Source organism: Henckelia pumila, chromosome 4 (genome assembly GCF_033568475.1).
Source record: "Henckelia pumila isolate YLH828 chromosome 4, ASM3356847v2, whole genome shotgun sequence".
NCBI classification, from domain to species: domain Eukaryota; kingdom Viridiplantae; phylum Streptophyta; class Magnoliopsida; order Lamiales; family Gesneriaceae; genus Henckelia; species Henckelia pumila.
Genome location: NC_133123.1, coordinates 14,736,045 through 14,806,588, shown reverse-complemented (window position 1 = coordinate 14,806,588; position 70,544 = coordinate 14,736,045). Strand labels below are relative to the sequence as shown.

Below are 70,544 nucleotides of genomic sequence, written 5' to 3'. Positions count from 1 at the left end.
AACAATCTGATAAAAATAACCCAAATCCCGAAATATTATGCTATTTTTAAATTTAATAAAAGTCATTAAAATGACTTATTTTGGCTAAAAATCAATCCTTAATTAAATATATAAATAAATACTAAAATTTTCTTGACAAAATACCTTAAAATATTATTTTAAGGCTCATAAAACTCATAAAATATTTTTGGCTAAATATTTTGGTATCTCGTCCGTCCACGGTCCCGTCTACGCGATCAAAACAATTAATTCCTTAAAAAATCTAAAAATACCATAATTACGGGTTAAATGCTAAAATAAATTTAAATCATGCATATCATTCACATAATAACACATAAATGTCATTTAACCCAAATATAAATTTTAAATAATTATTTTCCCTAATTATGCATGCAAATTTACGTATTAAAATTTTCGGGTGTTACAATTCTCCCCCTCTTAAATTGAATTTCGTCCTCGAAATTAAAGTGCTTACTCGAATAACTCCGGGTAGCGAGTCCTCATGTCTGCTTCGATCTCCCAAGTGGCTTCCTCCTCGGAATGATTCTGCCACTGGACTTTGATCATCGTTATGACCCGCGTCCTCAATCTCCGCTCCTCTCTGGCTAAGACCCGAACAGGCCTCTCCTCAAATGCTAGATCTGGTGCTAACTGCAAAGGCTCGTAATCCAACACATGCGTCGGATTAGAGATGTATCTCCGAAGCATGGATACATGGAATACGTTGTGCACTGCTGCAAGCCCTGACGGTAGTGCTAAACGGTATGCCAAAGTGCCAACTCTCTCCAAGATCTCAAATGGCCCAATATATCTCGGATTCAACTTGCCTCTGCGACCAAATCTCATCACCCCTTTCATAGGTGATACTTTCAAAAACACATGATCACCTACTACAAACCCAAGATCTCGTCGTCGAGTATCAGCATAACTCTTCTGACGACTCTGAGCTGTCCTCATACGATCCCATATCTGTGTCACAATATCGGCAGTCTGCTGTACAATCTCGGGACCGAGTAAAATCCTCTCGCCAACCTCATCCCAATGCACTGGCGATCTACATCTCCTCCCATAGAGAGCTGCATAAGGAGCCATACCTATAGACAAGTGAAAACTGTTGTTATAGGTAAACTCCACTAATGGCAGTCTAGTCTCCCAAGAGCCCTGAAAATCAATGACACAAGCTCTCAGTAGATCCTCAAGAATCTGGATCACCCTCTCCGACTGACCATCTGTCTGGGGATGGAACGTTATACTGAATAATAGCCGAGTCCCCAAAGCTGTGTGCAAACTCTTCCAGAATGCAGACGTAAATCTCGGATCTCTGTCCGATGCTATCGACACTGGTATGCCATGCAGTCTAACAATCTCCTTGATGTAAAGCTCTGCATACTGCGTCAATGAGTAAGTAGTCCTCACTGGCAAGAAATGAGCTGACTTGGTGAGTCTATCCATGATCACCCAAATAGCTATACATTCTCTAGTACTCCTCGGAAGGCCAACTACAAAGTCCATCGTGATGTTCTCCCACTTCCACTCCGGAATGGGTAGAGGCTTAAGTAACCCTGCAGGACGCTGATACTCTGCCTTGACCTGCTGACAAGTCAAGCACTCTGATACAAATCGGCCAATATCTCTCTTCATGCCGGGCCACCAATACAATGACTGCAAATCTCTATACATCTTCGTACTTCCGGGGTGAATGAAATACGGAGATGTATGAGCCTCTGTCAAGATCTCAATCCTCAACTGATCAACGTTCGGTACCCACATACGACCACGGTACTGAACGATACCATCAACAACTGTATAGAGAAGCCCGCCCTTGGCTTCATCTCGCTGCCTCAATCGCTGCAACTCCTCATCTGCAGGCTGTCCAACTCTGATACGATTCTGAAGATTCGGCTATACTACTAACACTGCCAAACTCGGTGCCTGGCCGCTCGAGTACAACTCCAGCTCGAATCTCTGAATCTCCTCCTGAAGTGGCAACTGAACTGTCACTAAACATACCACTGAAGTCTTCCTACTCAACGCATCAGCCACTACATTAGCCTTACCCGGATGGTAGCTAATGTCACAGTCATAATCCTTAACTAATTCCAACCATCGGTGTTGTCTCATGTTCAACTCTTTCTGTGTGAAGAAGTACTTGAAACTCTTGTGGTCTGTGAAAATCTTGCACTTCTCACCATACAGATAGTGCCTCCAGATTTTCAAAGCAAAAACCACTGCTGCTAACTCCAAGTCATGCGTCGGATAGTTCTGCTCGTGAATCTTCAACTGTCTCGACGCATAGGCAATGACTCGGTCACTCTGCATCAATACGGTGCCCAACCCTAGCTTAGACGCGTCCGTGTAAACCACTAACTCCTCATGTGGAACAGGCATCGCCAACACTGGCGCAGATGTGAGTGCTTTCTTAAGCCGATCGAAGCTCCTCTGACAGTCTGAACTCCATATAAACTTCGCATTTTTCTTGGTCAAGGAAGTCAAGGGTACTACAATAGAAGAAAAAACCTTAATTAACTTCCGGTAGTAGCCTGCTAAACCCAAGAAACTGCGAATCTCTGAAGCATTCTTCGGAATTCCCCAATCCTGCACTGCTTGCACTTTCGTCTGATCCACCGCTATCCCATATTTCGAAACTATATGGCCAAGAAACGCCACCTGCTCTAGCCAAAACTCTCACTTACTGAATTTCGCAAACAGTCGATGCTCCCTCAAAGTCTGCAATGTTGTCTGCAAGTGCTGTCTATGCTCCTCAATGCTCCTCGAGTAGATCAAGATATCATCAATAAAGACTATGATAAACTGATCTAAGTATGGCTGAAATACGCGGTTCATGAGATCCATGAAGACCGCTGGAGCATTGGTCAATCCAAATGGCATTACTAAGAACTCGTAATGCCCATAGCGTGTCCGGAATGCAGTCTTGGACACATCTGCATCTCTGACCCTCAACTAATGATAGCCAGAACGCAGATCGATCTTAGAGAAAACCGAAGCTCCCTGTAACTGATCGAACAAATCCTCAATCCTCGGCAGTGGATACTTGTTCTTCACAGTGACCCTGTTGAGCTCTCGGTAATCGATACAAAGTCTCATGCTACCATCCTTTTTCTTCACAAACAACACTGGAGCTCCCCAAGGAGAAAAGCTAGGACGAATAAAGCCCTTCTCCAACAACTCTTGAATCTGCTCCTTCAACTCTTTCATCTCGTTAGGAGCAAGTCAATACGGTGCCTTAGAGATAGGCACAGTACCTGGTATCAGATCAATACTGAACTCCACCTCTCTAGCTGGTGGGACTCCCGAAACGTCCTCCGGAAAGACATCTGAAAAGTCACAAACCACCTCTATATCTGACAATGATCTGCTAGATGGTTCTGATGAAGTGACTACACTGGCGAGAAACCCCTGGCAACCACGTCTCAATAACTTCCTCGCACGTGTATAAGAGATAACAGGCGAGATCTCACTGCTCGGAGATGCATAGAAAACAAACTGGTCGCCTACCACTGGTTTCACGGCCACTGTACTCTGTTGAAAATCAATCACTGCTCCGTTGACTGACAACCAATCCATACCCAAAATCAGATCGAATCCAGTCAACGGTAAAACCACAAAATCTGCTCTGATAGTATGTCCCTGTAACTCCATCTCCAAATCTCTGCAGACGCTAGTGGTAGTAAGAATCTGACCAGACGGCATAGTGACATCGTAACCTGTAACAGCAACCTCAGGCTTGATGCCTACCCGCCTGATAAACTCTAGGGAGATGAACGAATGTGTGGCTCCTGAATCTAGCAACGCAAACGTGGAATTTTCTCCCACTAGAATTCTCCCTGCACGCAGAAAATCCCAACAATCGCATACTAAACTTACTTTTCTCCCAATACAAGTTACAAAATTATTTCTCTTAATTAAACATGAATAAAATGAACATCCTACTCTAACCAAACAAACAGATAATTCATGCAATTTAAAATCATGAAGTAAATTCCCAAAAATTTCTTAAAAGAAGAAGTTTAGAAAATACCGATGATTAAGGAGGTATCTGGGTCTGCCTCCTCAGCCTGCATGACGAACACCCGCCCAGTGGTGTTCTTCCTCTTCGGGCAGTTATATGAAACATGCCCTGGCTCCTTGCAAACATAGCATACATTGGACCCCACTAGACACTTCCCGGTGTGCGGCTTCTGACACTGTGGGCAGATCAGAACTCCTCCAGTATTAGGGGCCCCGCCCCTCTGCTGCTGCTGTAGCTGACGCCCCTGAGGCCTCTGCTGTTGTCCCTGCTGATTCGGGCCCTTAGACGGCCCAGTATACGGCTTCTTCGCAGGAGGCTGCGAAGTCGCCCTCTGATACCCTGGCTGAAACTGCCTCTTACTCTGCTGCTCTCGCCTCCCTTCCTAAGAACGTAATGCTCTCCTAACTGCCGCCTCATAAGTAGTGACGTCCAACATGCGAACGTCATGTTTGATGTCAGCACGCAAACCATCCACAAATTGTCTCAACTTATCCGGCGCACTGTCAGCAATAAGAGGCACGAAACAACACCCTCTCTCGAATTGGGTGATGTAATCCACCACAGACTTGTCTCCCTGGCGGAGACTCATAAACTCCCGGATCATGCGACTGCGCACATCCTCAGTGAAATACTTGGCATAGAACATGCGTCTGAACTCTATCCAAGTCAATGTAGGTAGATTCACACCTCGAACCGCACCTTCCCACCAAGAGGCTGCATCACCTCTCATCATATACACTGCACACTTCACCCTGTCAGCATCAGTGATCCCCATGTAGTCAAATATGGACTCCAGTGATCGAATCCACCCCTCAGCAATGAGTGGATCCGTGGTGCCGACAAACTCCTTAGGTCCCTTCTTCTGGAACCGCTCGGCAACATCCTCATCATGTGTGAGTCTAGGACGTGCCGCCTGCTGCTCCAACAGAGCAGTAATCCCAGCCATCATATTCGCATTGGCCTGCTCCAATGCTGCAAGCGGATTCTGCGGAGGTGGAGGTGGAGGTCCCCCTCGCCTATTCATCTGTCTCGGAGGCATTCTGCACCACCACATATTTTTTTACGTAAATTGCAATGCATAACTTAAGGGTTCTAAAACTTTTCTAACATGAAAATCTTAAATCATTACATATGCTCCTTATAAATCATAAGAAAATAATTTAAAACTTACAGACCGGTCGTAGGATTTCTGAGCTTCACGTGACAGTAGACACCCTCCAAGAACCGCGCTCTGATACCAAATTGAAACGCCTACTACTAATAAATGCGAAATTTTTTTTTTTAAAATAATACTACTATACATACATGCCCATACATATATGTATGTAAAAATAAAATACTTAATATTAAATAACCTGAAAAATTATTGAATAAATAAATTCTTAAAAATATTTCATGCATCAATTTAAAATAATAAATAACGCTACTGAAAATTCTCATATGCGGAATAACAATAAAATAAAACATGTTTCAAAATTCAATCATAATAAACTAAATAACTGCGACGGTCACGGGATCCACTGCTCCGTGAGCTCATACGTCCTCACCACCGGTAGGAGCTACATAGATGTCATCATGCTCACCTGCACCATATAAGCGTAGTGAGCCTAGGGGCTCAACATGTCTAATCCTTTATAACGAGGTTAAAAATAATGCATCACGTAAATACTAATACATATACATGTACATGAGCATGCATGAAAAAAAATTTCATAACATAAATGCTGAATCATAAATCTTAAACATAACATAACTTTCTTCATCATACATAACATAATTGAGCAATGCATTTGAAACCTGAAGATGGTCCTATCCATAAGTGTGACGCTCATGTGTCGACTGATCAGTCTCTTGAACCAACGTACGATGGCGGTGATAAATCACCTCCTATGGTAGTAAACTACCGAATCATATGGTGGATAACCACCCCTATGGTAGTAAAACTACCGAATCATATGGTGGAAGACCACTCCTATGTCACACATACTTCAATTTCCATCAAAAATATATTTTATTGCTCATCATTTACATAATCATATACATAAGAAATTTCATGAATGCATACACTGAAAATTTGTTCGTAATATATATTTAATTTATTTTCATAATAAATATACTTATACTTAAAATATGAATTTCATGCATAAAATAATTAAATATATATTCCGGACTTAGTTATTTTTCATGGGTTGGTCCAGACTGCTGGGCACTCACTCTAAAGCCCATTAAACTTAAATAAAAGCCCAATAATCATATCTTAGCCCAAATAACTTAATTAAACTTAATTGGACCTAAATAAAAATATTTAAGCCCATTAACTTAATTAAACCCAATAAAATTCTAGACTGGCCCATAAATCCACTGACTGGCCCAAAAATTCTTATGGGCTCCCAAGCCCATAAAAATCATTGGGCTAACTTAAATAAATTATTTAAGGCCCAAATAAAATTATTTGGAGGCCCAAATAATTTTCTAACTAATTTTAAAAGCCCAAAAACCAATTAAATTCTTAATTAATTAAAAATTAAAATACCCAAGCCCGGCCCACCTAACCCGGACCCGGACCACCTGACCCGACCCTAGACCTACCAGACCCGATCCGGACCTCAAGACCCGGCCCAAACCCAGCCAAAACCCCAAAACCCATTTCCCACTCCCTCTTCCCTTCTTGGCCGCGAGCAGCTCCCATTCAGAGCCGACGATCGCCATTCTCCGGCCACCACCGGCCGGAGCACCACCACCTAAAATTAGACCACATCCAGACTCTTCCATCAAGCCAAGAACCAGACCAAACCATCGTCCATAGAGGGAGAACGAAGCTCTGCCATCTCGACCATGTGCAGCTCGCGCGCAGACGCGAGCAGTTGCAGTGTTTTCCCTCGTGTCGCCTACTCAGACCACCAATGACCATGAAACTAGTTCCTAGACCTATCCAACATCCATGAGTTTCTAACCCTTCAACCATTATACCAAGCCGTGACCAGAGGAGGGAGGACGAAGCTCTCTTCCCCGAAACCCTAATCTGCGATCCTGGGCAGAAAACTCCATCTTCGATTTTAGCCTACCCCAGCCTCAAATCCCAACTTAGCTCGACCCTAGGGACCCTTACTCACACTCTGACCCATGGACCAGCAGTTGGTTCGAACCCATACCATAAAAACGTGATGAACATGAATCAAACAAGGGCAAACTCATGAATCAAAGGAAAAACCATTAAATTCTTGCATGAACGCATAAAGATCAGTGCCAAACTCATATATTCTGATAAAAAAACGTGAGTAGTAGCTTATATGGTGGTAAAGAAAAGGAATTAAACATGCCTTTGATTTTTCTTTCGAAGCTTTCACGCGTGTACGGCTTCGGGACGATGAAACGACGAAAAACTCTATAATTTCTCGAAGAAATCGGCTATGGGAGAGGAGTTTTCTGAAGAAAGCGTGAAGAAGGTTTGGAGAAGATGAAGGAGGCGGCTGATAGGTTTTTTTTTTTATCGGCTAAAAAATTGATTTTTAGGTTTTAAATTTGAGTAGATATTGGTTAATAATTAAAATAATAAGTTTCTAGATAATTTACCTACAAATATAATTAGAACTCTCTTATAATAATAACAATCTGATAAAAATAACCCAAATCCCGAAATATTAAAATATGCTATTTTTAAAATTTAATAAAAATCATTAAAATGACTTATTTTGGCTAAAAATCAACCCTTAATTAAATATATAAATAAATACTAAAATTTTCTTGACAAAATACCTTAAAATATTATTTTAAGGCTCATAAAACTCATAAAATATTATTTTAAGGCTCATAAAACTCATAAAATATTTTTGGCTAAATATTTTGGTATCTCGTCCGTCCACGGTTCCGTCTACGCGATCAAAACAATTAATTCCTTAAAAAATCTAAAAATACCATAATTGCGGGTTAAATGCTAAAATAAATTTAAATCATGCATATCATTCACATAATAACACATAAATGTCATTTAACCCAAATATAAATTTTAAATAATTATTTTCCCTAATTATGCATGCAAATTTACGTATTAAAATTTTCGGGTGTTACACATCTTGTAATGATGTATCACAGTTTCATATAAACAATTGTGTCGTATAGATCTGTCTACATATTTTATAAAATTTGTAAATTTACAACATAACTTTATCACAAACTTATTTTCAAATCAATGTTTTCGAGTTGGATGAATGCGACACCAAGATGGCACAATAGTTATGTTAGATGAGCTACAGGTCATCGATGAAACTTCCGAAATTTTCACAAACACTTTGTGATAGACGGTTTTGAATTATCTATACAATCACGTTCTCAGTTTATGTACTGTTTTTTTTTTTCTGGCCTTCACAAATTCAATTACAACATCGGCTCAAATACAAAAGCTCACGCTTTATAAAAATTCTGAAAAAAGGAATGAAGGGAGAAACGTGATACAATAAGCAAGAAAGTTAAGAGATATCTTGGAGAAGAAAAGAAAAATGATAAACGGTTCTCAAAGAATAGCAGCGAGCGATGGTTTTTAATCCAATTTGCAGAGATTATTATTGAGAACAAATAAATACCATACCAACGTACCAAAAAAACAATAAGAGGCCCTCAACTTTAATAATATAGTAAAAGATAAAATAAAATAAAATAAAACAATAATGATCACAGAATTGAATCTTATTTTTCCCAATATATATATCTCGGAGATAGCTTGAAATCAAACCAAATCATAGATTTTTCGCAATGTTTCAATGCAATGGATATTATTCGATGAGACTATGCTCCATCAGGTATCTTAAACTTAGTGGAGCACGGTCTTTGGATCACTAGGTCCCACATAATCCAAAAGCTGTGCTACACTACCACTGATCTAAAGGCTGAGAACTGCTCGTGCAGCATATAGTCTCCCACCATTAATATCTAAAATATTGATTAGCAAATATCACTGGTAGGATTTACAGCAATTTCCATGAGATTTCAATCATATTCTATGAAAACATTTCCTCATCATCTCACTAAACCTACCCGGCTAACACACACTGCACGCACACACAAGAAAAAAGATAAAGAAAAGTGGCTCGACAAAGAAATTGGCATTTGGTAAATAACCCACCTTGCCCGAACACTGAAGAATATGAATAAAATCAACTTCGCCATTATTAAAAGAGCACAATTCAAACAAATTCAAGTCTCACTGCTATCCCAAAAAAAAAAAAACCACAAACAACAAACTCCACAAGCTATGCCTATACATCCCGTTTCCGTGAGATACAGTGTGCACAGTTCTTTTCTGTAAGCAAAGTGCTGTCAAAATTCCACATGTTTAATGTGTTTGGTACAATTCTTGAGACGACGGTAATACATGAAAGGCTCCTTTCCTCGAAGGATTAGACCTGCCTATAAAAAATTTAACAATTGATCTCGCCATTCACTTCATATTGAGGCAAAACATAACCCAAACATACTATCTGTCATTTGTTGTTTCCTACAGTCTGTACTCTTGCTCTAGGGATTAGCTGTTTTCCAAGAGTAGCCAATACCTCAAAGCTCAATCTTGTTTGTTCCATGCATCCAATTGAGTACAAAATCAGCGTTTTAAGTTCACTGATATCTGGGTAACCCTGGCAGAGGGAAACAAGCAATTAAATAAAAGGTTGATTGGCATATCAGTGGGAAGATTAGCAATATGTCAAAAAGCGTAAATTTTAGCACATCAGTGGGAAGATTAGCAATATGTCAAATACTTTAAAACATATAATAAGCAATTCACTCTAAAGAAATTCCATTGTCCCAAAAAGGTTGATCTAAGTCCATAACATCATGATCATTTGGGAATATATGGAAAAAAAGGAGAGGATTGAGGAATAAGAAAAGGAGAAACACCACGTCACATAATTCAACCAGCAAAACCCCTCTGTTTATCAGAGCCTACAAAGGCTTGTTTAATCCAGCCTCCCGCCTGAGTTTCTAATTATACCTAACCAGCTATCTATGTTTATACCTTATTAGACCGATGGGGTCCATGTCCAATATACAGAGTACAGTGACATAATGAAATAAATTGATAATGTCACTGTTGAAAGCATGATGTCAAAAATCACTTTGATCAAGAAGAGGCTAGAAGGTAGAGCTCCAGGAGGAGAAATAAGAAATTTTGCACAGGAAGACCCTTGGTAATTTCAGAATATTTAAACTTCTTCAAGTTCCAAGATTGAGGGGGTGCATCTCCGGTAAGGGTAAAGAGTTAATTGCTTCAGTGAATCGTTAGCTGGACTCAATCCTTTCCTAGCACAAGAAGCCTTGAAAGGTAAACAAATTTATTACTTCTCACTTAGAGCTTGATAATCCACCCAAAAAAAGGAGCTTAATATTTTTGGGAGTTAACATTTGTTGATGCATGATCAAGCTTGCTTGGAGACAAAGAGTATGGATGCAGGGGTGGAGGCTGTGGAGCCAGGACACAATCATGAGCGAGGGGAAATTAGTTAATATTTCTCAAAAATAAGAAAGGTTATGTATTAAAAAATTATTGGAGGTGAGCTATCTTGAAAAAACGACAAGTGTTTGATGATTTATAAGACATGAAATCACTTCTTCAATGCAATGTATCAAGATAACCCCACAATCATTCGAAGTGGTTGACTTCTCCAAATCTTTTCTACTTATTATAATTACAGTATCTAAAATAGAATCAAAGGTTTTAAGAGTGAATACACCTCGAGCACATTCTCAACCGCAACAAGGGAAATTTTAAAATTGTGTTTACTATTTAGCTATAAGGACAACATATTGTGATTCTACTTTGATTTGACTTGTAATATTTTTAATTTTCTATTGATAATTTTGTCGATGTTTAAAATGAAATTTTTGCGGTCTTATTTACATTGTGTTAAGATTATGGACTCAACACAAAAGGTAGCTCAAGGAGGGACGATTGTCCAAGTCCGCATATACAACTCTCAATGACTTTATCCAACCAATATGGTACATCTAACCATTGTAACTAACTTGTATGATAAATTACAGAAAACATATTATTGTCTCAATTATATTATTGTACCGTTTATGGTCTTTTCTTTTTGCGGTACTATCTAAATCAATTTAATGGCCCTTGGAAATTTTTTACGCTTGCAAAAGTAATACATAATAGCAATCTACACACAGAATCCCAAATTAGAGAGGGATGTATGTCCACTTTTATAAGTGGCTTTATCACAATGCATATGCAAGCATACACAGTATACACCCAGGCATCCAATGTTTTTACAGAGCACTTAGAAAGGCCAACTAAACTCAATACACTTGCAAGCCAAAAACCTTATCTGGAAAATTATCCACAAGCTTTTCTCAAAAAATTCAAGGGAGATAAATTCAGACAATTTGTTTAGCACTGATTGGTCATCAAACTGTCCCAATAGACATTTTTTATACAATTATGATATATTTGTCGTTGGACTAGTAGTTTCATCTTTTTATCCCATTTTGAAAAACAAAGCTTGAATAAATCTGTGCTTGACATAATTAAAATAGGAGGACTTACCAACAAGTTCTCAAAACAAGGTAACTAAAAGACTTCAGGAAGCTGATTTCCCCCGCACAACTAAATCATAAACAGAGTAATATTCAGATATGAGCTGGTGCATATACGAAGGGTTGTGCCCACCACTGTGAAAAAAACAAGAATAAATGAGAACCGTGTGTAACCAAAACTTTACAAAGGGATCATGAATTTATAATGTATCAATTTCACAAAACTATAATTACGAAATCCATTCTTAAAGTGATTTTAGGCAATTATTTAAAGGTGGTCTATTCGAGACTTGCCATACTCTATTTATTGCATCAAGAACAGGTATAATCAAATCCCTCCAAGTATTAGAAAGAAAGTAAGTTAACTGTGTGCCCAAGTTCTGCCATCGCCACACTCCATTAAAAAGAATCTGTCCGTCCTAATCTAAGGCACCAAAATCACCGTGTTTACATAGTTTTCGTTACCACTAATTAGTTTCTTATTAAAGTTGGCAAGTCTAAGATTATTTAATTAATATGCTAGTTTCTCTGAATACATAATATCAAATAAAGATGAACTTACATATCTGTTATAAATAAGCTAACAAGATTTGGCGGCACATAATCAAATGCAGGATTGACAACGTGAAGAAGAGGTGAACCAGTGCCACTCCCAAAATCCAAACAATCTGAAAATTCTCCAAAGTCCAGAAGCTCAGATGGAGACTTTAGCTCATTCAGTAGGACCTCTGGTTTGTGAGGGTATAGAGGGCACAGCTGTAGTCAATAAAAGAGTTATGATGAAGAATGTGCATTCTGAAATACTTAGCACCTTGTTTTGCACTTGAATAAGAGAATTCTAATAGATGGAACTAGAACAGCATGAGCCCTTCAAGGTACTCCCCCACTTTTCATATATATTTGAAGCCAATTGCTTAACGATAATATAATATTATACCGCACTGTATAGATGCAACGTGTTAGAGGTGACATCCAAAAAACTTATCCCAAAATTATTACAATTTTGCAATCCCATTGTTACAGATGCTTCTATAGCTTGTACTCTATTGAATTTCATCAAGCAATAATACAAAATATTTTCCATCCTTCTACGTGAGTCAAGGGCTCAAGGCACTGAGACTAAATCCATTGTCGAATTGGCTGGAAGTATTGTGGGTCAGGAAAATAAAGGGCATCTTCTGTGTGCACACATGTTTCTAATTGTGAACCCTTGTATTTAAAAGCAAAGAACAAACTTTAATAACTAATATTAGGTAAGATGTTTCTAGTCACAAACAATCGATCATGGACAAATCTTGTTATTGCAAAATAGAAGTTGATAACATGGATGGTAGAGACTGATTTATCAAACTCTCTACGATAAAGCCTCAGCTCCACCTGAGATTATCATGAAAAGGCATTACAAATTTATAAGAAATTACAACACAAAGGAGGTCATGCTTCTGTTTGGATTACACTTATCTGCTAGTAATTAGGAAGTTTGATGCCAGCTATGGATTGAAATCTAAACGAGGAAGCTTCTCATGTGACACGTAACATCAATAAATAAACTAAACTGAAATGAGTGCATACAGATAAGAGCATTCTGAAGTTGGACCCTGCAACACCATACCTTGTGAATCCCAGCAAGCACAACAAAAGGGATAGCGTGCCTTTGAGCAGCTAGGGCCACCATATTCAACCCCACAGGAGCTATAACCCCGCCATTGGCCATGACAGCATGCGCTCCAACTATAACCTGTAAATGAAGAAACTTTAAGCAACAGCAGAATAAAGAAAAAATAAACCCTCTAGCTGCAACTGTAACACACCATGTTGACTCGAGAAATCATAGCAAAAACAGCAGAATCAGTAATAACTGTAGTTGGTAGCCCTCTTGTAGCTAGTTCTTTTGCAAGAGTATGTCCCTGATATCTGAGATGAAAACAAATGCAAAGAAAAATCGGCATTAGCAAATTAAAAATCAATTAACTGACAGCCTAAAAGCCAACTACTTGTGACAAGAGTCACATGATGGAAGATATTCATATACAACCTCGGCGCACCCTCTGCGACAAAAACACGGAATGACCTCTTTTTCTCTTTTGCAGCACATAGGAACTCTGTTACTGTCCTTGAACTTCCTAGAGTCATGATCACCTCACTGAAACATGATAAAGAAAAAAACATAAATGTTTGTTCAAATGAACTAATAATATTTGATACGATAAAAAGGTTAAAAAAAAGAATCTTTAGGGGCCAAAGTAAATGGGAAGACAATTGCCCGTTTATGATTGAAAAGTTGACATGAATAGCAACAACCATAATCTCATCTAAAACAAGGACTGGAGATAGGTTTTACACTCCTAACATCACCATTCCATGTTTAATAGGAAATTGGAAAGGAAATCACGGAGAGGTACAAACATAAAGAGATTGAGAGGTAAACTAATTGTCACGAGCTAGCATTGGTAAGTATAGTAAGGGGTGGAATGTCACTGTTTTCTCATTTGAAAAACGTAGTATCAAAATTTCATGTTTTGTGATATCGAATTACAGTTGAGATTAAAAAATTTTATCCTTGAGAGAAGAAATAACAGATCCTGAGATTTTATATGGTTAAATCAAGTGTTTCGTAGTACACCATAAAATCAACCATCTTATCTAATGACCATATATACATTAGATCACTCAGAAAAATCGACTTCTTCTCCTCAATGCTTAATAAACAGTCTACACTACCAGTAAAGAAACCACTATTAATTAAGTAATACTCACGAATCACTTTATAAAGAGTGTATGCAGAGACCACTATTAATTAAGTATGACATATGGAAACTACCTCTTGAAATTTTATTTCACGCCATTTACGTAGATGTTTCATTTTATGGAAATGCAACGGCACGTGGTCCATCATAACCATTATAAACCATAATATAAGTGAACAGACACTCCAAAAGCATGAGATGATTGCAGAAGTCCTTGACAATTCACAATTGAAAATAAAAAGTACAGAGTGATATAAACCGCTCCTTCAAAATGATTTAAGGAACATACTTCTGATGTATATGTTCCACTGCTTGTTCAGCAATCTGTTCGTGACAAGTGGAAATTTCTTGAATGAGTTCATTAACTGCCTCGATGACATTATGCTTGAGCTTCCGAGTCACTGAATTTTTATCAGCAGCTGAAAGAAAGAGGACAATACTGATCAACTCTGACAACAATGGCATTTGATGCGTAAATTATATTGCTGGAATATCATCTTATGCCCGACAGAAAGATGAGAATTTCTTTCAGACCATTATTAAACACATTTTCAGGAAAATGCAATGGCCAAATCCTAATATCGTGATAAAATTTCTCATTAACCACATTGTATCAGTGCACGTATCTGATAATGAAAGGCCATATAATATGAGGAGAAAGATATACATTTGCTTTTTCCTTCAGAATCACCGCCGGAAGAAGGTGTATAAGGCACAGCAATTGTGTTGGGCACATCCTCGAGCAGAGTCTGCAGTGAAGGTGGCCTTAGAGCGCTTCTTGCCGCGGCAGCTACCATGGTAGCTGAAAGAGCTGGATAGTCATCATGCACATCATCTTCATCATCACTTTCAGCTGACAAACTTAACCCGCCAACAGCAGCAGTAGTTAGAGAAAGATTTTCCTCACGTATAATATGTAGAACACGTCGTACAACATTGCCAACAGCTAGCTCTGAAATCAGGATAATCCAGAACCATCAAGATCTAGAACACAAAACAATGAGTAAAAGAAAATTGCTTGAAATGCGAAAATATATATTACTTTCAAGTAATTCACAAACCAAAAATGGTTCCTTAGCAATCTTTGATAAACAAGTTTGTATGAGAGGTTTTTCAGGATTGATTGAGTTGTGACTTGTGAAATTTTTGTTCATCTAATGTATGTATTGAAAACCCTTCATAATGGTTAAAGTTCAAATATGTTGCAGTGACCTAATAAAGAATCCTTCATCGGTATTTAGACAGCAATAACAATTAACAAAAATAAGAACCAACTCATTGCATTTGTATGCAACTGAAACAATTGAATCAAGAAAATTACATGAGGTTTACATCAAGAAACTATTTGTGCCTTGGTGTTACTACTCCATCCTAGAGTAACTAATCTAACCAAAAATATAATATGAAAACGACTTAGCCTTTCCCTCCAGCCTCCAGAGTACAGACTCTCACAACTATCAACAAGATAATGATGGCAACTTCATGAACAATTAATCAATTATTGCGAAAGCATTGGATGCAGATTGGATCCAGAAAGATTACTACTCTCTACACAAAGGTCAAAGAAAGACGTTTAGAATCCTTTTCTCCTTCGTTCATTTGCTCCATGCCTCAACTTATCCAGCCTTAGTCATAAGAGCTAAACCAAAAATGGCGGACATTCCCGTACATTACAATTTTAAATAAATATAGGCATCGCTAGGTGACCAAGCGAGTAAATTTTATAATACTAACCAACAAACTTCTATCCGCACCATGAGCTTTATGTAGTTTGTTTATCACGAGCATCATTTAACAAATAAAAATAAAAAAGGCGGAAAGGAAAAGAGAAAAGAAACAAAAACGCCTTGTCCCATAAAATGGACTCTTAAGTGATACGCTAACAGGAAGTAACATATGGACAGGAAATAGTCGAGCATCGGAAACAAAACATTTGACGATGCTTATAAAAGTAGTCATTTTACACACCTACGGGATTGGCGGCAATAAGTTCCTCACCGACCGATTTCACGGCCTCAATGAGAGCCCCAGACTCGTTACGTTGCGGCAGTCTCTGCTGTGATATGAATGAACGGAGCAATTCCGCGGTTAATTTTGCACATGCCTTGGAACCTTCAACTTTGCTGCAGTTAATTGTAGCACGGACGCACACCAAAACATAAAACAACAAAATCAAATGATATCAGATGAAATCAAACAGCCGAAAACTTCAACAGGGGACAAAAACTTACCGTTTCTTGAGCTTGACGACGAATTCATTCACGAGCGAATGAACGTCGGGCATCGTTTTCCGCTGGGAATTGAAACCAGCTTCCCAGATTAACGAATCGAAAGATAGATATCTTACTGAGTTAGGGTTTATTATGGTGGGCAACTGTTGTTCATCTCAAAAGAAATAAATATTCCCAAAGCTAAAATTACTAATAGAACAAGAATTATTTGTAAATACGGTATTATCTTTTTTGTTTGAAATTTTTGTAAGAAATTCAAACTGATGTAAATGTTTTTTTTTCCTTTTCGAAATCGCGATTTTACATGTAGATCGGTACGAGTGATTTCAGATAATTAACGACTTAGCTAAATAAATGATCGAGTAGAATACAAAAATATTAGGTTAAAAGTTCGAATTTATTTGAAAATTATTAAAAATATATTAACAAAACAGTGTCCTGCTTGTTTTTATTTCCAAGCTTCAAATAAAACATTTGAAACAAAATGAATAACTATTCTACTAAGAAAAATGCTAAGCGTACAACTCCAAAATTTATCAAAATTAATTAAAGCTAACATTTTGAAAAGTGAAAACCATCATTTCAAATTGATCATTTTCTATTCCACGACGCTTTGATCTATCCAACCCAATTCTGAAAGATAAGTAAATTTTCATTGATAAAATTAATAAGCACTTGAAACATAAATTAAACATAGATTAAGAATAGCAAAGAAATCTAGAAAAAAAAAAAAACATGACGATTTGGGTTGTTTAGAAAAAAAAATAAATAAATACGACATGTATTATTGTGATATATCTCATTCGGTTTCATCCGTTCATAAATAGATTGGACGGGATCGGAACATAATTAATACAATTTTTTTAAAAAAAACTTAAAATAAGGTACATGGTACTGGGGTTCAAACTAGGGTAAGGTCGATGCTGGCATATGTGTAGCAGATCCAACTGCCCATTTTTTTATGCAAGTAAGATGTCCGCACGAACATCTCAATTGCATTGAATCTGAATTGTTGGCTACTCCATTGGGCACTACCCCAATGGGGTAACATCGACAAAATCTCAAACTAGAACCAAGTAAATAAAAAGGTCGGCATGTTATTTTATGCGCATTCATAGCATTATTCTGTATTACTAATATCAGTGATCAAAAAACACGTAATGAATTTGTAACAGAATAAATAAAAATATATATAAATAAAAAAAATTGAGAAAAACAATGAGTAAAAAAATATATGAAGTGACAATAACTTATATATGGTCCCTATCATTTTTAAATTGAAGGTGATAATTGATTTTATCAAAAAGTTAAGATAATATAATTTTGATTTCGACCACTTCGTCGATCTTTTTTTAAATATAAATAAATGAATATTTTTAGATGCTAGATTTGTATTTTGACGTTGATGTCACATCGACGGATCAAATCAGTTAGTATATGTGTTTCAAACTTTATATATAGTAAGTATTATAGATATGTCCCATTTTGAAACCATGGGTTTTTTTGGTCCAAAGTTGTTAGAAGATCCCACGATTACACATTTGTAATTCATCAGCATATACTTTCTTAGCACTCTAACGAGGAATGCACTACACCTAAATAATTTAGAAGCAGAGTGATTAACTATTTGAATAAGAATATCACGTCAAAAAATATCTTAAATTCTATGAAATTTCAATTTAGTTGTCTGGAGATCACACAGAAATGCGCGCGCGTGTGTGTTTTTTTTTTTCAAACACTTTCGTATTTGTAATGTGGTGCATTTTGGTACTATAATTTTCAGACAACATGTTTGTTTCATATAGAATGTGCATTGGAATATAAAAGTATGTAAACTTTTTTATGTCAGAATTGCGGCATGTGTTGGTTGGTCTTGAATTGGAACCGATGGAGCAAAAACAAAGCGACAAATATAAAAAAACTGGAGACTAAATTATAGATAGAATTGAGTGATTTTTTAAATATGTGAGTGGACAACATGTACGTACAATTAAACTTTGAATAATAATATAATGGGGAACCCAAAAAACCAGTTTGACTCTCAAATTAGACATGAAAAAATAGATTACTATTATTTAGTATAATTCAACGAAATTCATGCAAGCCACTCTAGAGAACATGGGATATGTTTGTCTTTCAGTCTTTTTCTTGCTCCAAAAATATTTTTTTTCGCAGTGCTCACATATTGAGGATATATATATATGGAGAGAAAATAAACAATATTTGTTAATATCTCTAAATGGGTTTTTTCCCCCAAGTTAAGAATTTCATTTATCCTCGGTCATCATTGGCCAACTTCCATGAAATGTCACTTCATCTTATATATTATGTACCACTTCCTCGATGTAGGCATTGTACACTTTTGCATTTATTAAATATATATTTTGAATGTTTTCCTTATAGTTCAAATTGTAAAAATTGATCTGGGTACATGGTGTAATTTTGAGTTTTTCAAAAAAAATAAATAAAGTGAAATGATCAAATGGAAAAATAAAAAAAAAATAAAAAAGAGAGAGGAAGAAAGAAAAATGAGCCATACCACCCAACCATTGGTCGGTCTACCCCTAAAATTGTATTGAGAACGAATAAATGAAATCTAAGCTCATACAAGTCGATATATAAAAATAATTTGGTGTACTGATTATATTTCAGAAAATCATTAACTACTTCACCAATTATAGAAGAATTATCTATTTTCAAAATATAAATATAAAGAAATAAACATATCCATATATAGTTATTTTACAAGAAAACAAGATTAATCCAGTCCACACGTTCAAAATTCAAATGCAGCATCCCTCCTTCAGCCGTCAAACTTGGAAATTTTGTTTGCTACCTCTCCTATATTTTTTGTATTCGTTTTAATATAAAATATAATGTTAATCAAGTTAAATTTTTAATTTTTTATCGTAAAAATGCTAAATTCGAGTTTTAATTTTAAAATTTTTTACATGAAAATAAGGGTTTTACGTGAAGTGGTATTTAGTTTTCTTAATAGATGATAGGTTTAAAAAAAGCAGGAAAAAACATAAATGAGTAGTGATTTACAAAAGCAAAAAACTGTGATGAAATGTAAATCTCAATTGAATTAAAGCAAAAACTAAATTTGAAATGTGAGTTAATAAAACACCGTAAAACTAATTTTTTAAGTAAATAACTAATAATGATTTTTTCATTGATTACAAATTTCCCATTAGTTAAACTATGAACATACCGTAAAAAAAAACATACTTTTCATTCATTTTCAGCATTAATCTCTACACAATAATAAATTTTATTTATCATTTTTAAAATTATTCTTACCTCAATTTATTATAAGTTAACTTTTTCGGTGTATATTATCAATTTAAAATAACTCATCTAAATTACATTCATTTATATTTTGATATTGATATTTGTATATTATATATAACACACGCGCATCACGTGTACATAATTGCTAGTAATAATAAGTCATCAAATTTCGTGTTTTTTTTTTTCCTTTGAGTTGTCATTCGGTTAACAACACTCTAAAATTTTTCTGACAATATTATAGTTGCCTGTACATTTTTTTTAATTACATCTAATTTCACAAAATTACCTGTTACTTTCATGTGTACTTATTACAAGCACTTAAGAAAAATCGTTTTTTTCTTGTAATTCGAATGCTTTAAATTTTTTAAATTATGATCGGTCAATTTACATTCTTAATTTACTAATTTATATTTTTTAGACTCTAATAATTTCTCACCAGAATATTTACGCGTGACGTAAAAAAATGATGATATTTCACTAAAAATTACTAATACAACGACATACATTGCTGGCATTTTCAACGATAAGTTAACACTTTGTTGAAAAAACCTAAAAGCCAAAAAGAAAAAAAAAATGTTAGTGAATTAAGATCGTGAATTGATAAATAACATAACCAACAAAGTTTTTGCTCCGACTTATAAATGTTAGATATCATGGTGTACTTGGGGACATAGATTGAAAAACATGAATTTCGATTATATTTTTTATTGTTTATGATGAAACAAACTTTATTCATTGACAATGAACTTGAAATTGAGCATAATTACATGACATTTTTCTATCTTATCTTATTAAATAAGAGTATCATTTAGTAATGAAATTAAAATTAATTTGATGAAATGAAAGACGAAATATCTAAAATATCTTTCAAAAAATAAAATAAAAACAAAATCTTTATTTCTATTTTAAATTTTTTTTTTTTTCACGATTTTCTCTATTTTTATGTCTTCATTTTATTTTTAAATTTAAATTAATCAAAAATAAAAATATAACATATGTATACAATAAATAATATTTATATTTTAATAACGTACATAATGCATACACAGAGGCAATTAGTACTATATAAAGGTATAAGAGACAATTTGAAATTTACGACGATACATTTATAAACAAAAAATACTATAAATATTTGAAATATATCCCTTGATTTAAACCCAAATTATTCTGGTTGACACGTGTAATTTCAAATAAATCGTTTTTATTCTGTGTCCGAAGACCGATGCACAGACGCTCCCCACTCGCGACGACTTTAATTTGAATCAAATTTCTATTATTTACAGTATCCTCTTATTTTTCTCGCTGTCTTATATTTTTACCTCTTTTTTTCCCCCTAAATGTTACCGTACATCCTCTATATACTAACCCAACCCAAACAGTGACACTGACTTCTCCTCTTGATATTTTCGCCAATTTCAAAATAATTGAATCAGTACGTTCTAGATTAAGCAAAACCCTTGTTTGTTTTCCTTTCTTTTTTGACGAGTTTTTGGTTCCAAGCAGTTCGTTCGTTCCAGGTAATCCAGAGTTTCTATTTCTTGCTTCTGTCACGCTATTTTTTTGTTTAATTTTTGGTCTGAAATTATTTCCCCCCCTGTATTTTTTGCTGGTATTTTATGTCGTTGGGGTGGGGGTGGGCTAAAGTTTGCACCTTTTTTTGGATTAGGTGATCTTTTGAATGGAACTCTTTTTTTTTAAGCATTTGTGGCTGTTTACCTCGCTGTCTGTGGTTTTTATTTTTTCTAGAATTTTTTTACATGGGTTTGCTTAAGAAGGCCTTTTCACATGCTTTTTGAATATGTATGATTGAATGTGGGAAACAAGTCCTGTTATATGCTGAGAAAAGTTGGGCTTGTTATGTTTCAGTATTCAGGAATTTTCGATGTTGATAATTTGTCCTCTGGATGATTTAAGAATCTAGTATTTTGGTGGTAGATGCCAAAATTCCTTTCTTGGGTTATGGTATTTTCTTCATTCCAAATCTGAGATTTGGCGCATCCTAGTTTTTATTATTTCTCTTAAAGAAATGATTAAATTTAGTGTTTTAAAACAATTATTTTTTCTTCTCGGAAGGGCAAGCACTGTTGGGTTCTTACAATGAGCAGTTGCAGGGTTTAGACACCAAGGGGTCTTCAACTTTGTGATCAAACACTACAAATTGTGCTTTAAAATTTGATTGTGCCACACCTTGAACTTTTCATGCTGTCCTACATTTTGAAATACTTCAAATGCAATAGTTTTGTCGAATGGAGTATTTGTTTGTCTGATGGTTTGACAAACACGTATGGCGGCAGTAGGGAACTTGGTTTCATCTTCATTATAAGAAAATGCAGGTTCCCTAACATGATCCGACAATGTTTTGCGATTTGTTTGTCTGTGGAATGCAAGGGATTATTGATTGCGAAGAGCTTTATTAGTGACTGAACTCTGGACTTTGCTGCGTCAGTTATGAACCCTATGTGCCTATATAACTAGCCCAAACAAGTGTTGATGCTCATAGATGACTGATTTAGTTTATGCTAAATGTGTTATTTTCATGACTTCATTAATATGTCTTACATTTGGTTTATTTCTAACTATTTACAGGCTTGTGGAGGTACCAGTCGCCTTTGCTTCCAATGGCAAGTGGAGCATCTTATTATGATGACTTGCGAAATAAACCTGAGGTCATTGATCCACCCCAAAACAAGGACACGTTGGATGTTGGAGAACATGTCAAGGAGAGTGGTCAAACTGCCACAAAACCTGATGTCACAGTCTCAAGTAGTGTCCGGGAGCTGCTGGAATGTCCAGTTTGCCTAAATGCTATGTACCCACCCATTCATCAGGTACAACAATCTTCTATCTGAAATTTCAAGTATGAGATTCGTGACATTGGTTTGTTGGTCACTTTCTTATACCTCTGTCAGTAGACTCAGTGCCATGTGCATAATTCTGGGTTTGCCACGGATTTTCATTTTATCTTAGATGTTATATGTATACTTAATGAAACGAAGATGACAATTTTCATTCCAACATAATCGTGCTGATCAATGGGAATAGCTTGAAACACATGTTTGTTATTCTTAGTTGTGGAAGAGTATGTGGAACTGTGTTTCTTCTGCTTGGTTTGGGTGTGTTGTGAGATGTGGGTAGGGTTGAGGTTGAATCTTTCTTAGTAAGAACCCCAAGATTTTTGTAATAATGTCTGACATTCTGTTGCTGCAGTGCTCCAATGGTCACACACTGTGTTCTGGTTGCAAACCAAGGGTTCACAACCGTTGCCCAACTTGCAGGCATGAACTTGGTAACATCAGATGTCTTGCATTGGAGAAGGTGGCTGCATCCCTCGAGCTTCCATGTAAATATCAAGATTACGGGTGTATAGGAATCTATCCTTACTACAGCAAGCTTAAACATGAATCCCAATGCACTTTTAGACCTTACAACTGTCCTTATGCCGGCTCAGAATGCTCAGTTATTGGTGACATTCCATTTCTTGTGAATCACTTGAAAGATGATCACAAAGTTGATATGCATAATGGCAGTACTTTTAACCATCGCTACGTCAAATCAAATCCGCATGAGGTTGAGAATGCAACTTGGATGCTAACGGTGATGAAATTTTTTCGATGCTACTTCTTTTATTATTTGTTATATGATGGTAGTATGAAATATCAGGCTTCGCTAATTTGTACAGATACTGCTTGGCATGGTTCTTCTTAGTGTAAAATTGGGGATGGAGCTATTAACAGCTTATGGTTGTGTCCCTAAACCCAAACACCTCCAACACAAGAACAAAAAATGCTTTTTAGTATGGACGCGCTTGTATTGGCACTTTCAACTTAAACTCAAAAGTTCACAATTTTACCCATACATTTCAAAAACTTCTCTCAAATTTTATTTTTAGAAAATGTATGATCAAATCATTATCTTGCACGTCAAATTACTAATTAAAGCACAATTATTACTTAGTCACATATTTCTTCTCCTTTTCTTTCAAATTAGCATAATTTATTTATTTGTTTATCTTTCTCAATACATCACTTTATTTTGCATATCATCACAGTTTAGAAACATGTTCAAATTCAGAAATATTAGAAATACTCGCTGCCAAGTTTTGAATTGAGTTGATTTGGGCTAAAGCACAACCAAATTTCAACATCATGAAGATTTTTTTCCTTAATTTATTTCGCCTCCTCTAGTCTTGCTTTTTGATATCTTGTTCTTGTTGCTTCTTAAAGGTCCATTTGTACCTTCAGGGAGTCCTCGATTATAGTTGTAGTCTCATGTTAGATAGTTCAAGTCATTTTACCCTTACCAACTTTTTAGATCAATTTCTGTGTAGGATCTGATATTCCAGTTCGCGAACTTATACATTCCTCTAATATTTTTTGTCCCCAGGTTTTCAGTTGTTTTGGGCAGTATTTCTGCCTGCATTTTGAAGCATTTCAGCTCGGAGTGGCACCCGTATATATAGCATTTTTGCGGTTCATGGGCGATGACAACGAGGCAAAAAACTATAGCTACAGTCTTGAGGTTGGAGGAAATGGGAGGAAAGCAATATGGCAAGGAGTGCCAAGAAGTATTCGGGACAGCCATAGGAAGGTACGCGATAGTTTTGATGGGCTGATCATTCAACGTAACATGGCACTATTTTTCTCCGGTGGAGACAGGAAAGAACTAAAGCTCAGAGTTACAGGTCGGATTTGGAAAGAGCAGTAACGTCCTCGTAGGGCTCATGATTTTAGCTGTCTATCGTTCCATTATAGATGTAGGGTGCTTTCCGCAAGCACAGCGGATCTTATTGTCGCGTATTTTGAAGTTTAGGAAGCAAACCATCTTTGCTCGTCCATGCATCAGATGCACAAAACTGGGAATCAAAATATTTTTCTCGTTAGTTCTGTGCTACGCGGGGTGTGGGACACTCATGGGTGATATGGATATCATGGCTCATCTTGTATTTCTTTGCTAAAAGTTATCAAGAAACATTAGCTATTAAGTATTGGATGTGTAGTTTACTAGTTTTTGTTTGTGTATATTGGAGCAAAATCGGTTTGGTTCGGATTTTGATCAAAACTCGAACCAAATTAAGTTTATCGGTCATTCGGTTGGGTTGTTTAAAATTTAAATAATAAACCAAATCAGAGCTAGGTTTTCAGTTCGGGTTAGACCTGGCCAAGCCAAGTCGACGAGTTTGACACCCGGAATATAACTGGACTGTTGTGGCCGATCAATCGGGTCAACGGGTTTGACACCCGAAATTGTAACTGGACCAGAGGCCGTCCGGTCAATCGGGTCAACGGGTTTGACACCCATAAACTGTGATCGGACTGGTCAAACTCATCGACCCGGCGAGTCAGATGATTTTTTAAAACTTTATATATATATATATATATATATATATAATATAATGAAATATGAGGGAGTGTGATTTAATATAATGAAATGTAATATATTATATAGTTTTTATAAGTTTAATTGTGCAAAGTTTTTTTTATTTCATTTTTTAATTCTTTAAATTTGTAAATGGGTGAGGACCTAGATCATGCTAGGTTCAAATAATGACCACACGCGCCGCCGCCGCTGCCCGATCGGCCCGACACGGACCGGGCTCGGGCGTGGCTGGTGCGCCCTTCCGGCCGAGTGTGCAACAAAGTGATGCGACTGTCCAAGGCAGCCTTCTAACGTCTATAAATAGACTTTATCTGCATTCATTTCAACTCACCAATTCACTTATTCATCTCTTCTTCTCTCATCATTCGAGTTTCTTAAAACACTTCGTTCGAAGTTCTTCGAGTTTGTAGTGCTACTACTTGAAGTTGTCAGTGTTTTATCTTGGAAAACATTATTCGCTAATCCCATAAGCACCTAGGCGGGGCAAATCTGTCTTAAAGATAAAGAGTTAAACTCTCGACTCGCTGTTGTCGTTGTGCCATTGATTACACACTAAGTTACTTGATAACAAGTTTAAGACAGATTTTTTTTGTAACCAATGGCTGAAGTTCCGACCACTGATCCTTACACTTTCGTTGTTCCAACCGCCCCTGCTGTTCATGCCGCCCCCGTTGCTCCTTCCGGCCATGCCGCTACTGCACATGCCGAGAAACCTGAGAAGTTCTTCGGTACTGAATTCAAAACATGGCAACAAAAGATATTGTTTTACCTTACGACGCTTCATCTTGCGAGGTACTTAATGGAAGATGTTGTTGTTCCGGCAGCATATGCAGACACGCAAACAAGGACTGCCTTCGATGCATGGTCTCACAACGACTTCTTATGTCGAAACTAAATACTGAATGGGTTGGATAATACACTTTATAGTGTATACTCTGCAACAAAGACTGTTAATGAACTTTGGGAGTCCTTAGAGAAGAAATACAAAACGGAGGATGCCAGCACAAAGAAATTAGTAGCGAGAAGGTTCCTCGAATTCAAGATGGTTGATACCAAAACGGTGATAAACAAAGTGCAAAAATTTCAAATCATCCTCCTTGCATAATGGTCGAAGGGATAGTGTTAAGTGAATCCTTCCAAGTTGTTGCTTTGATCGAGAAGATGTCGCCTTTGTGGAAGAAATTTAAAAATTACTTGAAGCATAAACGCAAAGAAATGGGCCTCGAAGATTTAATCGTCTGGCTGCGAATTGAAAAAGACAATCGCAAATTGGAAATTAAAGCCGAAAATATGCCTATGGAAGCAAAGACAAATTTAGTAGAACCAAACGCTACCAAGAAAAGAAAGCAATTTGGAAAAGGTCCAAAGCAAGGAAAAAATAAGAAATAAAAAGAAACTTGTTGGAATTGTGGAAAATCAAACCACAAAGCCAGGACTGTCGCTTACCAAAAAAAAAAAGACAAACAAAATTGGGCAAATTTCATCGAACATAGGTCTGTATCTATTGACTTATCTGAATTGGATCTTCAGCGGTGGTTTTCGAGGCAAACATGATAGATCATCCAAGAGAATGATGGATTGACACTGGAGCAACACGACATGTCTGTGTTGAAAATGAGTTATTCTCGAAGTATACACCCATAAGTGGACGACAACTCTACATGGGTAACAATGCAACTTCTAACATCGTTGGCTTGGGCAAAGTGGTGCTCAAGATGACTTCGGAAAATGAGCTTACTATTATCGATGTTCTTCATGTTCCGAACATAAGAAAGAATCTTGTATCGGACTCTAGACTGGTTAAGGCCGGATTTAGAATAGTGTTTGAAGCCGGCAAAGTTGTAATCATGAAAAATGGACAGTTCATAGGAAAATGATATATAGAAAAAAGACTGTTCAAGATGAATGTAATGAATGTACTTCGAAATTTTGAAAGCAATAAAATTAAAGCTTTGAATTATTTGGTTGAGTGTTCTAATTTATGGCATACTAGATTATGACACGTTAACTTCAACACTTTGAGGAAACTCGAAAAGTTAAATCTTATTACAATGACTAAGATTGATTCGAAACATAACTGGAAGTATGTGTTGAAGCAAAATTAAACATTTTCACACGGTGGAAAGAAGTACAACACCTCTAGAACTAATTCACACCGATATTTGTGACTTAAAGTTTGTACAAACTAGAGGTGGAAAAAAGTACTTTATTACGTTCATTGATGATTGCACTAGATTCTGTTATGTGTTTCTTTTGAGAAGCAAATATGATGCTCTAGAAGTTTTTAAAACTTATAAAAATGAAGTTGAAAATCAAATAGAAAAACGAATCAAGAGAATTCGTAGTGATAGAGGGGGTGAATATGTTGCTCCATTTGAAGAATTTTGCAATGAATCTGGCATTATTCATCAAACAACTGCTCCTTATTCACCACAATCTAATGGTGCAGCGGAAAGAAAAAATCGTACTCTAAAAGAGATAATGAATGTCATGCTAATAAGTTCTGGACTATCCCAAAACTTGTGGGGGGAAGAAATACTTTCGGCAAATCATATTCTTGACAAAATTCCACATAAAAAGAAGAATGAAACTCCTTACGAATTGTGAAAAGGATATAAGCCTTCAAACAAATACTTGAAAGTGTGGGGGTGTTTGGCGAAAGTAGAAATACCTAAGCCGAAACAAGTAAATATTGGACCTAAGACAGTGGATTGCATCTTTATTGTCTATGCAAACAATAGTAGTGCATATAGGTTCTTAGTGCTCAAGTCAGTAATTCCTGATATATATGAAAATACGATAATCGAATCAAGGAATGCTGCATTTTTTGAGAACGTTTTTTCTTGTAAGAAAGGAAAAGAAAAGAGCTCTTTCAAAAGAGTTCATGAATCCATTAATGAGGAAACTCATGAAAGTAAAGAACCAAGGCGTAGTAAACGAACTAAGATAACCAAAACTTTTTCTCCTGATTTTCTTAGTTATGCTATAGAAAATGATCCAATGACTTTAAGCGAAGCGCTATCTAGTCCTGACGCTCCGCTTTGGAAAGAGGCCGTAAACATCGAAATAGATTCCATCATGAAAAATCATATTTGGGAATTAGTAGATCTCCCAATAGGAAGCAAACCTTTAGGATGCAAATGGATCCTAAAAATAAAATACAAAGTTGATGGATCTGTTGAAAAATACAAAGCAAGGTTAGTGGCTAAAGGATTTAGACAAAAGAAGGTTGGATTTATTCGATACATATTAACCTGTTACGAGAATAATGTCTATTCGAGTACTTATAGCAATTGCTGCTTTAAATGATCTCAAAATTCATCAAATGGATGTAAAGACGACCTTTTTAAATGGTGAGTTAGAAGAAAAAATATATATGGAACAACCTGAAGGATTTATTGCTCCTGGTAAAGAAAATAAAGTGTGCAGACTCGTTAAATCGTTGTATGGGCTAAAACAAGCTCATAAACAATGGCATGAAAAGTTTGACAAAACAATGATGGATTCAAGATTAACGAGTGTGATAAATGTGTTTATATAAAAGACACATCTTACTCATATGTAATTGTCTGTCTATATGTACATGACATGCTCATAATGGGTAATAGTCATGATGTTATCATGAATACTAAGAAAATGTTGACAGTGTATTTAAATTTACATTTATCTAAAAATCGTGGTGAACCCGTATCTCAACAACAATATGCAAAGATTATTGGAAGTCTAATGTATATTAAAAATTGTACTCGTCCTGATATTTCTTACTCAATAAATAAATTGAGTAGATTCACAAGTAATCCTAGTGATGATCATTGAAAAGAATTAGAAAGAATATTTAAGTACTTAAATTATTCAATGAACTATGGATTACATTATGCAACATATTCTTCTGTACTTGAAGGATATTGTGATGCAAATTGGATTTCAGACACAAAAGACTCTAAGTCCACAAGTGGATATGTGTTCACCATCGGTGGAGGAGCTGTGTCGTGAAAATCCTCTAAGCAAACGTGTATAGCTCTTCAACTATGAAATCAAAATTCATAGCTTTAGACAAAGCAGGAGAAGAAGCGGAATGACTTCGTAATTTCCTAGAAGATATTCCTTGTTGGACGAAACCAGTGCCAGCAATAATGATACATTGCGATAGTCATTTGGCTATAGGTAGGGCACAAAGTAGTATATATAATGGTAAGTCGCGACACATACGTCGAAGACATAATACCATTAGGCAGTTGATCTCAAATGGTGTTATCGTAGTTGATTATGTAAAATCAAAAGATAACTTAGCGGATCCGTTGACAAAAAGTTTAGGGAGAGATCAAGTAAACTGCTTATCAAGGGGAATGAGATTAAAACCTACAAAATTAAAGGATATTCATAGCGGAAACCAAACCTTGTATATTGGAGATCCCAAGATCTTGGTTCAATGGGAAAATCAAGTTATGAATGTTCGTGTGCACTTAGAAATTCGTTCTACTCTTATTCCTAGGATAAAAGTGCACCTGCACAAGTAGTGAGGTTAACTTTTTAAACAAACTTTTACTGATTCCTATATTTCTTTAGAAAATAGGGTATGACAGGATACTCTTATAATAGGAGATCACCTATATAAGTGTGAAGACGGACTGCTTTAATGAAACACTTAAGAATCCAAGATGTTGTCCAAGGCCAAAACGGACAAAACCATGAGAACAAATAAAGTGTGAGAAAAATTATTGTGTGAATACTGTTGTATTGGTTTACATCAACGGCTGAATAGTTCAAGATATCACGTTCACTAAGCAGCCTAGTAAATTCGATAGTATTTCACTAAGGAAGGTTCAAAGCCGCAAACTACCTCTTCCCATGCAATAATTTTTTGCGAAAAACTCTCTTATAGCATATGCATACATATTCGCATAAATTCACATTCATGTGGGAGATTGTTGGAAAATTGGATGGTGGTGAAGGAGACTTTCATGCTCATCCCACATAGCAAAATTATTGAAGTAAAAGTCATAATAAATAGCTCAAGTTGAGCCAAGGGGTTGGGGCCCCAAGGAGATATCCAAGTTTGTAAAGGGTGAAGACCTAGATCATGCTAGGTTCGAATAATAACCACACGTGCGCGCCGCCGCCGCTCGTCCGACCGTGCTCGGGCTCGGGCGTGGGCGTGGCTGGCTTTGGCACATATTTAAATTTTTGGATAAAATAACAACTTGTTTATTTTATTCTGGAAGATTAATGTCTGAAGAGTTATGTCTCTCAACCCAAACCAGTGTGTTCATTCAGACGAAAGCGTGTCCCCTCAGCCCGAACCAGTTCATCCTTTTGGTCTGAACCATTGCATCCTTTCGGTCCGAACCAATGCGCCCTTTTGGCCGAGTGTGCAACCAAGTGATGCGACTGTCCAAGGCAGCCTTCCAACGTCTATAAATAGACTCCATCTGCATTCATTTCAACTCACCAATTCATTCATTCATCTCTTCTTCTCTCATCATTCGAGTTTCTTAAAACACTTTGTTCGAAGTTCTTCGAGTTTGTAGTGCTACTACTTGAAGTTGTCAGCGTTTTATCTTAGGAGACATTTTTCGCTAATCCCGTAAGCACCTAGGCGGGGCAAATCTGTCTTAAAGATAGAGAGTTAAACTCTCGGCTCGCTGTTGTCGTTGTGTCATTGATTACACACTAAGTTACTTGATAACAAGTTCCATGTGGAGGCCACCTAGGCAGCTGCCTAGAGCTTCCCCTTGGAATTTTTTAAAATATTTTTTTATTATTATTGTATTTTTTTTCTATTAAAATTTTTGAGAATCTCTTGATTATTTTTTTTCTTAAATTTGAAACATTGGTTAATTTTTTACTTTTTCTTAAAAGCCTCTTTATTCTTTAAAAAAAATACTATTTTTTTTTGTTAAATCATGCTACTTAGATGAGTTAGGTTGTTCAAATTGTGTCAACTATCTATTTTTTTTTAATTATTATTATTGAGTATGATTTTTTTGTCTAGCTGTGTATTGTGGTTGATGTTTTTATTCTTAATTAAGAATTGATTTGGTATGTGGTATGTAAGAGTCTAGAATCTTGTGATTTGTTTATTTGGCTCTTGTACTGATTTTTACTCCATTCGATTATAATTATTTGTTGCATTTGTTATTATTTAAATTATAATTTGTATTTTTTTGTTAGGTTTCTTGTGACAAAAATAAATTATTTATGTTTTCTTAGTTTGATTATTCTTATTCTATTTGTATTATGCATTGATTTATCCATGACTCATGACATTAAAGAGTTTCTTGAGTTTTTTTTAAAATTTATTCTTTCAAAGCAATCTTTTATGTCATTATTTTTAGTTGTAGGAATTTAGAATTTGATTATTAGATGAAGTAATCGCTTTGATATTTAATAAATAAATTTTTTATAAGATATTTTTCTAAAAATTCGCTAAGGCCTCCAATTTTCTAGAGACGAACCTGAATGTCACATATCAATATATACATGGCTGAAATTGATATTTTGCATATTAGATTTTTTGATACGATCTCATGCATCTATATTCGTGTGACAAGTCGATCTCGTTCATATCTACCATGAAAAATAATAATTTTTACATAAAAAATAATATTTTCCATGAATCAGATATAAATTAACTCATAGACATTTCGTTTCAATTTTTGTTTTTGTTTTTGTTTTTTTGGTATAGGTTGGGAACACTACCGATTACTTAATTCTTAACAACTTCCGGTACGATCGAAGATAATCAAACATTAACTAAATTTTTATTTTTTTTTTTTGAAAAGCAAACATTAACTAAAATTAAGAAAGCGTAAGCGACACAAAGGCGTGTTTAGTGGATTCTTGTTCATCTGTTTTGGCGATCATCCACCATTGACTTTCGCTTGGTCTCCCAAAAAGTAACTACACCAATTATTCTTGTAATGATTTCAAAATCAAGATACCTCGTGCAAATTCCTTCCCAGAATCAACAAGAGTCCAATCCAATCCAATATTTAATAAGATAAATGCACAAATCTGTGTATATATGTATGTATATATTTTATTGTATTCAAAATCTTCACATACATTGTGTATTTTCACAAATCCATTGATGTATATATAGCCAGTGTACGTATGTGAAACTCATCTAATCACTTCTATTGGACGTGTTTACGATTTCTCAATGATCTCTCAGCAGAAGAACATCAACACCCTCTGATCCTGTAAATTTTTTTCTTGGTTTTTAATCGAAGTTTGCTGCAATGGTATGTTTTCCCACATTTTCTTGATTTCAACATTTTGATCCGTGCGTCTGAATAATTGAATTATCCATCAGGACCCCTTTGACTTTTGCAGAAAGGAAGCGGAAAAATGAGTTCTTTGAGATAAACACCAAGAATTTCGGATTTGTGTCTGAGTTTCTCGAGGCTGAAATGTCTGTGGAACAAGGAAATGCGGAAACAGATGATATTCAAGTTTCAGGTAATTTTCTTGCGTTTGTTATTGTGAATTCGTGTTATTCTTCTAAGAATGTGGATGATTAATGAGTGGCATCATGCTATATTTCATGAGATTCTGTAGTTTTAATCTTATGTATATTTCATTTTATTGGCATTTAGAATTAGGAGTGTGATGTTATGATAACTGTTGATACAGAAAAGTAAGTTAGAAGCATGATTTCTCTGCAAGATTTCGATCATCTTAGGTTGCGCGTCGCTTACAATGTGTAGGCGACTTGGATTAGGAGGCATCATCTGATTCATTCTTTCATTTTCATTCCGTAGAACTAGTATCATCACTGGCAATTGTGTTGAAGTTTTTGTTTTTCAGTTGCATGTAAATCCGAAATTGTTCGAGTTATTGGTACAATTTTCTTTCTAGGTGAACCATGCTAAAAATTGTGAGAAGCAAGTTTTCTGAGATTAATCACCGTAACCTTTTTTGCATCTGATGAACCAGGTTCTTGTCTTTATGATCTCCTACAAAGGGAAACCTCACCAGACTGGGGTAACTCTCTGAAGGAAGGGCGAAATTCTTCGAGTAAGTGTATGTTTAGATTCATCATTTCTTGTCTCTGTTTCGAGTAAATGTATGTTTAGATTCATACTTACGGTAAAATTTATATGAAGCTTTGGCAAGCACGACTAGAGTAGTCTGGGGAAGGAACCGGAAATTGAATCTGACAAATACTATTTTGTTGTAGTACATAGATGCCAAATTCATTCGATCTTCATTAATGTGCAATGCTGATTGTTAACTTTGTTGAAATTTTATGTCAATCAGGTGCACAGCGTAGGCTAGAGAGCATGTTATCTGAACCCGGGAATCGATCATGTGCAGACTGTGAATCAAGAGATCCAAAATGGGTGTAAGTTTCAGTCTCATTAGTTTATCTTCTTTCACTGTTAGAGTCCATTATTCCAATATGCTGGTGGTTATGTTGATGAAAATTCCCCCAATATCTCATTTAGTTTCATTCTTGGAAATGATTCTCCTGCTATCTTACTTTCATTCCCCAAGATATATTTTCCTTCTTTTTCATGCCTCTATTTATACATAACCATTATAAATTGTAAACTTCTCATTAATTCCATCAAATGTTCTTTGTTATCGAAAAATTTTAAAGGAACTTGTACAGTAATTTGATATCAGTGTATCACTAAATGATTTTAACTTTGTCGCTGTGTTTCTTGTGTTTTTGTTTCTATAACAAAACTCGTGTCTTTCTTTCACTGGTCGCGAGCAGATCCTTGAACATTGGAGCATTCATTTGTATAAAATGCTCTGGTGTACATAGAAGCCTTGGAGTGCATATATCAAAGGTGTGGAACACTTAACTCATCAAGTCTACGTTGGAACAAAATTTTGGCTTCGAAATGGCAGTAGCCTGATTTCATCTATTTCATGTCTATTTTGCAGGTATTATCTGTGAAGCTCGACGAATGGACGGATGAGCAAGTAGATGCTTTGATTGAAATAGGAGGAAATGCTGCAGTGAACTCAAAATATGAAGCTTATGTTCCAGAATACTATAGAAAACCAAAACCGGATTCCCCAATAGAGGAGCGAGCAGATTTTATAAGGTAGTACAAGCACATCCCTGCTAATATTGTTTCGATTTTTGTATTTATATTTTCGTAAGTAGACTCCCTTTTGGATACACAGGAGAAAATATGAAATGCAACAGTTTCTGAACCATGATTTATGGTCGTCTTTCCCATCACCTTCTTCGACATCCCACACGAGTTCTTTAGGCTTTCATCCTGAATCTGCCACTGATCATAAGAAGCACTTGGAAAAACAAACTACAGGTCACAGAATCCAAGGTCTGGGACAGGCATTTCGTAATAGCTGGAGAAGAGTCGAACACAAGTTGCCAAAGAAAACTAACTCAATGGTAATTTTTCTTGCTGCATATATTTTTGAATCAAGATATGACAAATCAAGATAATCTTGCGCTTTGTGATCCATTTTAATACTTCGATTCTGCTTTGGCATGAGTGCATAACCTGATCATGTTCAATTATATGGTATAGGCAGGTATGGTTGAATTCGTAGGATTGATCAAGGTTAATGTCGTGAGAGGTACTAACCTAGCGGTCCGAGATATGGTGACTAGTGATCCATACGTCATCCTCTCGCTGGGAAATCAAGTACTTGATCTGTTATTCTCAATTTATTTCGTCCATGAAAGTGTTATAGTGATCTATGTGTGCATCGCGGTTTCTCGGTTTTTATATGACCTGTTTTTTGGCAGTCGATGAAGACGAGGGTCATCAAGAATAATCTCAACCCGGTCTGGAACGAAAGGCTAATGTTGTCGATTCCAGATAACATTCCCCCTTTAAAGCTGGTAAGATTCCCATATGACTACAGAAGAATATGTATTTATTAGTGACAACATTTCTTTTTGTTGCACCAGGCTTTCCATTTTGGTTGTTTTTATAATCTTACCCGAACAAACTTTGTGATGACATTCCAGCTTGTATACGACAAGGATAAATTCACAACCGATGATTTTATGGGGGAAGCAGAGATTGATATCCAACCGCTCGTGTCTGCTGCAAGAGCTTCCGAGTGCTCCTCGATTAACGAGCCGACGCAACTCGGAAAGTGGAAAGCAAGCAAAGAGAACACACTTGTAAAAGATGGTGTCATAAGCTTAGAAGATGGTAGAGTGAAACAAGATATCTCTATTAAGTTGCAGAATGTTGAACGGGGAGTCTTGGAGATTGAGCTTGAATGTGTGCCTCTTACGCAATAGCAAGCAACTATGAGCCCTCCCTCGTTCGGTTTCTCCGACGAGTGGCGAAAATATCCGTCGAGCATGGCACGTTTGTGAAGTTTCAAGAAATTGTGTATAGTCCGTGTATTAAATTTTTTGAACTTTGGATGGCATATGAGGCCCTCTTCACTTCAGAGGACAGTCTCACCAACTGTGTATGGCGATAATTTTTGTGTATTGTTTGTTGGCTTCTCTGATTTATAATGGTCTATGGACCAACTTTTTGACACTTTGATGAATTGTAAAAACGTTGGCATTAAATCTTTTTAGAACAACTTGGTTTTGTTTAATCTTTTCCAGAATAATTTGGTTCAATGACATCACCTTAAACATATTATAATCATTTTTAGGCTTCATAACAAATGGTCCGCCCTACACCCACCCCTTTATATCCAATATCCCTTTTCTATCCCATATCAATAATTATGATTTTGCCTGGGACAATTCTTCAATATCTTGTTTATTCGCAACAATAAGTAGAACAGGGCTGGGGATTTCAAGCTTTTTTACGAGCTCAAGCTCCAATTTAGATGTTAAAAAACTCATACACTTGACTCGAGAACTTAAATTTATCTTTCCAATATTTACAAATTTGATAATGTACAAAAAAGCATTACTAATGATTTCTATATAATAACACACGTTCAGAAGTCTGACCTCGTGATCCATGCTTGTGACCGAAGCTCATGAACATATCCATGAGACGAAACATCCTGAGCTCATGCTGAGCGAGCTTGATATTCGGTCGATCATCAATATTTTCAGCTTACATCAATCTCATTTTTCACGAGATGTGACATAAACCTGTGAAATCACGCAAACTCGACTGGTGTACATTCATACTCACAGCTACACACGACCTAAATAACTCGACGGAGTTCTGCAGGTCTCAGGAAAAATATAAGCAGTAGAGAACTCCGCATTTCATAATCTTGATACAACAAACCATCGCAAGGGCCTCGGCAAAAGTCTTCCATATTATCAATAAATAAGCCATAGTTATCATAAAAATGCTATCACATGCTGCAAAACACCCGCAGCATGTAAGCCGTAAGTGCAAACCACTGCACAATGGCAACCATTACATAACAAGCAGTAACACATGTACAACACCAAGGTGAACTACCATACAATTCACCTGCGTTCCATACATATACCACGATGTTCATAGCTGATTCCTTCAGCTTATGAACGCGAGGTTATCATCGTCCATTTTACTAAATAATATGATTATCCAAAAAAGCTATACAGAGAAACAAATAATAATCACACCCTTTTTCATCAGGTTAACTTAACATCCACTACTCACATCCACAGCTCATGAGCAGCAGAGCGGACACCGGACAAGGCCGTTTTCGTTGCATTCCGGACACCTCTTCGGCTTCTCCTCATCCTCATCGTACACCTTCTTGCTGCCACTGCAATTGGAACACGGGACGAACCTCATATCACCGCAAGTATCACACTGCTGCGGAGCAACAAAAGGGAGCCCCTTTATAAGCCTAACCAATTCACCAGCCTCCAGTAATTGCTTTATCACATCAGCTCCCCCAATGTACTTACCCTTGATGAACACTTGAGGTAAGCTGATGTTAGTTTCGCCCAATACTTTCTGTAACTCTTTTCTATATGCTACATCCATGGATATATCCCTCTCATCGAGATTCACACACAACCCACGAAAAATCATGCGTACACTGTGGCAATCTTGAAATGTTCTTCGAATTCCCCGTAGGCTGGTGAAGTAAATCACAACTCTGTCCTCAGTACCAGGAAGCCTGAACGGAGATTCCGGGACTGGAGAAGGGATACCTCTGGGACTGAAATTTGAAGAATCTGATGCTGCAAGCAGCAATTTGGTCGGCTTTGTTGGGGTGGGCGAGGGCAGTTGCAAAGGTTGTGATTTTGTGGGGCTTGAGGGGTGTTTCTGGGATTCGAAAATCGAGCATAATTTTCTGACCTTTCCCTTCAACGAATTACCGGCGGAGACCATCGAGCCGAAGGAGGAGCTGTACAAACTCTTGATGGAGCCGCTTTGCTGCAGGGCAGGGGAATTGTAGAGGCCGAACAGAGGCTTATTGGTAATTTCACCTCCCGCCGCCGCCGAGGAGGCCTTGAACGTGGCGGAACGGTTGAAAATCGTCAAGGAGCTGCTTTTGGTATCTCTTTGGGGCTGGGATTTTTCCGGGAAATCCATTGCACGGTTATTGCAGTCGGCCATCAAATAAACAACAAAAAAATCCAAAGAATCAAGGGCTCTGAACTGTATTTTGAGGTTTACAAAATCAAGGACGGTGGCGGCGGCTGGGGCGTTGATTCTTGGCTGGAAAATGGGTTCTCTGGTTGGGAAAAAAAAATCAGAGATCGATTGAAAATGAAACAGGATCGGGAAAAGTAAACGAAGAGAGAAGAGGAGAAGTAATGATTTTTGAAAAGTTGAAAGGAAGCAAAGGCAGGCAGTGATGTCACTGTCGACGACACCACCGAGTGTTGAGAAATGCGCACACGCAGAGACTTATGTGTTTTGGGGTTTGGCTTCTGTTTTATCCTTTCGTTGAATACGTCAAACAATTTAAAATTTTCGCTTCGGATTATTGTCGAGTTCTATATGTATCACAAAAAACTCATTTAATACGGTCTCACAAGTAAATTTTATTCAAATTTATTTTTTTATCATAAAAACTCTTGTGAGACGGTTTCACAAATAAATTTTATTAAAATTGATCTCTTAATTAGGTCAATAATATATTATTTTTATGTCAAAAGTATAATTCTTTGTTGTAAATATGGTGTGTTTGGTCTGCCTCACAAGAGACCGGCTCTTTATTTATTTATCTTTTTGAGTCGGGAGTCGGGATGTTCACGGCTCAGTTCGCGGTTTGAACAGACAACCAAACCCATGATTCGGTCTGATTTTTTATTTTTAGTTTTTCATTGGTTCTGATCAAAAACATTTTCTTGTCATGTATTGTGTTAGATAGAGATGACAATGAGTCGAGTCTAAACCCGACTAAATGAGTCTAAGACGAGTTTCGGTTTTGACCCAACTCGCCCTGCCAAAATATATCTATATGTATTTAAAATATGAAAAGTGTTATTCACACTCCAATTTTTGGTATTTACACTCAATCATCAATTTTTATATCATTTATTGACAATATTGTCCTTCAATTAATTGTTATTTGTTTTTAGTAAATTCATTAGTAATCTCAAATTCCTAAAATAAGTTAGCCTTAAAAAATAAAATCCTAAAATAATTTATCTGAAACTTTAATTAATCAAAACGTAAGAGTTAAAAGATGTGAATATCCTTAAATTTTTTAAAATATACAAAATAAATACTAAAAACCTTTCCTTTCAACTTATCATTAATCTTTGATTTTATTTTAATTTACTCCAAAATTTTTGAATCAAAGTTTTCAACGCTTTAATATTTTAATATTCTATTCCATATCATCATATTTTTGTTGTGGATTAAAAAATTAATTAATTTAATTTATAACCATATCTTATAAAATAAACATCAATCTTAATAAATTTTTGTTTTAAAATAAAATATTGTCTGTAAAATTTGTAGTTAATTTATATATAAATTGTTTCAAAAATATATAATACAAAGCATATACATGTAATTTTAAAATTTAGTGCGTGTAAATTTAAATCATGAGTATTATAGTTCAAAATAATATTTTTATGTTAAAATAATTTTTAGATATTCAGTAAAAAAAATGATACGAAATGTTTTGCTAAAAAAAATGATACGAAATAACAAGTTCCTTTTACATTTTGCACTTTATCTAAAAAAAATTAACAAAATATTAATTGGTAAATTAAAATTTTGTACATCTCTTTTTTTATCTGTTCTTAATTAATCTGTCCTTAATTAATTGACATATTTTATACTACTAATAAATTTTCAGTTACCGTAAAAAAAATTGAGTTAAAATATGAACTATTAAAATTTTAAGAATAATATATAATATTTGAAAAAATTCTATACCATAAAAAAATATAATGGGTAACATACAAAAAATATAACATTTATGTATTTAGGTCAAATCAAAATTTTGTAATATAATGTAATAAATAAATAAAGGTATATTTGTCAAGTAAGAACATTTATAATTGAGTTGGAATGTTATTAACACTTTTTGGAGTGTAAATCACACTCCCCTTGAAATATATATTATACATAAATATAAAAAATATATATGTAATATTAATAATATAATTATATTTTTATACTAAATAATTAATATTTTATTTATAATTTGAGTTTAAAATATTTTTGAATTGAAATGAATTTTTTTTATTATTATATGTTTAGTATGAAAATATATCATTATAATTTTTTGGTTAATAATTATTAATTAAATATAAGTTGACAAATTTTTACTTGTGAGAATATTTTTTGTTCAAAATATTATCAAAATAAATTTGAAATTAAATTTAATGATTTTGGTTAATTTTTAAATTTTTTATTTAATAAATTTAAATTTATATAATTTTTAAGGGATGCAACAGATCTAACCCGGATTGGACCTGTCAGGTTCTCGAGGCGGGAGGGGGTCCAGGGTTTAGCTAAACACCCCCGATGCCATCCTCGACTATTATGAGACTCTTACACTCAAAGATAGAAGTAATGTACTCGGGGTTTGCTTGGTATGTGAGATGTGATAATTAATAGATATCAACTTTGTGTAATTGTTTTGTTTTATATATATGTATAGATATTTAATTAGTGTGAATGATAAATTATAAATTTGTTTGATATGTTTTTTGTTTGAAGGATAAAAGTGTGTAGGGGTATCAAGTGGGATGGATTCGGGTCGACGTAATATATCATCGAAAAATTTCTCAACCCGAACCCAAATCAACACGAAAATGATCAACTCGAACTCGTCTAACCCGATCAATCTGAACCAACCGGAATTTTAAGATTTTTTAACAAAATAATTAAATAAAAATTCAAGTCACACAATAATATTATTAGTAATATGTAATTTAAATACATAATTACAAAATCTAAACTTATATATTATTTAAATTTGAAATTCTAGTTGTGTAAAATTTAAAGTTTACATACTACAAAAAAATAAAAAATTATTTTAAAAATCAAAATTATACAAAATAAACATTAAATGATGATAATCTATTATATCAACATACAATAATTTTTTTTTTCAAACATACAATATATAAAAATATATCAAATCTTTCTTGATTTTTTTATAATAATAATAAAAAAAAGTTTCGGGTCATATCATGTCAACCTTGATTGAACCGAATGTTAGGATCGAAATATGTGTAGAGGGGGGGGGGGGTGAATACACAATTAAAAATTTTGCGGGTTCTTCGATCTGATTTGTAAGAATCAGACAGAAGTTTTGTTGCTTAAAACTTTTAATCTGCTTGAAAGATCTGAGCAAGTCAGGCGGAAGTAATCTTCCTCACAGATTGAATGCTTAATAATACTAATGCAGATGAAATGAAATAAGTGCAGTAAAGAGATAGGGTTGTTTTTAGATGTTCGGAGATGAATTCTCCTACGTCACCCCTTTTTCTATTTCCAGAAGGATTCCACTAGAAGACTTTGACTTATACAATCCCTTTGTACAAATCCAATCCAACAAATCATTTGATAGAAACTCCTAGCAATACTCTTACTCGAAGCAGAACAACTTTTCTATTTAGAGTTTACAAAGTGAAGCAACAAAGTATGCTTCGGTGGTTTGATCTGGAAAGTTGTAGCTTTGATCTAGATCGATTTGAAGTGTTTCTTTGAGCTTGATCGATTAGTGTGTTCTAACTCAGAGTATCGAGACTTTGATATGATGAAGTGGGTATCTGAGTTAGTGTGTTGAGTGAAGGCTTTTTCGACTTTGATTTTGATTGCTTGTAATTTTTCACTCTTGGTCTCGTATTTTGAATCTTCAAAATGCTTGAGTATTTATAGTCTTCAAAAGTAGTCAGTGAGCCGCCAACAATTTCTGATATTGGACCGCCAGCATATCTCAATAAATAGCTCACAAATCTTGACTTAAAACGTAGGCCGATCAACGTTCAAAATCTTATTAAATGATTTTGTCGTTTTCTCCAACAATCTCAGCAACGGTTACTTTAGGTTGAGGCTTCGATCTGGTTGATGACTATCTGACCTTGTTTCAATCGATCTGGTGTAATAATAAGATATATGTCTGTGAAGTTTGATCTGTATCTTGATTTCATCACTGTACTTTGATCTGGTAACTTTCGTATATTGAAATCTTTAACCTTTAATCTTTGACGAGTCCGATTAGTTTATTTTCTTGGTTTTGTTTTGACTTTGTTATCACCGAAACTCTAGAGTTTGATCTCCAACAATTTTTCCCTTTTTGGTGATGTCAAAACCAAGTTAATATTCGGATAAAAAATATGATGTAGATGATAGATCGAAAATGATAGATCGAAAATCTTTTCCAAAAGTTTCTGTCATAGATCAAATAATAATTTTAGACAAAATAAATGTCAAAAATTAATTTCTCAGAGGATTCCTTGACTTGATCTGCTTGACTTTGCTTTTCTTCTTATCTGAAAATTTTTTACTTCTTTCCCTTGCCTTTGGCTCTTTTCGAGGTAACCTTTTCCCTCTTTTTGGCATCACCACCCTCAGATAAAAGGTCGAGAATAACCGTGAGTTGGGTACTAAAGGTGTCATGAATCTACTTGTTGTGAGCTTCAGTGGAGGCAGTAAGGTTTTCAAGCTTCCCAAGAATATTGATATATTCGTTAAAGTGTTGATTTCGAATTTTCAAGACAGATTCACTGATGTTATTCACCATTGCTAGCACATGTGACTTGAAATCAAGAAGTTCAGTAGAAGTTTGCATCTGATTAGCTTGCAATTCACCAACTATAGTAGATAGCCGAGTGAGTGAATTAGTCAAGTGTTGATATGGTCTGACATTAATCGGATGAGAGGAAGAAGGCTCAGTGGCGTCAGAAGAGGTAGAATCACAAATTTGAAGCAGTGAGGCAGGATCAGGAGCAGCAGCAGGCTTAACAACAACATCTTTCATTGAGGCAGATGACTTATCTGGTAGTGAGATAGATATTTCGGAGAGAGTAGTAGATGAAATATTCAACTTGTCCTGGAACATAATGGTAATTGGTCTGAAGATACTGTGAATAAGATCAGTCCTAACTATATCAAAGATAGGTGGTAAATCCATGACCAAATGTTCAGATGAGCTATCCTTCTCAGAGATGACAAACAAGTCAAGACACTGTTCCTTTCTAGGAACAAATGGAACAAGAGTTGTATCCAGAGCAAGGTCAGAAATTGCTGACTGTTCGTGAGTGTCAAAGGAAACATCTTCAGTCATGGATACCCCTTCAGTAAGAGATTTATCTGGAGCAGAGGTTTTGAGCGGTGGTTTCTGTGGAGCATGTTTGGTGGATGAAATGAGATTCTCAACAAGTTGTGCATCAAGAGGAACGGACGAATGTCGCGGTATCTCCATTTCATATTCATGAGAAAGAGGTGCCTGAGAGCTAGATTGCTCAGTCTGGTGTGCATCCAAGAGCTGATCTCCTGAAGAATCTTCAATGTGAGATGTGATTAATGGCTCTTTAGAAAAGAGGACCACATCTGATTGTTCTGCAGGGACAACTTCAATGATCATTGATTCTTCTGGAATAGAAGTATCCTTAGCTGATGAAATGTTTGGATTGATTGGTTTGGTAGAGAGAATAAGTTCATCTATCAGGGATTGTTCATCTGTATCAGACGGAGGAGCCGAAGATAAAAGGTTGAACTCTGACTGGTGCTTCTGATGGAAATTCTTGTCTCATAAGTTGAGCATTTGCTGTCATCAGATTAGCATCGTTCTCCAGTTGGTTAAATGCGGCGGTCTTATCAAAGATATCCAGACTGGTTGGATTGAACTTGGATCTCTGTGTTCGAATGTGGTTTCGAAGAGTGCTTTCTCGTAGCCTAAGTTGAACAAACTCTCTTCTGTTCAAGGCTCTAGACACAATTTTAGTTTCAGCCCATTCAAGGATTTATTTTCAAGTGCTGCAATTCTGTCCAGTGTGTTCAATTCCTTGATGTTGGAGAAATGATCCTCAGTCCGATGAAAGACCCATTTGTCAAACAACTTCATTTTTATGTCCACATTTTTGATAATGTGTTCAGCAGTTAGATCAATAATCCTTTGAATGTTTGACAATAGATTTGGTACATCATCAGGCTGTTTGAAGAATCCAGACTGAAGTATAGAAATGTTGAGCTGAGTCACCGGCGGAACAACACTTTCCACCAAGAAGAGGGGAATAGCTGGAACTGGTGCAGGTGAAATAGGCAATGGAATCCTAGGAGGAAGCCTGACTATTATTCTTCTTTTCTGCTGATGAGGTGTGACAATAACAGCAGGAGTAACTTGATCCGATTCAGAAGTTTCGGACTCAGATGAATAGATCAAATCTTTTCTCTTTGCTGTAGTCTTTCTTCTGGGAACTGTTCTCCTACGAGGCGTAGCTTCCTTTGTTGATGTGATGGCCAAGGACTTGGATTCATCCTAGAGTGTTAAATCTTCAATCTCATCCGAGTGAGATGAACCACGCTTGAAAATAATCAGCTGCTTAGCTTTGTATACATCTATGGCTCTTTCATTTAAAGTCTTGTGCGGATGAAGTGCAGACGAGGGTCCCAGATGGACATTCAGATCATTCAAGATATCTCCGATCTGAACTGCAAATCCTTGAGATTGTTCTGTAGGTACAGTTATCATAGCAGATAGAACATTGAACAGAACAACTGACCAATTTACGATAATACCAGCAGAGATAGCAACCATAACATCAAATTTTTCAGAAGTAATTGCATCGAAAGAACCTGCTTTGGCCAGAAGAGATTTGGCCACAATATCGTGTAGAATCCTAAATTCCATCTTCAATTCCTTCTTCTTGCAAGGAATGCGGGCTCGTTTGTTTGTCAAGGAGTACATGCTCTTCATATGCTTCTTTGTTTCAGCAGAAATTGTTGAAAAATCAGTGATTCCCTATCTTGGCAAATCGAATGAAGAAGTGAAGAGGGTAGATGTAATGCGGACAGATTCTCTACCAAGAGTTGCAGAGATGGAGTCCTCTTCAAATTTTGCCGTCTGGAAGAACTTGGGTAAGGCTTGCTTGTAAAGCAATTTCCCGCCTTCGAGAAATTTCCGCAGCCCAGATGCTTCAATTTCTCTGAACATATCCACCATTCCTTGATCTGTTAGATCGAATATGGTGTAAAAATCGATGAGAAGAACGTTTTGGGTAATGGGCGTCATCTTGTTCCTGCAAAATCGAAGAATAAATGCGAGTAATTTGTTCTTTGCGAAGAAGGAGTAGGTTAGGGTTCAGAGAATGCGAAGTGTTTGAAGAGACAACTTTTTCGATAAGTTTTAAGAAACTAAGCACGTGTCAGATGACGTAATAATTAATTCAAATTCAAAAAGAAATGCGGTGGAGATTTTTATGCACGCGGTAAAAAAATAATAATATTTTAATAATTTATTGAGAATCCTAAGCGACAGAAATCCCTTATAAAAAGACCACTCGGATGTAACTTCCGAGTATCCTGTTTCATAATCAAACCATAAAATCAGATAAAGAAAATGAGTTCTCATCTGTCTGTCGAGGAGTTCAAGGAAGAACTTCAGGAATTCATCCTGAAGTGGGTGATGCGTCTCTGGTTCAAAGTGGAAGAAATCCGGATGTATCAGCAGGCGCCGTTTCCTCCACGCAAGCATGAGGATGTTTGCGAGCTTGAGGATCGCAAGGACAAGTACATGGAGTTTCTGGGTGCCATAAGCGTTGAGGAGATCCTCACGAATCAGGGTGTTTCCTTTCTGATGTACAGGAAGGAAGTGAAGGTCCTCACTCATCTGATCAATTCAGGTGAGTTTAATGGGAGGCGCTTTGATCCGGTCGTGCTGGAGTGGTTGAATGTGTGGCGTCTGGATGCTGATGTGAGAAAGAGGGTCTGGGGGCCAATGAGGAAAAATCTAGGAGATTAAGTTAGTATGATGAATGTAATGTAACACTTTTGTATTTTGCAATGAAGTATTATGATTATCTCCTATTTTTGTGTTTTGTGTGTGTAATTGAAACTTGTTAAAGTAAACACAATACTTAAGGAATCTTAACCAGTATCGAACTTAAGAAAAAAAAGGAAACAAAAACAAACTATCCAGATGAAAGTTTAGATAAGCGTTTCATCTTTAGTCGGATGAAAGATTATTTCCGAAGAATAATAAAATCAAGATTTTTAAAGCATGGTCAGAAAGTAATGATTCAAACAGGATTCTATCTGAAAGCAAATATGCATAGAATATCGTGACAAATAGTGATTGGACATAATGTGTTTGAAATGAAAAGAATGACTGTTCATTTTTTTGCATAGAAGAATTAAAGGCATTTAAATTGAAAATAAAGTCAATATGTGTGAGAATCTCAAGAAGGATTATCACGATCTAGGCAGATCAAATTGAATTTCCCGTAATAAATGAGTAGAAGTTGATTGGACGTTTAAAGAAGCTGAAGCGGCTGATGTCCTGTCATCTATTGATCTGTCCCTATAAGAAGCAAAGTTACAAGGCACTAACAACATATAGTTCAAAACAGTAAGAGTAAATGGCAAGTGAGAATAATAACATCGTTGTTCCATCTGTTGACCAAGAGTATGAGATCCGGAAGAATTTATACAGGAGGAGGGTGTTTGAGCGAGGAATGAGAATGTGGCATTTCCTTGATTTCCTTCGCTGTCCTCGTCGTCCCAATATTCCTCCATTGACTCCTGCAATGCGTCGTCGAAATTGTGCTAGGATGCAGTGGTGTAAGTTCATGATGGGTACTCAAAATACTAGAGATGTCTTGAAGTCCTCTGGAGTTCGGCTTGTCATTCTCCTCACAGAGCGAGATGAAATGCAGAAAATTTGCTTTGAGGATGACGTCTGCAATGGTCAAGGCTCCCTAAGTGCTTGGATGATCAACTGGAGCCGAGAGATGCGTAGTAGAATAAATCTTGCTCGAGTAGCTTATGAGGCAGATGAGTGAAATGTAATAAGTTTTATGTTTTTCATCTGTTAAATGTACTGGAACGAGAAAATATTAAGAATTAAGCAGATATTCCCCCTAAACATGTGCTTAATTTAATCAATATCAATTAAACCAAGAACATTTCGAAAATAAGAAAACTTAGCATCGGGTAATGGTTTGGTGAAAATATCGGCAACTTGCAAATCAGTTGAAACATGTTACAGACGAACATCTTTCTTTTGAACATGATCTCGGATGAAATGGTGACGTATATCAATGTGCTTTGTTCTGGAATGTAGAACCGGATTGTATGTGATAGCAATTGCACTTGTATTATCACAGAAGATTGGTGATTCGGATGAATCAACACCGTAATCTCTGAGTTGCTGTTGAATCCAGAGCAATTGTGCACAACAACTTCCAGCGGCTAAGTATTCTGATTCTGCTGTAGATGTAGCAATAGATGTTTGTTTCTTACTGAACCAAGAAATAAGCCTGTCACCAAGAAATTGACAAGTCCCACTTGTGCTCTTACGATCAATTCTGCAACCTGCATAATATGCATCTGAGTAACCAATTAGATTAAAACTAGAATCTTTTGGATACCATAATCCAACATTCTGAGTTTCCTTAAGATATTTTAGGATTCTCTTTGCGGTAATATAGTGAGATTGCTTCGGATCAGATTGAAATCTTGCACATAGACCGACTGAGAACATTATATCTGGTCTGCTTGCTGTCAGATAAAGTAAAGATCCTATAAGTCCTCTGAATAGAGTTTGATCTACTGAAGGCCCAGCTTCATCTTTGTCCAGTTTGATTGAAGCACTCATTGGGTTACTGGCAGCAGAGCAATTCTCCATTCCAAATTTCTTCAGAAGTTCTTTTGTGTATTTGACCTGGTTAATGAATATTCCCTTTTCCATCTGTCTGACTTGAAATCCCAGAAAGAATGTTAGTTCTCCCATCATACTCATCTCGAATTTGTCCTGCATCATCTTAGAAAAACTTTTTGCATAATTTGGGGTTAGATGACCCAAATATGATATCATCAACATAAATTTGTACTAATAAAGTATAATCGCCTTTGAAAAACTTAAAAAGAGTTTTATCTACAGAGCCAATAGTAAAACCATGATCATTAAGAAAAAGTGAAAGAGTATCATACCAAGCTCGTGGAGCTTGTTTTAACCCATAAAGAGCTTTATCCAGTTTGAATACATGATCTGGATAAGTTTGACTTTCGAATCCTGGGGGGTTGTTTTACAAACACTTCTTCTTGGAGAAGACCATTGAGAAATGCACTTTTAACATCCATCTGGAATACCTTAAAATCCTTGAAAGCAGCATAAGCAAGATAAATTTGAATAGCTTCAAGTCTAGCTACAGGAGCAAATGTTTCATCAAAATCAATGTCCTCTTCTTGTCTGTAACTCTGTGCTACTAATCGAGCCTTATTTCTTACTACATTACCACTTTTATTGAGTTTATTTTTAAATACCCATCTAGTTCCTATTATAGATTTATCTGAAGGTCTAGGAACTAAATGCCAGACTGTGGGGACCTCGGGTTGCTAATCTCAAATTAAGGCAAAAATAAGTTAAATACAATTAACTTATAAGCATCAATCAAGAATGCAATAAAGGCAAATAAAATTTTTTTTTTAAACTAAGGGTGGCTCGCTCGAGCGAGCCTAGGCGTGCGCTCGAGCGAGAGCCACTCGGGTTCAACTCCCAACCATGGCTCTCTCGAGCGAGCCTAGGGTGCCGCTCGAGCGAGCTGTGCTCTGCTCCTGCTAAACATATGCTGCTTTTATGCTGATCTTCTTGCTTTGCTGATGAACATGCATCTAAACATGCTAGATATGATGTACAAATGAATAAGAGCATGATAACTTCATTTGCAACATGAAAACATCATCCTTAATCTACTTAGATTCTTCCAAAGGAAATACAAACATATAAATTCTCAAGTTACTACAACATCTCATAATAACTTCATCATATACCAAATAAATAACATCTTGTCTAAGTTCACAATTTGGTGCACCATCTGCTAAAACCCGAAGTCACCACGTGTCATGACTCTTCTCGAGCTATCGAAGCCAACTCTAACTTGCTCATGCCCCAACCTGATGCAATGCACACATACAAACAAAGCAACAACCGAATAACTCCGGTGAGAATAAATCTCAGTACGAACGACATGAATATACAACATTTAAGCATATAAACTCATTCAAATCTTGAATGTAAAATAGCATGCTAGCATTTATAAACGCATATTCTAAACCATAAAAATCTCTAGGTTAATGCATAAACGCAATGCATGTGCCAAGGAATAGGCTATCAAATCTGATATCAATAAATCGTAGTTATGGGATCCCGGGGAAATAAAATCTTTAACCAACCACCGACTCTCCCACTCGAGGTGGTGTTAAATATCTCAATTCCCCTGACTTTGGTGCAACTATAGTGAGTCATCTAGCTCTGGACATAAATCTATATTCCGTGCCATGAGTCATCTGACTCTGAAAGTAAATCTACATTCCATGTCACTCAACTACAGTTCTCCAAACGTCATCTGCACTCTAGGCTTTTCAACCCTCTGTGCTTGTCAGACTGGAGTTCAAGATGAATGCAACATAATCTGGATGCATCAAATCATACATAAGCTAAAACAACATCTGGAACACATCAATCATATCATCATATGATCATATAAACACTAAAAGATACCGACAAATCTGTAAGCATCACATGGAATACGTAAAATATGTTCAATACAGAACATAATATAAATCAAAGAAAACAAGTAAACATTTACATAAATATTCTGGAAATTAAAGAAGATATCTATCTTGAATAATCTATCGCATTTATGTAAATGTAAACAATAACGTATTTTAAACATGCATGTATGTGATTTTAGGCAACTCGATAACCAGAAACAATCTCGAGTTATTCTTCCCATCTTATTAATGTCTATTCATACATTTCCTTCTGAATCTGAGAAGTTTCAATTCTGGACAATTAACATCAAAGAACTTTTATCAAAATCTGCTCAAATCAGTACAATCATTCAAGGCAAACTAGCTTCAAACCTTCTTCCATCTTTCTTGGTTCAAAGGCTAATTTCTCGAGCTCACCGACTCGAAATCGATATGTTGCAATTCAAATCTGAAATGCATTGATATATACGTCAAGATGAGCTTTCAATGTCATTTCATTCTTATTTAGGATAAAACAATCTAATAACTTGATCCCGTGATCGGAATTCAAACCGATGGCATAACGGATCGAATTCGATATTTTCAAAAGCATAACATCAATCTTATAACTCATCTCAACTCAATACCAACATCAATTCATCAGCACAATTTCGAAATCATCAGCCATAAAAATTCAGAATTTCGAAAATCATTCCATAATTCAAAAACATGCTCAAACGACGATCTTTTCTCTATCCGTCTTAGATATGCTATCGTCGTATATGCTAGAACACATTTATGCAATCAAATCTTAATTCTAACAACAACTTAAAATTCAAACATGGTATAACTTCATAAAACTTACGTCAAAACGTAGCACTTGGAGCTGTGATTGCAAATATACGATCAATCGGAAATTCTATCGGGCGGATCAATTTTTATCGGAGCTTAAAATGATCAAATATGGCTTGGAACCCTTTTTCCTCTCTTCTCGGTTCTTGTCTGCTCCCTTTCTGATTTCCCACGTGAATGAAGGCTAGGAATATGTGTAATTAGATATTTATTGGCCTATTTACATTTTAGTCCCTGAACTTTGGCATAATTGCAATTCAGTCCCCGGACAAGCGATTTAATTCAATTTCAATCCTAAATAATTTAAGAATAATAGAATTTAATTCTAAACTCTAAATATTCTCAAATTAAATATTCTTGGATTAAAATTAAATCATTTCGGACCTTATCGCATTTTAGTCCTTGAATTTCTCAATATTTGCAAATTGGCCCTTGCTCGAATTTCATCCTCAAATTAAATCCTTGATATTTATAATCTTGAAATTTACATCTTAAATTACATAAATATCAATTCAAATATTTTTAATCTTTTAATTTAAGAATTCCGGATAGTAAAATCTTAAAATCCGAAAAATCTTCAAATTAAATATTTTTGACCCGAAATTGAAATCTCTAATTTCCATAAATTCTTAAATTCATCTTTTCATTCTTATTTGGAATTTAAATTTTAAATCTCGTCATTAAGAACTTAATATTTTTGGGTCTTACATTTCCTCCCCTCTAAGGAATGATTTCGTCATCGAAATCGCATTCGATCTTACTGCTGATTCTCGTAAGCTGTATAGCTGATGAAGTAATAATTACTTCAATTCTATGAGCTTTAGATATCTATTCTGATATCTTCTCTTTTATAGTATCTTATTCTTCTTTTTGATCGCTTTTGTAATCATATCTATTCTCATTAACATATAATCACTGAGTCAACTTAGATCTAAGTTACTCTTTCTCGTGATCTAACTCTGTATCAGTTATCTGACTTGAATGCACATACATATTCTAGCTGATATGCTTTAGCCAATGCATATGGATAACAAGTCATCTGTCTGAGAATTCGAGATTGAGTATTAATCAATAATCTAGATCAAAGACTTATAGCTTCTGAAATCTCTTTCTGAACCTAATGATGCTTGGGAAATAACTTCTTTGCTGATCATTCTGTTCAGGCTTCAAATATATCTATTGCTCATTTTCTAGCTCTGTCAATGCTGCTCTATTCTTATTCTGTTCAAATCAATTTTCACATTCTCTATCTTTTCTTGACTCATATCTGGTCTGATAGCTGATACTTCTAACATATCATTTTAATATAAAGACAATTCTGCTTTTCTTATCATCTTAACGCAAAATACCGTCTCTATATCTATCAGATAGCTGTCACAGGAATTATAGTAATCAAGTGGCAAATAATCAATCAACTAGTACCGAATCTAGTACTATAGTTCTGAGCATATCCTCGGAAATCTGGAAAATCACATCTGATAATCTACTAATCGGAGGATGGTATAATGAAATCTCATACAACCAAACACTCAGAATATCTGACAATCAATGCCACAATCTAGAAAACAAATCTAAAGTCTCTATCTTGACAATAAATTTCAATAATTCCTGTAATCTGATCATCTTGCTAAATTCATAACCAATATCTCTTTATGTTTGTATCATATCTAATACAACATATTCTTAAATCTGTCGCAATCTACTACAATATAAATCGCAAAATCATGACGATTCAAGTATATTCGAACTAAAATCTTCTGAAAAGTTGATCTTCTTTCAGCTCTTATGTAACTAATCTGTTATAGACACCACTTGGGTTCTTCTTTTCTACTTCGTTTACTGAAATTTTAGTATTGGTAATGTCAATTCTGTCGTATATGTTTTCATTTCTTTCACCAATACTGATTTCCATGTAATGACTACATGTAAGTCATACATGTGTAAACAATTGAATAAATATTCAAGCTGTTGTCATATGCTTTTTTTCAGAATCTGATATTCCATATCTAGAATATCTGGCATACTCAAACGATTATTGACCACAAAATTTATTTGTTCTGATCTGCTGTCTTATCTCTTATCTTAATCTAGCATTCTCAATCGAATTTTCATTGCTTGATCTAATATCCATGTTGCTTTTATCTTTCCAAACCAATAGAGTTTAGCTTGGATTGCAACAATTCTGATTGTTTGAGCATATGTATAGAAAAGCACAAACATACAACAAATACAGATCTGGACTCAATCACTCAAGCAATTATCTACAACCCATAACTCTTGCTGATGGTCTGAATATGAATTTCTATCCGTTACGAGCCAAATACTTCAAGATACACTGAATAAACACATCAAATAATCAATAGTTCTCAAATTTCAAATCAAAGGAACTCGCTCAAGTCAAGGTCACCCAAAATCAAATATTCTGAATGACAAAATCTACATAGTGAAAACAACTCACTTGCATTTCAAAACTTAAAGCGAGTAAATCAAATCAGACTCTAGCAAAGGAATAAGAGTCAATCAAACTCGATCGAGGTCGAATACAAAAACCTCAGAATCGATAGCAAGAAATTCAAGAATCATGATTTTTATGATGTAATAGCTTCAGTAAAATTGAAGAGAAAGCTCAACGGTAACTGATTTTTCTTATTCTCCATTGACATGAGTTCATTTATTAATTTTCAGCTGACAATAGTCGAATATAATCTTTACGACTTAACTTATTGTCATAAAATTAATCATCATTTCGGTACTAAATAACTCTTTTATACTCAATATTCTAGCTGTTTCTGGAGTTCTTCAGTTCAAGTAATGCTCTTCTATACGAGTTGTCATCAGACTTTCATTCTAGACATCACTTTCTATAGAACTTCTTTTCATTTCGTAGAAAAGTCGGAATATGTCTTCTGAATATTTCTGTATATTCTAACCACTGACATAGTTCTATACTAATTCAGTACATCAACTAGAATTCTTCCGATATTCTTCTACGTTCATCTTGATATAACCAGTACCGAAGAAAAGGAATCGTACTATCTAAAACTCATATCATAACTCTTTAGTCATTTCTGTTGCTGCTCTAACTGAATCACTGCAGATATTTTAGTACTATCTATCATGCATACTAGCTTAGTACCCTAAATTTTTTTTTTTCATAATCAAATTCAATCTTATTTCCTCAAATCTGTATTATATCTGTTCTGTCTCATCTGCTAAATATTTTCCATCTACTCAAAGGCAAAGACTCAGCACATACAAGTAATTAGAGGCTCAACAGATAAGATTGTAGCATAACAAATCATTGATATATGAATGTATGCTATGCAATCAATATATAAGCGGTGAACGAGAATTAACTCACTTACCTGTAATATTCTTATCTGATACAACTTGAGCCTCATTTTCTGTACTTGCTTATTGACTATGACATTATCCGTCATTCAAATTTTCTCTAGATCTATTTCAGCTAGGGGAGCTATGCTTTTTGCTAAACTTCTCCTTTTCTATCTTTTCTACTACTTACAGAAAGAAACAATTATGTTTACTTACCTGCCAAACCATTTCAATCCGTCTGCTCTTCCATAAATTCTTCTGGAAAATTCACTAACTTCTTGCTAAGTCCTGGAGTTGATATAAAATCAGGCTGGTTCTATGTTCATCTCAATATGCTTCTCTTGAACAACTGATCCAGCTTTTCAATTCAACCCCTTTCTAGACATAGCATATTCTGTATCCTTCTGAGTTAGTGATTAATAGCTTTGGAGTTGTTCAACTAACAAACTCCTCAATGCAATCCTCATATTGATCGGCTCAAAAAATTATCTCAACACTATTCTGTTCTGTCTGCGGTTCTGTTCTGTCTGAGGTTCTCATGTTATCTGCACAATCTGTCTTATTCGATAACAGAAGTAATATATATGGCAGAGATTATAAAATACAATTTCAGTATAACATACATATAAGCTCATGCTTCTGAATAGAACACATGCTTGCAAATTCTCATGATTTTTAAATAAAACATTCTTGCAACGAATTCCTTTATTCTAATGAATTCAAGAAATCAGGCATACATATCAGTATATAAGGATGTAATTCGCATCTCAGTAAAGCAAGCAGTATTCAATCAAGCAATCATAGTCGCATACAATTCTGTAAAGCAAGTAAAGCATACTCATGCAATACTATAAATGCATGCGACTCAATCTACCCCGCTCAACTTCTATCTTAGTCCAAGATGTTACGCTCTGATACCACCTGTTGTGGGGACCTCGGATTGCTAATCTCAAATTAAGGCAAAAATAAGTTAAATACAATTAACTTATAAGCATCAATCAAGAATGCAATAAAGGCAAATATTTTTTTTTTAACTAAGGGTGGCTGGCTCGAGCAAGCCTAGGCGTGCGCTCGAGCGAGAGCCACTCGGGTTCAACTCCCAACCATGGCTCGCTCGAGCGAGCCTAGGGTGCCGCTCGAGCGAGCTGTGCTCTGCTCCTGCTGAACATATGCTGCTTTTATGCTGATCTTTCTTGCTTTGCTGATGAACATGCATCTAAACATGCTAGATATGTTGTACAAATGAATAAGAACATGATAACTTCATTTGAAACATGAAAACATCATCCTTAATCTACTTAGATTCTTCCAAAGGAAATACAAACATATAAATTCTCAAGTTACTACAACATCTCATAATAACTTCATCATATACCAAATAAACAACATCTTGTCTAAGTTCACAATTTGGTGCACCATCTGCTAAAACCCGATGTGAGACCTCGATTCTAATCATCTAATCTCAGAATAAACAATAATAACGCATACAAGATCTAAGATTAAAAGCAAAGTTTTTTTTTTTTTTTTTTACACAGGGTGACGCGCGGGCGCGCCACCCGAGGCGCGGGCGCGCATACAAAGCTGCCCGGGCCTCCGAGAAAGGGAGCAGAACGCGCGGGCGCTCCTCACCAGGCGCGGGCGCGCATGGCCTGCTGTTTTAGCTCAAAATAAGGCTCCAAAAGTGCAATCCAACACCCGAAAAGGCTCCGACATGATCCAACTAACACTTTTCAACAACGAAGTATTCAATTACAAGAAAGAGTTCGAATACAAAACATATCAAGTTCGAGTTCTAACATGCTCCAATCTTAAACTAGATAAACATGCTAATTCGACTTCTAAACCGAGTCTCACTTCTACTACTTGCCCTCGAAGCTAACCATGCCTCTTCTGAATTGTTCCTGCCCCACCTGTTGCCAAGTACACATACAAAACAAAGCAACAGCCGGATAACCGGTGAGAACGACATTCCCAGTAAAAGCAACATAACAAGTAATACAAGTAACAAAACATGCTTTCAATACAATAACAAAATCAATAACATCGTAATGAATGCATGTCTTTAAACAGGGATAATAAATCTGATAACAAGGGATTGCAGCTGTGCCTTTGGGATCCCGAGGGTAAGATCACGTAACAACTCACCGACTCTCCCAATCGAGGTGGTGCCACGTATCTCACTCCTCTAGACTTTGAGCAACTATAATGAGTATGCTAGCACCAGACGAAACGACTACGACCTGGGCCACTCAATCATAGTTCCCAAACGTCTAAACAAAAAGGGCGGTTCTGCCCGCTGAAAACAAGATTGGCTCAAGATGAATGCATAACAGAAACATAAAACATAAGCCAAAACAATCAAACAAAACACAAGTTCCTCATGCTAGAACAAGTGTAGATGCAAGTACGTGATTTCAAAAGGGAAAACTCGAGAACCACAGTCCCGAGTATGCTATCCCGCTGCGATGACTGCTTTTACCTTTCAATGCAGTAGCTCCAACTCTGGATAAGCTACAAAAGAGATTGTATAAACAACTACACAATCTAACAACAACAAGGCAACGGTTCAAGGAAAACTCTTTATACCGTTCTTCGTCCAACTCTCGACGAACAATGCTGCTAACACAGGGCTCGACAAACTCCAACGAATCTGTAAGAATTCAAGAGTTGATCAAAAACCACGATCACTCACACACCAAGACTTCAATCAATACAAAAACAATTCGAAAACCCAAAACTCAAACCGACGGCATAACGGCTATAAACTGAACAAACCGGAAATGCAGACAGCAGTTCAATACCGATATCAACTCATATCAATGCCCAAAACAACAATAACAAAGCAAACCCATCAATCTAAAAATCCACATTTTCGAAAATGGCTTCCAAAAATCATAACAAATCCGAACGTCGCTCTAATTCAAAACCGACAGATAATAAACGATCAGAACTCTGTCTAGAACAACATACTCGAATCTCGAACGATTCTAACAACATCCAAAAACTAGAATGTATCCGATCGTAGAAGAACTTACAATATAACAGAGCTCTCACTGCAGTGATCGATAATCTGCCTTCAGAAATAAATTCCAACGGCCGGATCGAGCTCGGGATGAAATCTGGAAGCTTGAAGAATCGATTTCTTCAACAATGGAGGAGGGAGGCGTGAAGAGGAAGATGATGGAGAAGAGAGTGGGTCCAAACTCCTTATAAATATCTATAAAAACCGATAATTGCGTTTTAGTCCCTAAAAAATCCAATTTTTGCAAAAAGGACCCTGATCAAAATCAAACCGGCTCGAGAACTCTGTAATCTCTGATTAACTCAAATAAATTCAATTAAGATAAAAACGGGGCGTTACAATTCTCCCCCACTAAGAAGAGATTTCGTCCTCGAATCCACAAGAACCATAACTCATAAGATAGAATAAAGAACTAAAGACAGTAAGAAGAACTCACGTCATCCGAATAACTCCGGAAATCGCTGTCTCATGCCAGATTCTGTCTCCCAAGTCGCTTCCTCGATGCCGTGACGGCTCCACTGCACTTTCACCAATGGAATCAACTTGGTTCTGAGTTGCTTTTCTTTCCGATCAAGGATCTGAATCGGTCGCTCAAAATAGCTCAGGGTCTCATCTAACTCGGCTTCGTCAGGCTGAAGGATATGAGAAATATCTGCTTGATACTTTCGCAGCATAGAGACGTGAAAAACGTCGTGAATACCAGATAAAGACGGAGGAAGTGCAAGTCTGTAGGCAAGATCGCCTATTTTCTCGAGAATTTCGTACGGACCGATGAATCTCGGAGATAACTTTCCTCTCTTACCGAATCTGACGGTGCCTCTGAACGGAGAAATCTTAAGGAATACACGGTCTCCCTGCTCAAAACTCAGAGGTCGACGTCTGACATTCGCATACTTCGCCTGTCTATCTTGAGCTGACTTCATTCTGGTCTGAATGATCTTAACCTGCTCTGCCATATCTCTAAGCATCTCCGGTCCCAAATCTGGTGACTCGGACAATTCATCCCAAAACAACGGAGATCGGCACTTTCTACCATACAAAGCCTCAAAAGGCGCCATACCGATACTCGCTTGGAAGCTGTTGTTGTAAGAAAACTCGACAAGAGGCAAAGAATCCTGCCAACTAGTGCCAAAGTCTAGCACTACCGCTCGCAGCATATCCTCCAACGTCTGGATAGTCCGCTCTGACTGTCCATCTGTCTGAGGATGATAAGCTGTACTCAGATGAAATCGAGTACCAAGTGCCCCCTGAAGACTGTGCCAGAAGTGAGAAGTGAATCTAGGATCTCTGTCTGAAACGATCGACTTCGGCACACCATGCAATCTCACAACATTGCTAACATACAACTCAGTCATCTGATCATGACGATACGTCATCCTGTACGGAATAAAACACGCAGACTTCGTCAATCGGTCGATCACTACCCAAATAGCATCGCATCCTCGAACGGATCGTGGTAGCTTCGTGACAAAATCCATAGAAATGTGATCCCATTTCCATTCAGGAACAGATAGGCTGTGCAAAAGACCACCTGGTCGCTTCCGCTCTGCTTTCACTTGCTGACAATTCAAACACCGAGATACAAATCTCGCAACATCGTCCTTCATTCTCTTCCACCAGAACTGACTCTTCAGATCGTTGTACATCTTAAGACCTCCAGGATGAACGCTAAACCGACTGCAATGAGCCTCTCGGATAATACGCTGTCTCAACTCCGAAATATCAGGCACAACAATACGATTATTCACGAACAAAACATCATCTCTAACCTGGAATTCAGACTGATGGCCCGATCTGAGTTTTTCTACTGAAATCTGGATGCTCGGCTCAGACTTCTGTGCTTCTCTGATTGCAACAAACAACTCTGGCTCGGCTTGAATAGCAAACACTCTGATAGTCTCCCTATCTGTTTCAAACTCTAAACCAGAAGTGCAACAATCATCGATCAACTGGGAAACACCCATAGTAGAAAGAGATAAAGAACAAAGCTTTCGGCTCAAGGCATCTGCAACTGCATTAGACTTCCCCGGATAGTACTTGATTTCACAGTCGAAATCCTTCAACAGATCTAACCATCTCCTCTGTCTCATATTCAGCTCTGCTTGAGAAAACAAGTACTTAAGACTCTTATGGTCAGAAAAGATCTCGAAAGACTCACCATAAAGATAGTGACGCCAGATCTTCAGAGCAAAGACGATCGCAGCTAGTTCAAGATCATGGACCGGATAACGAGTCTCATGCGGTTTCAGCTGCCTTGATGCATACGCCACCACATGCTTATGCTGCATAAGAACACAACCCAAGCCTCGGTTAGAAGCATCACAATAGACTGTGAACCCTCCAGTACCCTTCGGAATAGAAAGAATTGGAGCACTGGTCAGTCTCCTCTTTAGATCAACAAAGCTAGCCTCACAATCTGGAGTCCAGACAAAAGGCGCATTCTTCTGAGTCAGCTGGGTAATAGGCTTGGCAATAGACGAGAAACCCTCGATGAAACGACGGTAATAACCAGCTAAACCCATGAAGCTTCGGATCTCAGGTACTGATGTCGGTCTAGGCCAATTCATAACCGCTTCGATTTTGCTGGGATCGACAGAAATCCCATCTTCAGAAATAATATGACCGAGAAAGACAACTCGATCTAACCAGAATTCGCATTTCGATAGCTTGGCAAACAACTGCTCAACTCGCAAAATCTGCAAGACGATTCTCAAGTGCTCTGCATGGTCAGTACGATTCTTCGAGTAGATAAGAATATCATCGATAAAAATAATGACGAACTCATCTAAATAACGCTGAAAGATACGGTTCATCAAACCCATAAAAACAGCTGGAGCGTTAGTCAAACCGAACGGCATGACTATAAACTCAAAGTGACCATACCTCGTTCTGAATGCGGTCTTAGGAACATCTTCCTCTCGCACTCTCAGCTGATGGTAGCCTGACCTCAGATCAATCTTAGAGTAGACAGAAGAACCCTGCAGTTGATCAAACAAGTCATCTATTCGGGGTAAAGGATATCTGTTCTTAACTGTAGCCTGATTCAATTGGCGGTAGTCGATACAGAGCCGCATAGAACCATCCTTCTTCCGAACGAATAGAACAGGAGCACCCCAAGACGATACACTAGGTCTGATGTATCCCTTGGCAATCAAATCCTCAAGCTGCTCCTTCAACTCTCTCAATTCAACAAGTGCCATACGATAAGGAGCTTTTGAAATAGGTTGAGTACCTGGCACTAAGTCAATGCTGAATTCGACTTCTCGAATGGGTGGCAATCCATGAACATCTTCCGGAAACACATCAGCAAAATCTCTAACCACTGGTAAGTCAACCAAAGCTGGGCTAGATTTCAGTACATCAACCGCATAAACCAAAAATCCTTCTGCACCTCTCTGTAACAAACGAGTCATAGATAACACTGAAATCAAAGGAATTCTAGATCGAGAACCCTTACCAAAGAATTTCCACTCGTCTGCCATTTCAGGTCTGAACCTGACAACCTTCAGAAAACAATCAATTGTCGCCCTGTACTTGGTTAAAGCATCTATCCCGACAATACAATCAAAATCTGACAGTCCAAGTACAATACAGTCGAATTCTAACAAATTCCCCTCAAAACAAAGTTCACAGTTCCTGACTAGTCGGACAGAAACAATTCCTCCACCCAAAGGTGAAGTAACAGCTACTATAGTAGGCAACAATTCAGTTGGCAAAGCATGCAATAACACATATTTCTCAGAGATAAAGGAATGGGAAGCACCTGTATCTATCAAGACATGAGCAGAATGACCGAAAATCGAACATTTACCTGCTATGACATCGTCAGGTGCTGCCTGAGCCTGATCCTCTGTCAATGCAAAGACTCGTGTTTGCTGTCTCGGAGGCTGATTTGCACTAGAGCTACCTCCTTGTCTGTTCTGCTGTTGCTGGGGTTGGAAAGAGTGCACTGCAGACGACTGCCTCTCCGGCTGAGCTGCAGGTCTAGACGAACTCCCACTCTGAGCTCTATCTCTATTACATTGAGGGCACACTTTAGAGAAGTGTCCCGGTTGCTGACATGTGTTACAATTGCCGAAGACTCCCACACACTGATCCGGTGAGTGTCTTCCTCCACACTTGCTGCAGTACAAGGATGATGACCCAGAACTCGGTCCTGAACCGAATTGCTTCGAACCACTGGAACTGGACGAACTGTTCCCCTGTCTCTTGAACTGTTTACCTCTTGCCTTGTACTGATCCTTTCTGTTTCCCCCACTGTTTCCACCTTCATACCTCTGCTGCTGGTTCTGATGTTGAGGTGGCTGATTCTGGTACTGAGATGGTTGGTTCTGATACTGCCTCTGCTGCTGAGGTGCCCCCTGATTACCTCTTTGCCTCCACAAGCCTGCTTCTGCTCCCTTTGCGTAATTCATGGCATCCGCAAAGTTGCTAGGCCTGTTGGTGTTAACCAACGTGAAGACATCGGGGTTCAACCCGTTGATGAACTGATCTGCCTTAGCTTCTTCATCTCCGGCAATTAGCGGTGCAAAACGCAACAGACTATCGAACTTAGCCACGTACTCTTCAATGTTCAGATTCCCTTGCCTCAGATTTGCAAACTCTGCTCCCTTATCCTTACGATACGAGATAGGGAAAAACCGCTTATAAAACTCAGATTTAAAAAGAGTCCAAGTAACCTCTGTACCTCTACTCTCAATTGCTTTCTTTGTCATGATCCACCAGCTCTTAGCACCACCACGCAGCTGATGAATTACTAACCTGATTCGGCGGTCATCTGTGTAGTCAATGGAATCAAACAACTGATCCATATCATCCAACCAACTCTCACAGTCAACTGGATTTTCTGAACCCATCAACAATGGCGGATTGAACGACTGAAACCTCTTCAGCAAGGTTTCCATAGGAGTCGCTGAAGCATCCAACTGATCAACCTCAGTGCTAGCTTGCTCAGTCGCAGGGATAACTGGTGGTGTGTTTCTGTTTATCACTCGACGAGGACCCATCTGATAATCAAAGGTTAGCACACGAGATATCTCAATTGCTACCATCAGTGTCCTTACAACCGCTTGGAATACCGAATACCAGTCGAGAACAGAAACAGTTATATCTCAAGTAGATCATGCTTTATTAATTTAAATCACACAACCATGTAATTCAAATAATGCTCAAACAATAAAGCATGCTCGCATGGAATTAAGTACACAATTAAATAATTCAAACACATGCGAGGAGTCATTGCACACAGACTCAATCTACCTCGCTCACTCTAGTTCGACCAAGAATCTTAAGGCTCTGATACCACTTAATGTGAGACCTCGATTCTAATCATCTAATCTTAGAATAAACAATAATAACGCATACAAGATCTAAGATTAAAAGCAAAGTTTTTTTTTTTTTTACACAGGGTGACGCGCGGGCGCGCCACCCGAGGCGCGGGCGCACATACAAAGCTGCCCGGGCCTCCGAGAAAGGGAGCAGAACGCGCGGGCGCTCCTCACCAGGCGCGGGCGCGCATGGCCTGCTGTTTTAGCTCAAAATAAGGCTCCAAAAGTGCAATCCAACACCCGGAAAGGCTCCGACATGATCCAACTAACATTTTTCAACAACGAAGTATTCAATTACAAGAAAGAGTTCGAATACAAAACATATCAAGTTCGAGTTCTAACATGCTCCAATCTTAAACTAGATAAACATGCTAATTCGACTTCTAAACCGAGTCTCACTTCTACTACTTGCCCTCGAAGCTAACCATGCCTCTTCTGAATTGTTCCTGCCCCACCTGTTGCCAAGTACACATACAAAACAAAGCAACAGCCGGATAACCGGTGAGAACGACATTCCCAGTAAAAGCAACATAACAAGTAATACAAGTAACAAAACATGCTTTCAATACAATAACAAAATCAATAACATCGTAATGAATGCATGTCTTTAAACAGGGATAATAAATCTGATAACAAGGGATTGCAGCTGTGCCTTTGGGATCCCGAGGGTAAGATCACGTAACAACTCACCGACTCTCCCAATCGAGGTGGTGCCACGTATCTCACTCCTCTAGACTTTGAGCAACTATAATGAGTATGCTAGCACCAGACGAAACGACTACGACCTGGGCCACTCAATCATAGTTCCCAAACGTCTAAACAAAAAGGGCGGTTCTGCCCGCTGAAAACAAGATTGGCTCAAGATGAATGCATAACAGAAACATAAAACATAAGCCAAAACAATCAAACAAAACACAAGTTCCTCATGCTAGAACAAGTGTAGATGCAAGTACGTGATTTCAAAAGGGAAAACTCGAGAACCACAGTCCCGAGTATGCTATCCCGCTGCGATGACTGCTTTTACCTTTCAATGCAGTAGCTCCAACTCTGGATAAGCTACAAAAGAGATTGTATAAACAACTACACAATCTAACAACAACAAGGCAACGGTTCAAGGAAAACTCTTTATACCGTTCTTCGTCCAACTCTCGACGAACAATGCTGCTAACACAGGGCTCGACAAACTCCAACGAATCTGTAAGAATTCAAGAGTTGATCAACAACCACGATCACTCACACACCAAGACTTCAATCAATACAAAAACGATTCAAAAACCCAAAACTCAAACCGACGGCATAACGGCTATAAACTGAACAAACCGGAAATGCAGACAGCAGTTCAATACCGATATCAACTCATATCAATGCCCAAAACAACAATAACAAAGCAAACCCATCAATCTAAAAATCCACATTTTCGAAAATGGCTTCCAAAAATCATAACAAATCCGAACGTCGCTCTAATTCAAAACCGACAGATAATAAACGATCAGAACTCTGTCTAGAACAACATACTCGAATCTCGAATGATTCTAACAACATCCAAAAACTAGAATGTATCCGATCGTAGAAGAACTTACAATATAACAGAGCTCTCACTGCAGTGATCGATAATCTGCCTTCAGAAATAAATTCCAACGGCCGGATCGAGCTCGGGATGAAATCTGGAAGCTTGAAGAATCGATTTCTTCAACAATGGAGGAGGGAGGTGTGAAGAGGAAGATGATGGAGAAGAGAGTGGGTCCAAAATCCTTATAAATATCTATAAAAACCGATAATTGCGTTTTAGTCCCTGAAAAATCCAATTTTTGCAAAAAGGACCCTGATCAAAATCAAACCGGCTCGAGAACTCTGTAATCTCTGATTAACTCAAATAAATTCAATTAAGATAAAAACGGGGCGTTACACCCGAAGTCACCACGTGCTATGACTCTTCTCGAGCTATCGAAGCCAACTCTAACTTGATCATGCCCCAACCTAATGCAATGCACACATACAAACAAAACAACAGCCGAATAACTCCGGTGAGAATAAATCTCAGTACGAACGACATACATATACAACATTTAAGCATATAAACTCATTCAAATCTTGAATGTAAAATAACATGCTAGCATTTATAAATGCATATTCTAAACCATAGAAATCTCTAGGTTAATGCATAAATGCAATGCATGTGCCAAGGAATAGGCTATCAAATCTGATATCAATAAATCGTAGTTCTGGGATCCCGGGGAAATAAAATCTTTAACCAACCACCGACTCTCCCACTCGAGGTGGTGTTAAATATCTCAATTCCCCTGACTTTGGTGCAACTATAGTGAGTCATCTAGCTCTGGAAATAAATCTATATTCCGTGTCATGAGTCATCTGACTCTGGAAGTAAATCTACATTCCATGCCACTCAACTACAGTTCTTCAAACGTCATCTGCACTCTAGGCTTTTCAACCCTCTGTGCTTGTCAGGCTGGAGTTCAAGATGAATGCAACATAATCTGGATGCATCAAATCATACATAAGCTAAAACAACATCTTGAACACATCAATCATATCATCATATGATCATATAAACACTCAAAGATACCGACAAATCTGTAAGCATCACATGGAATACGTAAAATATGTTCAATACAGAACATAATATAAATCAAAGAAAACAAGTAAACATTTACATAAATATTCTGGAAATTAAAGAAGATATCTATCTTGAATAATCTATCCCATTTATGTAAATGTAAACAATAACATATTTTAAACATGCATGTATGTGATTTTAGGCAACTCGATAATCAGAAACAATCTCGAGTTATTCTGCCCATCTTATTAATGTCTATTCATACCTTTCCTTCTGAATCTGAGAAGCTCCAATTCTGGACAAATAACATCAGAGAACTTTTATCAAAATCTGCTCAAATCAGTACAATCATTCAAGGCAAACTAGCTTCAAACCTTCTTCCATCTTTCTTGGTTCAAAGGCTAATTCCTCGAGCTCGCCGACTCGAAATCGATATGTTGCAATTCAAATCTGAAATGCATTGATATATACGTCAAGATGAGCTTTCAATATCATTTCATTCTTATTTAGGATCAAACAATCTAATAACTTGATCCCGTGACCGGAATTCATACCGACGGCGTAACAGATCGAATTCGATATTTCCAAAAGCATAACATCAATCTTATAACTCATCTCAAGTTCTCAACTCAATACCAACATCAATTCATCAGCACAATTTTGAAATCATCAGCCCTAAAAATTCAGAATTTCAAAAATCATTTCATAATTCAAAAACATGTTCAAACGACGATCTTTTCTCTATCCGTCTTAGATATGCTATCGTCGTATATGCTAGAACACATTTATGCAATCAAATATTAATTCTAACAACAACTTAAAATTAAAACATGGTAGAACTTCATAAAACTTATGTCAAAACGTAGCACTCGGAGCTGTGATTGCAAATATACGATCAATCGGAAATTCTACCGGGCGGATCAATTTTTATCGGAGCTTAAAATGATCAAATATGGCTTGGAACCCTTTTTCCTCTCTTCTCGGTTCTTGTCTACTCCCTTTATGATTTCCCACGTGAATGAAGGCTAGGAATATGTGTAATTAGATATATATTGGCCTATTTGCATTTTAGTCCCTGAACTTTGGCATAATTGTAATTTAGTCCCCGGACAAGCGATTTAATTCAATTCATTCCTAAATAATTTAAGAATAATAAAATTTAATTCTAAACTCTAAATATTCTCAAATTAAATATTCTCAAATTAAAATTAAATCATTTCGGACCTTATCGCATTTTAGTCCTTGAATTTCTCAATATTTGCAAATTGGCCCTTGCTCGGATTTCATCCTTAAATTAAATACTTGATATTTATAATCTTGGAATTTACATCTTAAATTCCATAAATATCAATTCAAATATTTTTAATCTTTTAATTTAAGAATTCTGGATAGTAAAATCTTAAAATCCGAAAAATCTTCAAATTAAATATTTTTGACCCAAAATTGAAATCTCTAATTTTCATAAATTCTTAAATTCATATTTTCATTCTTATTCGGAATTTAAATCTTAAATCCCGTCATTAAGAACTTAATATTTTCGGGCCTTACACAGACAGAATTTCTTTCGAATTGATTCAATTCATCTTGCATGGCTTCTATCCAATAACTGTCAAAAAGAGCTTCTTCTACTTTCTTAGGTTTTATATGAGAAATAAAAGCAGCATGCATTAACTCATTAATCATCTGACCTCTGGTTCTCAAAGGTGCAGATAAATTACCTATTACCAAGTTTGGTGGATGAGTCTTGGACCATCTGTAATTTGGACCAAGTTGATCTGTGTTCCCTTGTTGATCTTGATCATTGTGATGTTCTGTGTTTGTTGGAATCTCGTTGTTAATTGGTGGTTCTTCTGGTATCTGTTCCTCAATTTGAACTGGTTCAAAAGGAATTATGATCTGAATCTCTTCTTCATCATCTGAGTCAAGTTTTGCATCTTCTATTCTGTTACTGAGATCATTTAGGCTTGAAGATTCATTAGTAACAGATGATTCATCAAAAACAACGTGTATTGATTCTTCAACTGTTAGAGATTTAATATTAAATACTCTATAAGCTTTACTAACAGATGAGTATCCAAGAAACAAACTAGCATCTGATCTGACGAGTGCAGTCAGATGAGTCTTACCATTGTTGTGAATGAAACATTTGCAACCAAATACCTTGAAGTATGATATCACTGAAACTTTACCATACCAGATCTCATAAGGTGTTTTTCCAACTTTCTTATTAATCATTGATCTGTTCTGAGTATAACAAGCTGTATTTACAGCTTCTACCCAAAACTTTTGTGAAATACCTGAATCAGCAATCATTGTTCTGGCAGCTTCCTTTAGAGTTCTATTTCTCCTTTCTGCAACACCATTTTGTTGTGATGTTCTAGCTGCAGATTACGCATGCTTGATTCCATGATTTTCAAGATATGTAGACATAGTTTGATTTGTAAACTCGGTTCCTCTGTCACTTTTAATTTTATCAATCTTTTGTGATTTCTCATTTTGAAGTCTTAAAAGAAGTTTAATCAATTGGGTGGCAGTTTGATCTTTAGATTTTAAAAATATCACTCAAGTAAATCTTGAGAAATCATCAACAATAACTAGGGTGTATTTCATTCCCCCTAAGCTCATTACTGGAATAGGACCAAAAAGATCCATGTGCAATAGTTCTAAGCTTTTGGAAGATGATTTACATCATTTGTTTTTAAAAGTTGATCTGATCTGCTTACCTAGTTGGCAGACAGAACAAATTTTATCTTTAGAAAACTCGATTTTAGGCAGACCTGTAACCAATTCATGTTTACTCAGATTGGCTAAAGCTTTGAAGTTCAAGTGATTTAGTCTCTTGTGCCATAACCAATGTTGGTTCATCTTTGATGCTATCAGGCAGACTGAAGTGATTGGTTGATCCGACCAATTAACTTTATAAGTGTTTCCATTTCTTTCTCCTGTCATAATGATTAGTCCAGATTGATCTTTTACGGTGCAGGTATGTTTTTGAAATAACACACAATAATCATAGTCACACAATTGACTAATACTAATCAGATTATACTTTAAATTCTCTACGAGTAATACATCTTTAATGTGAATATTTCCATGAATAAGCTTACCCTTACCCATGGTTGTACCTTTAGAATTATCTCCAAATGTAATCTTAGGTCTTGGTCCTGGTGTATATTCAGATAGCATTCTTCTGTCTCCTGTCATATGCCTTGAGCATCCACTATCCAGGTACCAGACTGTTTGCTTGATCAATTCGCCCTTGTTTCCCTACAAAAATAAAATAAAATAACTTTGGTCTCCATTCCTACTTGGGTCCACGCTGGATTAATCCCTTTGGAATCCATACTTGGATTATCCTCACAGTCTTTCCATGATGTTGACCTTTGGGAATTATAAATTTATCTGATGATTTTTGTGCATTGTGCTATGTGTGCCAAGTGTTATGATCAGATCGATTATTCCTATTTGACTTCCAATACTTTCTATAAGAGCTGTTAAAATGTGGTTTATGTTGAGTTGGTAAAGTTCTTTGTCTTTCAGAACCATTTCTAGACCAATTTGATCTAGGTCTAGTCCATCCTGACTTAGATCTGTCTGGCTCAACATATCCCAGCCCTCTGTGTAAGAGTTTGCTCCGATGAGGTCTTGAATATGTCATAGGAATCTTTGGTTCATATATCGTGCTGGATCTCACAAACTTCAGATACTTGGAGCTGTTATTTTCCAGACACGATTGAGTGGTTGAAGTAGATGAACTTCCTTCATTTGTGTTGTAGCCTAAGCCGGATTTATCACCAGCTTGCTTTTGCATTTCTGTAAGTTTATCTAAGGATATCGATGCTTTATTCCAAGAGTTTACTAGATCTGTTAATCTCTGATTTTCAGATAAAGGTTCTTGCAGCTTACTTCTCATATCATTGTTCTCATCCATTAACAAATTTATCTGAGCCTTTAGACTGTCTGATCCAGTATACTCATTTGAGTTACTTTGATCTGAATTATCTGTTGTTCCCTTTCCATTTTTTCTGACTTCATCGAACTTGTGAGATAGTGTGCGATATTCAATAACCATCTCATTTAATGCATTAATAAGATCTTCCTTACTAAATTCATCAGAAGTAAAGTCAAGTACCTCTCCATCGTCTGGAATGTCAGAGTTATTAGCCATAAGGCATTTGGCAGTTTCTTCTTCACTTTCACTTGACGATGTCTCTGAGTCAGATGAAGTGGAGTCTGATTCTGCCCATTTGCTATTGCTTTCATCTGCTAACAAAGCTTTTTGTTCTTTCTTTCTGCTAAATCTCTTTCTTTCTTCCCTTGAGTTCTTTTTGTATAATGTTCTCTTTTCATCCTTATTAGGTTTGGTACAATCGGCTATAAAGTGTCATTCTTTTCCACAGTTGTAACAAGCTCGATTTTCTTCAGCTGGTTCTTTTGATTTGAAGCTTTATCTGTTTGCTCTTTGGGAGTTATTGTGATTCTTCCTCATGAATCTTCCAAACTTTTTGACAAATAGTGACATTGCATCGCTACTGATTTGTTCTGCAGTCTTGGTTACAGGAGTTTCATCTGCTGCAGTGATAGCTTTGGTAACTTGTGATGTTGATGTGTCTTCCTAAGTTCGAACTCCCAACTCGAATTCATAAGCTTTAAGATCTGCAAATAGATCATGTAGTTCGATCTTATTGAGATATTTGGATTCCCTCATAGCGACTGTCTTTACATCCCATTCTCATGGTAGGGCTCTCATGACTTTGAGTGCTACTTCACGATTGCTATAACTCTTTCCAAGTGCATTCAGCTCGATCATGATACTACTGAATCTTTCGTCAAATTCATTCATCGTTCGTCTGGTTTCATCTTGATATTGTCAAACTTTTGAATGGCCACCATGGGTTTGTTTTCCTTTGTTTGATAATTTCCTTCACATAATTGAGTGAGCTTTTCCCATATTTCTTTGGCAGTAGTTCAGCCTTTGATCTTGCTAAACATGTTTTTGTCCAGAGTTTTGTATAGAATGTCTCTGGCTACATTGTCAAGATTGGCTTTCCTTTTATCTTCAGAAGTCCATTCAACTCGAGGCTTTTCTATCATCTGAGGAGCACCTTCAGTAATAGCAACATCAGTGTTGACTTTCATAATCTTCATTGGTCCATCTGTTACAACGAACCACATATCATCATCCAGTGCTGATATATGTGCCTGCATATGAATTTTCCAGTCATCATAATCTTCTTTTGAAAACATAGGAATTTTACTGAACGATGTCATAGTTAGGGATGCCATAGAGAAGAAATGATTCAGGTGATAAGCAAGAACCTCTCTGATACCACTTGTTAGGATCTAAATATGTGTAGAGGGGGGAGGGGGGGTGAATACACAATTAAAAATTTTGCGGGTTCTTCGATCTGATTTGTAAGAATCAGACAGAAGTTTTGTTGCTTAAAACTTTTGATCTGCTTGAAAGATCTGAGCAAGTCAGGCGAAAGTAATCTTCCTCACAGATTGAATGCTTAATAATACTAATGCAGATGAAATGAAATAAGTGCAGTAAAGAGATAGGGCTGTTTTTGGATGTTCGGAGATGAATTCTCCTACGTCACCCCTTCTTCTATTTCCATAATGATTCCACTAGAAGACTTTGACTTATACAATCCCTTTGTACAAATCTAATCCAATCAATCATTTGATAGAAACTCCTAGCAATACTCTTACTCGAAGCAGAACAACTTTTCTACTTAGAGTTTACAAAGTGAAGCAACAAAGTATGCTTCGGTGGTTTGATCTGGAAAGCTGTAGCTTTGATCTAGATCGATTTGAAGTGTTTCTTTGAGCTTGATCCATCTGTAGTGTGTTCTAACTCAGAGTATCGAGACTTTGATCTGATGAAGTGGGTATCTGAGTTAGTATGTTGAGTGAAGACTTTTTCGACTTTGATTTTGATTGCTTGTAATTTTTCACTCTTGGACTCATATTTTGAATCTTCGAAATGCTTGAGTATTTATAGTCTTCAAAAGTAGTCAGTGAGCCGCCAACAATTTCTGATATTGGGCCGCCAGCATATCTCAATAAATAGCTCACAAATCTTGACTTAAAACGTAGGCCGATCAACGTTCAAAATCTTATTAAATGATTTTGTCGTTTTCTCCAACAATCTCAACAACGGTTACTTCAGGTTGAGGCTTC

The 70,544-nt window shown here is 36.6% G+C and overlaps 5 protein-coding genes across 10 annotated transcripts; 2 read left to right on the top strand and 3 right to left on the bottom strand.

Moving 5' to 3' along the window:
* Positions 1-9,171: 9,171 nt before the first annotated feature.
* On the bottom strand, positions 9,172-16,788 carry LOC140863939 (uncharacterized). Of its 2 annotated transcripts, XR_012144067.1 has the most exons (11): positions 16,545-16,788; positions 16,282-16,436; positions 14,981-15,265; positions 14,603-14,732; positions 13,602-13,709; positions 13,378-13,480; positions 13,179-13,304; positions 12,129-12,322; positions 11,577-11,701; positions 9,577-9,657; positions 9,172-9,433 (listed from the first exon to the last, which is right to left on the bottom strand). XR_012144067.1 is itself a non-coding variant. In XM_073267743.1 (10 exons), the coding sequence occupies exons 1-9, from the start codon at positions 16,595-16,597 to the stop codon at positions 11,611-11,613; spliced, it is 1,245 nt and encodes a 414-aa protein (XP_073123844.1). In that variant the 5' UTR covers positions 16,598-16,787; the 3' UTR covers positions 9,172-9,657; positions 11,577-11,610. The 2 variants fall into 2 exon arrangements, 1 of the variants encoding a protein (XP_073123844.1); XM_073267743.1 differs by having other exon boundaries at positions 9,172-9,657; positions 16,545-16,787.
* Positions 16,789-21,222: 4,434 nt separating this feature from the next.
* Positions 21,223-24,822, top strand: LOC140860163 (E3 ubiquitin-protein ligase DIS1-like). The gene is made up of 4 exons (XM_073263010.1): positions 21,223-21,355; positions 22,425-22,666; positions 23,046-23,432; positions 24,222-24,822. Exons 2-4 carry the CDS (start codon positions 22,457-22,459, stop codon positions 24,540-24,542), a joined length of 918 nt encoding a protein of 305 aa, XP_073119111.1. The 5' UTR covers positions 21,223-21,355; positions 22,425-22,456; the 3' UTR covers positions 24,543-24,822.
* Positions 24,823-32,095: 7,273 nt separating this feature from the next.
* On the top strand, positions 32,096-35,745 carry LOC140863157 (probable ADP-ribosylation factor GTPase-activating protein AGD11). Of its 5 annotated transcripts, none has more exons than XM_073266364.1 (11): positions 32,099-32,240; positions 32,392-32,458; positions 32,550-32,675; positions 33,153-33,233; positions 33,477-33,561; positions 33,940-34,015; positions 34,113-34,276; positions 34,359-34,590; positions 34,730-34,846; positions 34,951-35,046; positions 35,176-35,745. In XM_073266364.1, the coding sequence occupies exons 3-11, from the start codon at positions 32,627-32,629 to the stop codon at positions 35,455-35,457; spliced, it is 1,182 nt and encodes a 393-aa protein (XP_073122465.1). In that variant the 5' UTR covers positions 32,099-32,240; positions 32,392-32,458; positions 32,550-32,626; the 3' UTR covers positions 35,458-35,745. The 5 variants fall into 5 exon arrangements, with proteins under 5 accessions (XP_073122462.1, XP_073122465.1, XP_073122464.1 ...); XM_073266363.1 differs by having other exon boundaries at positions 32,530-32,675; XM_073266365.1 differs by having other exon boundaries at positions 32,108-32,240; positions 32,389-32,458.
* Positions 35,746-36,454: 709 nt separating this feature from the next.
* Positions 36,455-37,985, bottom strand: LOC140865084 (uncharacterized). Its single transcript, XM_073269589.1, has one exon. It carries the CDS (start codon positions 37,697-37,699, stop codon positions 36,797-36,799), a length of 903 nt encoding a protein of 300 aa, XP_073125690.1. The 5' UTR covers positions 37,700-37,985; the 3' UTR covers positions 36,455-36,796.
* An 8,772-nt stretch (positions 37,986-46,757) lies between these two features.
* Positions 46,758-47,516, bottom strand: LOC140860532 (secreted RxLR effector protein 161-like). Its single transcript, XM_073263538.1, has one exon. It carries the CDS (start codon positions 47,514-47,516, stop codon positions 46,758-46,760), a length of 759 nt encoding a protein of 252 aa, XP_073119639.1.
* Positions 47,517-70,544: the final 23,028 nt, after the last annotated feature.

Coding starts and splice junctions, on each gene's coding strand:
- LOC140863157 (XM_073266361.1), top strand. CDS start 32,627: ATGTCTGTGGAACAAGGAAATGCGGAAACAGATGATATTCAAGTTTCA. Junction 33,562..33,939: donor TCAAGAGATCCAAAATGGGT/GTAAGTTTCAGT, acceptor GGTCGCGAGCAG/ATCCTTGAACATTGGAGCAT. Junction 34,847..34,950: donor TCCTCTCGCTGGGAAATCAA/GTACTTGATCTG, acceptor GTTTTTTGGCAG/TCGATGAAGACGAGGGTCAT.
- LOC140863939 (XM_073267743.1), bottom strand. CDS start 16,597: ATGCCCGACGTTCATTCGCTCGTGAATGAATTCGTCGTCAAGCTCAAG. Junction 13,710..14,602: donor GTGGAACATATACATCAGAA/GTATGTTCCTTA, acceptor ATCATGTTTCAG/TGAGGTGATCATGACTCTAG. Junction 11,702..12,128: donor AGCTTATTTATAACAGATAT/GTAAGTTCATCT, acceptor TTTTTTTCACAG/TGGTGGGCACAACCCTTCGT.
- LOC140865084 (XM_073269589.1), bottom strand. CDS start 37,699: ATGGCCGACTGCAATAACCGTGCAATGGATTTCCCGGAAAAATCCCAG.
- LOC140860532 (XM_073263538.1), bottom strand. CDS start 47,516: ATGAGTATGATGGGAGAACTAACATTCTTTCTGGGATTTCAAGTCAGA.
- LOC140860163 (XM_073263010.1), top strand. CDS start 22,457: ATGGCAAGTGGAGCATCTTATTATGATGACTTGCGAAATAAACCTGAG. Junction 22,667..23,045: donor TGTACCCACCCATTCATCAG/GTACAACAATCT, acceptor CTGTTGCTGCAG/TGCTCCAATGGTCACACACT. Junction 23,433..24,221: donor ATGCAACTTGGATGCTAACG/GTGATGAAATTT, acceptor TTTTGTCCCCAG/GTTTTCAGTTGTTTTGGGCA.